The 62,420-nt window shown below is 46.3% G+C and overlaps 2 protein-coding genes across 5 annotated transcripts; both read left to right on the forward strand.

Annotated features, from left to right (window-relative positions):
- The first annotated feature begins 18,138 nt into the window (after positions 1 to 18,138).
- GPR173 (G protein-coupled receptor 173) lies at positions 18,139 to 50,053 on the forward strand. Of its 4 annotated transcripts, none has more exons than XR_010132580.1 (2): positions 18,139 to 19,118; positions 41,985 to 43,406. XR_010132580.1 is itself a non-coding variant. In XM_019019785.4 (2 exons), exon 2 carries the CDS (start codon positions 46,058 to 46,060, stop codon positions 47,177 to 47,179), a length of 1,122 nt encoding a protein of 373 aa, XP_018875330.1. In that variant the 5' UTR covers positions 18,143 to 19,118; positions 45,961 to 46,057; the 3' UTR covers positions 47,180 to 50,053. The 4 variants fall into 4 exon arrangements, 2 of the variants coding, with proteins under 2 accessions (XP_018875330.1, XP_018875331.1); XR_010132579.1 differs by lacking the exon at positions 41,985 to 43,406 and adding an exon at positions 28,594 to 30,473; XM_019019785.4 differs by lacking the exon at positions 41,985 to 43,406 and adding an exon at positions 45,961 to 50,053 and having other exon boundaries at positions 18,143 to 19,118.
- A 1,360-nt stretch (positions 50,054 to 51,413) lies between these two features.
- TSPYL2 (TSPY like 2) lies at positions 51,414 to 58,027 on the forward strand. Its single transcript, XM_004064203.5, has 7 exons — positions 51,414 to 52,793; positions 54,034 to 54,111; positions 54,247 to 54,358; positions 54,446 to 54,591; positions 54,719 to 54,813; positions 55,124 to 55,800; positions 57,270 to 58,027. The coding sequence occupies exons 1-7, from the start codon at positions 51,987 to 51,989 to the stop codon at positions 57,431 to 57,433; spliced, it is 2,079 nt and encodes a 692-aa protein (XP_004064251.3). The 5' UTR covers positions 51,414 to 51,986; the 3' UTR covers positions 57,434 to 58,027.
- The last annotated feature ends 4,393 nt before the right edge of the window (positions 58,028 to 62,420 follow it).

A 62,420-nucleotide genomic window follows, 5' to 3' on the forward strand; every position in this document is an offset into this window, starting at 1 on the left:
CTGTAGGAGGGAGGTGGGCCCTGCTATATAATAACACACAGTGGGCCGGGCAAGGTGGTTCATGCCTATAATCCCAGCACTTTGGGAGGCTGAGGTGGGAGGATCACTTGAGCCCAGGAGTTCCAGACTAGCCTGGGCAACATAGCAAGACCCCATCTCTACATTACAAAAAATAGCAGGGCATGGTGGCACGTGCCTATAGTCCCACCTACTTGGGGGTCTAAGGCAGGAGGATTGCTTGAGCCTGGGAGATTGAGGCTGCAGTGAGCCATTATTGTGCTACTGCACTCCAGCCTAGGAGACAGAGTGAGACCCTGTCTTAAAAAATAAAAACAACACACAGTGGAAACCAGTCAAGACCGTGAGATGAGACACGGTGATTGGCTTTGTCCCCATCTAACTTGGAATTCAGAAATAACCGAGTCACGGTCCATTATAACAACACCTGTCCTTAATAATATGTGGTATATGGGCAAGGGTAGATCTGCTGGGAAGACAAAGCAAATACCTCCATAATTCTTACTGATCTCTTCTGTAATGAAACTGAATCATACCATGATCATACTGCAATATGATGAAATACTGGTGTTGCTGGTAAGATTCAACTCCCTCATGTATGTAAATAAGTCTTTTTTTTTTTTTTGAGACAGGTTCTCACTCTGTCTGTCAGGTTGGAGTGCAGCCTTGACCTCTGGGCTGAAGCGATACTCCCACCTCAGCCTCCCAAGCGGCTGAGACTACAGGTGCACACCACCACTCTCAGTTAATTTTTAAAATTTTTATTATTTATTTGGCCAGGTGTGGTGGCTCACGCCTGTAATCCCAGCACTTTGGGAAGCCGAGGTGGGTGGATCACTTGAGGTCAGGAGTTTGAGACCAGCCTGGCCAACATGCTGAAATCCCATGTCTACTAAAAATACAAAAATTAGCCAGGTGCGGGGACGCGCGCCTATGGTCCCAGCTACTCAGGAGGCTGAGGCAGGGGAATTGCTTTAACCCAGCAGGCGGAGGTTGCAGTGAGCTGAGATTGCGCCACTGCACTCGAGCCTGGGCGACAGAGCAAGACTCTGTTAAAAAAAAAAAAAAAGAAAAGAAAAGGGGGAAGGTTGTTATTTCCTAAGTGATTAGAGCAATAAAAATATCTTGTGTTAAAGTATTTGGCCTTTTGTCTTTGGTTACTGAAGTAGCACCCGAGCTTAAAAGTGAAAGACAATCTTTTGTTATTTGCAGCAAGCCCTTCAAACACACCTGGGTTTATGTTAACGAGGTAATTTTTGGGAAGCCTTTGGATACCATAGGATGCAGTGGGAGGGTTGGTTGCCAGGAAAACCAGCCAGATGCTCAGAGGGTTGAAACTTTCAGTCTCAACCCCCAACGCTCGGGGAGGGCAGAGGGGCTAAAGGTTAAGTTGATGCCAATGGCTAGCGGTTTAATCAATCATGCCGACGTCATGAAGCTTCTATAAAAATCCAAAAGGGACAGGGTTCAGAGAACTTGCAGATACACGAACACTTTGGGGCACCCCAACTCCAAGGGGACAGAAGCTCCTGCACTCAGGACCCTTCCAGACTTTGCCCTATGTATCTCTTCATCTGGCTGTTTATTTGTGTCTTTTAAAATATCCTTTGTAGTAAACTGGTAAACGTAAGTAAATGTTTCCCTGACTTCTGTGAGCCACTCTCGCAAATTAATCAAACCCAAGGAGTGGAGGCTGCGATTTATAGCCAGTTGATCAGAAGCACAGGTAAAATAACCCGGGGACTCAGTTTGGTGGGATTGCATCTTCAACCTGTGTGATCTGATAGATCCAGGTAGATACTGTCAGAATGGAATTGAATTAGAGAACACCCAGCTGGTGTCCACTGCAAAATTGATTGCTTGCTTACTGGAGAGAGAAATCTCCGTACGTCTGGCATCAGGAGCGTGCTGTGAGAGCATGGTGGGAGAAACTGAGTTTGTTTTTCCTACTCAATTATGGACAGTATTATGCCTGTAAATTTGACAACTTAGATGAAATGCACATATTCTTTGAAATATGTAATCTACCAAAGCTCACTCAAAAAGAAAGAAAAAATCTGAACAGACGTATAGCAATTAAATAAATTGAATTTGTATTTAAAACCCTCCCATAATGAAAACTCTAGTCCAGTTGGATTCACTAATGAATTCTACCAAATATTTAAGGAAAAAAATATCATTTCTACATAATCTCTTTGGGAAAATTGACAAGGAAAGAACATTGCAAAGCCCATTCTATGAGGCCAGAAGTAAACTAATAACAAAATCGGAAAAAGAATTTACAAGTAAAGAAAGCTATAGACCAATAGACCAATATCTCCCATGAACATATACACAAAAAGTTTTAATGATGATTCAGCAACTAAAATTCAAAAACATATAACTAGATCCTTTAAAAACAAGTGAGGTTTTACCCCAGGAGTGTAAGTTTGGTTTACTATTTCAAAATCAACGTAAATTCACCATATTAGCAGAATTTTAAAAGACAATCTATATGACCATGTCAATAGAGGCAGGAAAACACTTGAAAAAAATTAAATGCCATTTATGCTGAAAACTCACCAAACTAGGTGAAGAAAATTTTCTCAATCTGATAATGAGCATCTATGAACAACCTACAGCTAACACTCACTGGGGGAAAGACTGAGTGCTTCTTCTTTTAAGACAAGCAACAAGGCAAGGATGTCTGATTTCTCCACCCACTTCTATTCAACATTATAATGGAGGTTCTAGCCCTTGAAATATGGTAAGAAAATGAAATGTACCCAGATTGTAAAGGAAGAAGTAAAGTTGTCTTTTTCACATATGACATTATTGTCTATAGAAAATCCTAAGAAAAGGCCAGGCATGGTGGCTCACACCTGTAATCCCAGCACTTTGGGAGGCTGAGGCAGGTGGATCACGAAGTCAAGAGATGGAGACCATCCTGGCCAACATGGTGAAACCCCATCTCTACCAAAAATACAAAAATTAGCTGGGCATGGTGGCGCACGCCTGTAGTCCCAGCTACTAGGGAGGCTGAGGCAGGAGAGTTGCTTGAACCTGGGAGGCAGAGATTGCAGTGAGCTGAAATCATGCCACTGCACTCCAGCCTGAGCGACAGAATGAGACTCCATCTAAAAAAAAAAAAAGAAAAAAAATCCTAAGAAATCTACAAAAGAATCTATCAAAATGAGTGTAGCAAGGTTGCAAGATAAAAGGTCAACGTACAAAATCAACTGTATTATTATATACTGGCAATTAATGATCAGAATTTGAAATTTAAAATACCATTTACAATAGCATCACGATATATAAAATAGTTAGAGATAAATTTGACAAAAGATGTGCAAGACCTGTATACTGAAAATTATAAGGTGGAACTCCATCACTACTAAAAACACAAAAATTAGCCAGGTGTGGTGGCACGTGCCTGTAGTCCCAGCTACTCTGGAGGCTGAAGCACAAAAATCACCTAAACCTGGGAGGAGGAGGTTGCAGTGAGCCAAGATTGTGCCACTGCACTCCAGCCTGGGCAACAGAGTGAGGCTCCATCAAAGAGAGAAAAAGAGAAAGAGAAAGAAAAGAAAGAAAGAAAAGAAAGAAAGAAAGAAAGAAAGAAAGAAAGAAAGAAAGAAAGAAAGAAAGAAAGAAGGAAGGAAGGAAAGAGAAAGAAAGAAGAGGGAGGGAGTGAGGGAGGGAGGGAGGGGGGAAGGAAGGAAGGAAGGAAGGAAGGAAGGAAGGAAGGAAGATCCTATATTCACAGAAGAAAAGAGTCAGTATTGTGAAGATTCACAAATGACAAGCTGATTCTAAAATTTATATGGAAATGAGAAGGACCTAGAACCAAAACAATTTTGAAAAAGAACAAAGTTAGAGACTTACTCTACCCAGTTTTTATCTACAGTAATCAACATGGTGAGATGTTGGTGTAAAGATGAATGAAAAAGAAGAGAGTCAAGAAATAGGCCTACACATATATGATCAGTTGATTTTCAACAAAGGTTTAAATGCCACTCAATGGGGGAAAGAATGTTTTCAATAAATGGTGCTGCAACAATTGAATAGCCATATTAAAAAAAGATTTAACTTTGACAGTTACCCAGTTACCTCACAACATATACAAAAATTACTGCAAGATGAATCATAGACCTAAATGCAAAACCTAAAACTATGAAAAAAAATTACTGAAGAAAACATCGGAGGAAATTTTATTCACCTTCAGTTTGGCAAAGATTTCCTAAGGGGGATACAAAAGCATGGATGTAAAAGAAACATTAGCCAGGCTCATGCCTGTAAAACCAGCACTTTAGGAGACTGAGATGGGGGGGTTGCTTGAGGCCAGGAGCTCCAGACCAGCCTGGGCAACATAGCAAGACCCTGTCTCTACAAAATAAAAATTAAAAAATTAGCTGATCATGGTGATGCATCCCTGTGGTCCCAGGTACTCAGGAAGCTAAGGTGGGAGGATCTCTTGAGCCCAAGAATTTGAGGCTGCAGTGAGCTATAATCATGCCACTGTACTCCAGCCTGAGCAATAGAGCAAGACTCTGTCACAAAAAAATAATGGTAAAGGCCGGGCACGGTGGCTCAAGCCTGTAATCCCAGAACTTTAGGAGGCCGAGGCAGGCAGATCACGAGGTCAGGAGTTCGAGACCAGCCTGGCCAACATGATGAAACCCTGTCTCTACCAAAAATATGTAAAAAATTAGCCAGGTGTGGTGGCATGCACCTGTAATCCCAGCTACTCAGGAAGCTGAGGCAGGAGAATTGCTTGAACCTGGGAGGTGGAGGTTGCAGTGAGCCGAGGTCACACCACTGCACTCCAGCCTGGGCAACAGAGCGAGACTCCATCTCAAATAATAATAATAATAATAATAACAGGAAAAAAAGAATAAGAATATGGCCTGAACAACCAAAAGAATGGAGTAACCAACATGATAGGGAAAGACTGTGGGAGGAGTGAGCTTTAGGGGTAAGGCTGGAGTTGTTTTGGAAGTGAGGATTTGAAAATGCCTATGAGACATACAAGTGGGGATGTTGAGTAGAAAGCTGGACATGAGAGCCTGGAGATCAGGAGAGAGAACTGGGCTGGAGACACAAATTTGGGAGCCTGACTCCAAGACTTCCACTCTTAACCCCCAATATTTATCACTCCTGAATGTTACTGTGGTTTCCTTACAGGTCTCCATTCTTCCTGTTTTTACCCCTCCAGTTCATCTTCCCTGCTTTCCCTGCTGGAGAGATCCTTCTGAACTGTAAAATAAGTCACACGATGCTTTAAAAATAAAAAGAAGGAAGAGGAGGGAAACAATCTCAGTAGTGCCCCAATCTCTTAAGCGATAAAGTCCCATCTTCTTAATCCAGTACCTTAGAATTTTTTTGACATATCCTTTGTTTCACCATCCTACCCTGCAACCTCAATTCTCCCCTCCATCTCTAAATGCAGCTCTCTCTGATCCAGTCTTCCCAAAATGCTAGCAGTTCCTCGTGTTCTTCCTCTGCCTGGAATCTCTCTCTTTCTCCCTCACCCATATCCTCCTAGAGAGATCCTATCTTCTCATCCTTGAAAACTGAGCCCATGACTCCACACGTATAACTCTCATGGTGAACTTATTTTGCAACTTTCTGCCTCATCTGTCTGTCTCACCTGTGGGACTATGATCTTCAGGTTACTTTTTCCTTCTTTTGCAAGCTATGTATGTAGGACTCAGGCTCCCAACAATGCCAGTGATAATGGATACAAAATCGTGGTGAAGTCAGACAACAGAATGCTCTTCAGCAAGAACAGTGAACTACCTGTTCAGTCAACAGAGTGGATCTCACAAATATAAAATTAATCAAAAGAAGTATATACTTTTAGTTTTCCATTCATATAAAGTACAAACCCAGGCAAAACTAAACCATGCCCTTAGAAGTCAGAAAAATGGCTACCCTGGACAGCGACTGGGAAGGGACACAGGTGGGCCTTCCGGTCAGGATCGGTTTCTTTACTTGGTCAGGATCTGTTTCTTTACCTGGATATGTTCAGTTTGCGAAAATTCAAGTTTTCCATAATTTTAGTGCACTTTCATGTGTATGTGTTATACTCGAATAAAGGCAAAACTAAACTAAGTTGGTAGACCATCAAAAGAAGCAAGCAAGGAAATAAATACCATATGATTCAGGATGATGGTTACCTCTGGAGGAGAGAGAGGGAGGTATGATTGACAGAAGTCAGTAGGGTACTGACAATGTTCTATTTTTTAACCTGTTTAGTGGTTATACAGGTGTTTGATTTATATGTTCATATTATTTAAAAGTGAATATATGGTTTATATACTTTTATATATGTATGTTATATTTTACCATAAAAATCTTTTTATGGCCAGGTGCGGTGGCTCACGCCTGTAATCCCAGCACTTTGGGAGGCCGAGGCGGGCGGATCACGAGGTCAGGAGATTGAGACCATCCTGCCCAACATGGTGAAACCCCGTCTCTACTAAAAATACAAAAATCAGCTGGTTGTGGTGGTGCACGCCTGTAGTCCCAGCTTTTCGGGAGGCTGAGGCAGGAGAATTACTTGAACCCGGGGGGCAGAGGTTGTAGTGAGCCAAGATTGCGCCACTGCACTCCAGCCTGGGCAACAGAGAGAGACTCTGTCTCAAAAAAAACAAAAAATCAAAAATCTTTTTATAAGTACATGCATTTCCAGGATACAGTTGTAAAGCAAATAGTGCAAAAGAAAAAGCAAAGTGTAATAGAATATCTCAGTATACTATCTTGTGTGAAAGAAAGAGAACCAAGAAATATATATTGTTCATTTGTGCAAAAAACAAACAAACAAACAAAAACCAAGAAGGGTGTACCAGAAACTAGTGAGATTTATTACCTACAGGGGATGTGTAGGAATGAGGTGAAAAGGATGAGAGGAGGGCCAGATGTGGTGGCTCACGCCTGTAATCCCAGCACTTTGGGAGGCCGAGGCAGGTGGATCACGAGGTCAGGAATTTGAGACCAGCCTGGCCAATATGGTGAAATCCCCTCTCTACTAAAAATGCAAAAATTAGCCGAGTGTGGTGGCACGCACCTGTAGTCCCAGCTACTCAGGAGGCTGAGGCAGGAGAATCGCTTGAACCCTGGAGGCAGAGGTTGCAGTGAGCCAAGATCGCGCCATTGACTCCAGCCTGGGTGACAGAGCAAGACTCCGTCTAAAAGAAAAAGAGAGAGAGAGAGAGAGAAAGAAAGAAAGAGAAAGAAAGAAAGAAAGAAAGAAAGAAAGAGAGAGAGAGAAAGAAGAAAGAAAGAAAGAAAGGAAAGAAAGAAAGAAAGAAAGAAAGAAAGAAAGAAAGAAAGAAAGAAAGAAAGAAAGAAAGGAAAGAAGGAAGGAAGAAAGAAAGAGAAAGAAAGAAAAGAAAAGAAGGATGAGAGGATAGAATGGGGTACAGGGGATGGGAAGTGACACTTCTCTGGGTATAATTTTTTGCATAGTCTTGACTTTAAAAGGCACGTTAATGTTTCACATCGTCAATCAATTAACAGTGATGGTGGTGGAGGATGGAATACAAACAGCAACAGATGAGCCTATTTCAATGGAATAAAGTGACTATACTAAAAGGGGAAAACAAAAAGAATTGTAAACTAATATTAAACCTTAATCAGTAGCTTTATTTTTCACAGTGTGGGTTGACAATTCTGAAACTACTGAATGTGTATCCTAGGATTGAACAAACAAGTAAATATTGTGAATGATGGGAAGTGAGGTTCTCGCTGTTAGAGAAGGGAGTTAGAAATATGGAAAGTAGAAAGACTGGAATGAACTCTGTGGCTTGGGATTGGGGTTAGAGTATCAGTATGAGCTTATGGTTTTTTTGTTTTGTTTTTTTGAGACAGCATCTCACTCTGTTCCCCAGGCTGGAGGGCAGTGACACGATCATGGCTCACTGTATGTAGCCTTGAACTCCTGGGCTCGAGTGATTTTCCCACCTCAGCCTCCTGAGTAGCTGAGATCACAGGCATACTCCACCACGCCCAGCTAATTTAAAAAAATTTTTTATAGAGACAAGGTCTCACTATGTTGCCCAGGCTGGTCTCAAACTCCTGAGCTAAAGCAATCCTCCCACCTTGGCCTCCCAAGGTGCTGGAATTACAGGCATGAGCCACCATGCCTGGCCTGCTCCTGGTTTTTAAGATGATACAGAGATTAGATAGATTAGATTAGATTAAATTAGACAGACATATGATAGATAGATAGATTAGATAGATAGATGATAGATGATAGATTAGATAGAGAGATAGATAGATGTATTCCTACACATATGTATACATATGTATCCTAGCTCTGTCCACTAAGGTGGCCTAGAAACAATGATCCCCTAGTAGCAAGAACACACCTTATGCCCATAACTTGTTATCGCTATCAAAAGGAATGAAGCCTGGATTTTTGGAGAGCTGGTTCCAGGGCTGTGTCAGGAAAAGTACAAGATGAGCCGGGAGCATCTTGCTCTTCTAGGAAGTGAGGAAATCCTCAAAGAATGATGGAGCATGAGAAGGACACAGAAACAAGGACACAAATCAAAAGGACACAAAAAACAAGCTTGAAAAGGCTCCCCTGTCAAATTCTGGAACAATTTGGGCATCAAAATTAATAATAAATGTAGCAGTTTATAACCCATTGAATAAACTGAGAATCCGCAAAGCCATGATAAAACTAGCTAACTGAATGAATAAATAAATGGAGGCAAAAGGAAAATTTTTCCTTATTGTAAAGTGTGAACCAATAAATGTAGAATGAATAATGGAATTAGAAAATCACCATCTGGCAACCACCAAGGTAATAATTGTTTCTAGCAAGTGCAGTGAGATTGGGTGAGGGCGAGGGAAAATCATGGCTTTTACTTCCATACACTCCTGTGTTGTTCAAGCATCTCACGATGTGCATGTTCTCATGCATTACTTTTGTAATTAAAAATATGTATATTCTTTTGACATGCTGAGGGACAAGTGCTTGTCACTGTCAGTGCTCTCTGCAAGATAGTGGAGATAAATAAGTTGTACTGAAGCGGCACCCGGGAGCACTGTCTTCTGAGAGACAGAGATAAGAGCAGCAGCCCTAATTAACTGTAATACCGAAAAATATACTGGAACATGGTGATAAGTAGGATCACTCTTGCCTGACTACCTCAGTACAGTGCTGGGAACATAATAAGGACTCAATAGATGCTTGCAGAAGGTGTAAAATAGTGAATCCAGTCTGCTACCTTTGCATGAGAAAGAAGGGAAAAAGCAAAGTATAAGTATTATATATAAGTATATATAGATGTATATATATAAGTATTGTATATATAGATACTTATATTTGCAAAAATGAACACTAGAAGGATAAACTAAAAATTAATAAAAAAGAGTAACCTACAAGGGAGGGGGTATAACAGGGTATAGGGACATGACGGAAGTGAGATTTCTCTGAATAAGACTTGTTACAGAGTTGAGACTTTGGAAACATAAAAACATTTTACATATTCAAAATTAAAATTCAATTAAAAATTTAAAAATCAATCTTTAAAAATAGAAAACAAACTGGAATGAGTAAACCTAACTATATCACATTGGTAACATAGCTTCCAAAGATAATATACTATTTCCAGCAACTTTAGAACACAGTTTTTGAATGCATATCCTTACTGGAATATATTCCAAGAACAAATAGAACTACTAAGAAATCCTAGACTTCTTTCAGGAGTCTAATTGATTGTAGAAATATTGGTTTGATTAGTTTAATGCAGGGACGCAAATATATAAATGTTGTTAGGAGCCAAAATTTTCAGTATAAAAATGCCATCTATGAAGTATAAACTTTGTATTTATTTATTTATTTATTTATTTTTTATTTTATTTTATTTTTTTTTGAGATGGAGTTTCGCTCGTCGCCCAGGCTAGAGTGCAATGGCGCGCTCTCGACTCACCACAACCTCCGCCTCCCGGGTTCAAGTGATTCTCCTACCTCAGCCTCCTGAGTAGCTGGGATTACAGGCATGTGCCACCATGCCCAGCTAATTTTTTATTTTTTAGTAGAGACGGGGGTTTCTCCATGTTGGTCAGGCTGGTCTTGAACTCCCGACCTCAGGTGATCCGCCCGCCTCAGCCTCCCAAATTGCTGGAATTACAGGAATGAGCCACCATGCCCGGCCTGAAGTATAAACTTTTAAAAAGTACATAAACACCTTGGAATATTAACTTTGAACTGGAAATATCAATATGATACAACAACATTTTTGCTTCTTTCAAAAAAAATTTTTCCCTGCCTTGTGCATTGGAAATACCCAGAAGCAGTGACACCTAGTATCAATGAACATCCCTAGCACCTGTATCTTGGTGTCTGAATACATCCCAACTGAAACGAACCAGGGCTCCTTGGAGAAATGGCTGATTTCAGGTCTGGAGCAGGAAATGTCCAACATGAGCCTGAGACATCTTTTCCTACCAGAAACCAAGAAAACTATCAAAGACTACTAGTGTCATGTTAAAAAGGCACAGAAACAAACTTGAAAGTGCTCCCACTGGCCAAATATGGGGTAATTTGAACATCAAACAGAATGATAATTGCAATGGATTGAAACACACTGAATATTTTTTTAAATGAGTTCATAATGGCACTAAAAACAAGCAGCAAAAACAAAAAACATAAAAACCTCACGTGAACCATTGGAAATAACTAGGACATCAAGTCCTTCCTCTGAAAATTGGCATTTATAATGACAAAATTATATATTTATTTTGTCTTTCCTATGTAAATTCTATCTTGGGGTAACTCCAATGGCCCAAGTTGATGAAGGGAAGTTTTTGTTTTTGTATTTTTCTGAGACAGAGTCTCCTTCTGTTGCTTGAGCTAGAATGCAATGGTACGATCATAACTCATTGCAGCCTCAAATTCCTGGGCTCACGCCATCCTCCAACTTCACCCTTCCAAGTAGCTGGGATTATAGGCACATGCCACTGGGCCCCCTTAATTTTTTTAATGTTTGTAGAGATAGGGTGCCACTATTTTGCCCAGGCTGGTCTCAAATTCCTGGCTTCAAGCGATCCTACCTCTTCAGCCTCCCAAAGTGTTTAGATTACAGGCATGAGCCACCACGTCTGGCCAGAAATATTTTACTTGTAGAAGAAGGCTGGTTAATAAATGTAGAAAAATGACAGAATTAGAAAGATCACCACTTGCAAGTCCTAATAAAACAACTGATTCGGCAACAATCATCAATAGATGAAACCATTAGATGAAAGGTTGATGGGGAAATTTACCATGGAGAGATGAGGCTTTTACCACCTTAACCCACCGATAAATCTTAACATCACTAACAGCAGGACCACCAGACATTATGTGCCACTTGATGTGTTGAAATAGAAATCTCACAGCACCACCTCTAAAGTGTTGCAACTAATAATAATAATAATAGTTATAGTAATAATAATAAATAATAATGATAAATAACCTGAATGCAACAGAGTCTTAAGAGCTAACTTCCAACTCCAGGAGAAAATAGAGTGGTGGGGGGCAGATAAAGAACATGTTAAATGACACCACAAGGGAGCAAACAGAGAAATCCAAAAGATAGGTCCTTCTACAGGACAACTGCAACAAGTCAGTGGCATAAAATGAAAAGTGGGAAGGCAGGACCTGCTCTAGGATTAAGGGACCCTCAAGAGACATGTCAAATCATTCAGTGTGTTCTGGTTTGAACAAGCTGGGTGTAAAAAGACATTTAATTATGAAGACAATTGGGTAACTGTGGACTTGCTATTATGAGACATCACCAAGGAATTGTCACTATTACACTTCAGTGTAATAATGGTATAGTGGTTTTAAGATATTCCTGTTTTTTAGAATTGCATACTGAAGTATATAGGGATGTGACACAATGTCTGAGATTTGATTTGAAATACTTCAACAAAAGAAAAAATAGAGTAGATGAAATAAATACAGTAGAATCTTATTCATTGTCCAATCTGAGTAGTGCGTGTATGTGTATTCATGGTAGTATCCTCTGCATGTTTGAAATGTTCATAATTTTAAAAATTAAAGTTTTTTGAGACAATGAAAGGGGATCTTGACTCTAAGAAAATGTTCAGAGTAAGTTGCAAAGGAGCATTTTTATTCAAGCCTTGTTTAGATTCAGTAACTAGGACAGTTTAAATGGGTGAGAAATGAATCAAACCATTCCCAGCTATTTATACACTATGTAAAAAAAATTCCTTATGATAGGAATGTGTTTTTATTTTTTAAAATAAAATAATCATTAATGCTGGAGGCTTCTGGATACCATTAATGTTCTATTTCTTGAGCTGAGCAGTGGTTAAGTGGGTGTTCATTTTATAACTATTTCTTCATCTACAAGACTTATGCACATTTCTATCTGTACATTATATTTCACAATTTAAAAAGTTGAATTTTTGAAAAGTATAATTGAAATAGTAGAACATGACACTTTTTCTCCCAATTCAGTGTAGCCTCACTGACTGGTTAAGGAGACCGTCGCAGCCCCATGAAGGTGCTTTCGCCCACCAGATGGTGGAGTACTGTCATTTTAGAGATAGAAACAAGAGCAAATATGGAAGGAGTTCTTAAATCTTCCAAACCCTGCTTATCTCCCTGCCTGCTCAGGGTGATAAACAGAGGGGCACAGGCAGAAAGGAATCAGGTCTCTTCCATTCCTGCAGTGTTGGAGTTGATTCAAAATGGGGGACTGTGGGCCGGGCGCAGTGGCTCACGCCTGTAATCCCAGCACTTTGGGAGGCCGAGATGGGCGGATCACCTGAGGTCAGGAGTTCGAGATCAGCCTGGCCAACGTGGCGAAACCCCGTCTCTACTAAAAATACAAAAATTAGCCGGGTGTGGTGGCAGGAGCCTGTAATCCCAGCTACTCGGGAGGCTGAGGCAGGAGAATCACTTGAACCCAGGAGGTGGAGTTTGCAGTGAGCCAAGATCACGCCACTGCACTCCAGCCCAGGTGACAGAGTGAGATTCTGTCTCAAAAAAGAAAAGCAGGGGGACTGTGGCTACAAGTGCATGACTCAGTTTCCCCTGTTCCCCCGTCTTCTCTCCCTACAACTCTGCCTGATGATTTCTGTGTGCTCATCTCATAAAGACAAGTCTTTCTGGAGAACCCTCTCCTCCCACTGCAAAGGGAGGAAAGCTGCTTCAGAGTGGATAGTGAGTGTGTGGGGGCGTTCAGTCCAGCTGGCCCCTCCCACCCTCCTTCGCAAGGCATTCCTTCCCCATCACTGTTCCTCACCATCGCCAACAACAGAACAATCCTTTCTCTTGACGGCCTTGGAAGGTCATGAGTGAAGGCTAACTGAGGGCAAACTGAAATAGCAGGAGTCCAGGTCACGATCCCTGTCTTGAGATAAAGTCTGAGATCCTTAGGCTGGCATTCAGGGTCTCATCCCTGCCTCCTGAGCATCCCTCATCAGGCCACACCAAATTGCTTCCAGCATGCTCCAAACACACTACCCTCTGGGACCCCCCCAAGCCTTTGTACAGGCTGTTTCACTCACCTAGTCACCTTTTTAAATGGAATTAAGAGGTACATGGTACTGATTATGTCTTGACACTGTTCTGAACACTTCACAGATATTACCTCATTTATCCTCACAACCCTATTGTAAGCACTATTATCACCCCATTTAACAGATAAGGAACTTGAGGCACAAGGAGGGTAAGAGGCATGGATTCAAACCCAAGCAGTCTGGTGCCCGAGTCAGTGTTCTTAGCCACTGCACTATGCTGCCTCTTAAACTTCCGACTCACTTCCACTTCTTCCACACTGACCTTGGGTGTCAACACTTCTCCCCACCCCGCCCCTGACATTTTTGGGCTCCCACAGCTCTCAGTTTCCACCTTCACTTCACACTGTAATGAAACAATCTGATTGCCTCTTTTACTTTTTCATTTTTAAAAACTTTGTATTGAAGTAATATAACACATAAAGTACTCATTCTCTCTCTCCTGCCACCATGTGAAGAAGGTCCTTGCTTCCCCTTCATCTTCCGCCACGCTTGTAAGTTTCCTGAGGCCTCCCAGCCATGCAGAACTTTACAGGGCTTTGACACTTGGGTACACGTATCTCATCTAAAGAAGGCACTGACTTCTGCCAGTATCTGACACCAAGCTCAAGCTAACCAAAGCCTCATCTTTAGGCCCGGGCAAAGTTTATATCTTCCAGGTTACAGCAGTTCCATGTAAAGATGATGATCATGCAAGGATTCCAGCCAATTCTTGTCTCGGAATCGGACTCACCTGCTGATGCACCCTGGGGACCCTTAGACCAGGCAGCCGGAGATTTCCAATCCCTGGACAGGCAAGGCCAGCACCCTTAAATTGGCAAGAAGAAGATACAGATGACTGGCCTCCTCCCTCATCAACCCTTAAGAATAAGGGATGGAAATCTCTGAAGGGTGAATGAATTAGGAAGAGCACTGGGTGGTTACAAGAGGATGAAAAAACTCAAACAACAGCTAAAACAAGAACTAGGCAAAGAAACAATGGGATAACAGAAAATCCGAAATAAGGAGGAGAAAATGGCCAGAATCCCAGCCAGGGTGACATGTCCATGACTCTTCTGGGAAAACCCAAATAAGGGAGAAAAGGGGTGGTAACCAGAGTGGGGGAGCTGAAATCCCCTCCTTTTCTAGAACATCTAATGATTATTCCACCCCCTAATTAAAGAAACACCCATAAAATTAGAAACCCAAACTCCCTTCTGTGCAACTCGTTCTCACAAACACGCCCGCACTTCTCTCTCTTAAGTGTTTACTTTTGCCTTGCAATAAAAGCTTCTTGCCTTTCCCTTCAAAAGAGAAGAGAAAAGTACTTGAAGTCAGGAGCAGTGGCTCATGCCTGTAATCCCAGCACTTTGGAAAGCAGGAGGACTGCTTGAGCCCAGGAGTTCAAGACCAGCCTGGGCAACATAGTGGGTCTCTGTCTCAATAAAAAGAAACAAAATAAAAGAAAAGCACTCGAGACATATAAATGAACACTCTCGATGAACTGTTACTAAGCCACCTGAGTAATCAGCTCCAAAATCAAGAACCAGAACATTCCCAGCACTCTAAAAAGTCTCTTTGGCCTGGCGCGGTGGCTCATGCCTGTAATCCCAGCACTTTGGAAGGCAGAGGCAGGCAGATCACCCGAGGTCAGGAGTTCGAATCCAGCCTGGCCAACATGGTGAAACTCCGCCTCTACTAAAAATACAAAAATTAGCCACACATGGTGGTGGCCGCCTGTAATCCCAGCTATTCGGGAGGCTGAGGCAGGAGAATTGATTGAATCCGGGAAACAGAGGTTGCAGTGAGCCCAGATGGTGCCTTTGCACTCCACCCTGGGTGACAGAGTGAGACTCCATCTCAAAAATAATAATAATAAAAATAAAGAAAAGAAAAAAGAAAGAAAGAATGTCTCTTTAGGCCTCCTACTCAGACCCCAATGGTAATCACTATTCTGACTTCTATCACAATACATTGGTTTTGCCTGGTTTTGAACTTTATATGTATGGAATCATACAGTATTCTTTTGTCTGGTTTATTCTGCTCAGTGTAATGTTTGTGGGATTCATCCATATTGTAGTTGTGAGTCATTTCTTCTCATTGATGTATACTATTCCAATGTGCAAATATACCACAATTTATTTTTCATTCTCCTATTGATGGTATTTGGGTTGTTTCCAGTTTGCACTGTTACAAATAGTGCTTTTATGAACATTACCACAATGTCTTTTGGTAAACATATATATGCATTTTGGATGGGCACATACCTAAAAGTAGAACTGCTGGGTTATGAAGTATGCATGTGGTCGCCTTAGTAGATATTGCTAAACAGTTTCCAAAGTGGCTATATCAATTTATACTCTCATCAATACTGTATGAGAGCTCTTATCACTCCACATTCTCACCAATATTCGGTATTGTCTTTTTTTTTAGTCAATCTAGTGAGCATGGTTTCATTTTGTATTTTCTTGACTACCAATGAGGTTTAGCACATTTTCGTAAGTTTTTGGCCAGTTGGCTATCCTCTTTTGCAAGGTCCCTGTTCAAGTATCTTGTCTGTTATTCTTTTGAGTTATCTGTCTTTTTCTTATTGGTTGGTAAAAGTTATTTGTATATTCTGGATATGAGCCTTTTACTGGATATATACTTTGCAAATATTTTATCTAATTCTGTGACTTATCTTTTCACTATTTTAATGGTATCTTTTGATAACCAGAAGTTTTAAATTTTAATGCTGTTCAATGTATCACTCCTTTCCTTTATGGTAATTACTTCTTGTCTTGTTTAATTCCTTCCTTACCCCAACGTTATAAAGATATTCTCTTACATCATATTTTAGAAGACTTATTGTTTTGCCATTTTTTTTTTTTTTTTGAGACAGAGTCTTGCTCTGTCGCCCAGGCTGGAGTGGAGTGGTACGATCTCGGCTCACTGCAGCCTCGACCTCCTGGGCTTAAGCAATCCTCCTACCTCAGTTTCTGGAGTAGCTGGGACCACAGGTGCGCACCACCATGCTCTGCCAATTTTTGTATTTTTAGTAGAGACGGGATTTTGTCATGTTGGCCAGGCTTTTCTCAAACTCCTGAGCTCAAGCAACCTGCCTGCCTTGGCCTCACAAAGTTCTGGCATTACAGGCGTGAGCCCGTGCCCAGCCCGTTTTGCCTTTTTTTGTTTGTTTGTTTTTCGAGACAGAGTCTTGCTCTATTGCCCAGGCTGGAGTGCAGTGGTGAGAACACAGCTCACTGCAGCATCCTGGGCTCAAGTGATCCTCCCACCTCAGCCTCCCAAGTAACTGGGACTACAGGCGCACACCACCATGTCCAGATAAGGTTTAAATTTTTTATAAAGACGGGGTCTCAATATGTTGTCCCGGGTGGTCTCAAACTCCTGAACTCAAGCAATCCTCCTGCCTTGGCCTCCGAAAGTGCTGGGATTACAGGTGTGATCCACTACACCCGGCCTTCAAAACATTTTCTAATTTTCCATGGATTTTTCTCCCTCCCCAAAGCATGTGGGCATAAAAATGACCACCGGAGGGCCTTGTCAAAATGCAGGTTTTGAAGCCCCATCTGAAAACCTCCTAGATTAGTATTTCTGGGAGGTAGGCTTGGGTATCTACACTTTACAAGTTCTCCAGGGGATTCAGACGCAAGTGGGTTCCAGGTCCACAGTCTGGTAGCAGAGCCTGCATTTCCTAAGGGCAGAGAGCACAGGTCTGAGTCACCCGGTACTGTTAGTGCCCAGCACTGGGCCTAACATAAAACCATTCGTCATAAATGAAGGAACCAATGGATGAAGGAAGAAAGGAAATAAAACACAATTTCTTATATCAAGATAATTTGAATTCTTGAATGCTGTAACTTAGGGGAACCACTGAAGCCTCATTTGGTCCCAATTTAATCATATTTGAAACAAATATTTTTTTCCCTGTCTTCATATCTCTGCCTACCAAGCGTTCTCCTCACCTCTCCTATTCTGTTGTCCTGGGACATGGCTTTAAGTATGGGTTCTGCCTGTCTGCTGGCCCCGAGAAAGTGGGGATGGCACAGGAGATATCCTGAGAGGGGCTGTTCAGAGTTGGGCAGCGCTCCTTTCCCACCCCAACCCCCCAGCCAACCTCCAGGCCTTGCAGGGAAAATGCCCATAGAACCCCATTCTAAATCAGTTTATGAATCCCACCTCTCCGGGCCCTAAGCATGCCTCCCAGCCCAAAGCTTTTGAGAAACTTTCGCTGGACCTTTGTCCCGACCCAGATCCTAGCGTCCTCTATGCCCTGCCTCCTCTGCACTTGCAGCCCATGTGAGTTGCTCTCTCAGCAGCCTCTTGGCCATCTCTCCCCACCTCCACTCATGCCTCTCTCGAGCATCTCAGAAAGCCCCGAGCCTGACTTCCCCAACCAGCTATTGTCCTGGCAGCACAGCCGCCACGCCAGCGTCCCCACCCAGTCAGCCAGCCAGCCGGCTGCTCCCTGGCCTCGCCAGCCCCCCCCCCCCCACTCCCCGCTCCCCGCCCCGCCCCAGGGAGGACCAGGCTGGCAGCTGGGAGTCTCCCTGCCTGCTCAGCCTTCCTCCTTCCCTCCCTCTCCCTCCCTGCCTCCCTCCTCCTCCGCCCGCCCCTGAGGCAGGGACCGTGCAAATCGAGGAGAGGGGGGACGGACAGGCCTGATGGGGTCCAGCTTAGGGCCCCGGACTCCCCACTGATGCTCTATCCAGGCTGGGTGTCCCCAGCATCGTGGGACCTGGATTTGTGTGCACCGGGGTGGTTCCCAGGCCAGGAGGGTCCCTCTGGCAGGCCCTTGGTGCCCTCGTTTTGCATGAGGACCCCCCTCGGATGCTCTGAGCCACCCTCCTCAACCCGGATCTAAAACCCGGGACACGGCTATCAGGCCAGCCTCTCTCTCCACCCCACCCCCTCTTTCTGGCGTCCATCCCCTCCCCAACACCACCTCTGCTGCTGCCTCTGGCTGTGGACCTGCACCTCTTCCCCATCCCCGCCAGGCCCGGGGAGCGGGGTGAGCCTGGATGAGAGCCCCCCCAACCTGGGGCTCTCCCAGGCCATGGCCCGTGTGCTCCCAGGGAGGAGCCCCGGACCCTGAGCATCTGCTGGAGGCTTGGCAGAGGCCCCGCGGGGACCGTGTCTTCTGAGGACAAAAGGCGGCGGCCAGCAGGCAGACGGAGGGGGGGGTGGGGGGTGGGGGGGTAGGGGGACCGGCAGCCAGGCAGGCAGACGGGTAGCAGGGGCCAGCGCTGGCCCCCCTCCCAGCTTGGCAGTGGCATGAAGATGGGAGTGGGAGTGTATAGTGGAGGAAGCACCTGCCGGGACCCCCACCTGCCAGCTAGTTGGACACCCCAAGGCTGTGTGCTGCCCACCTGGTGTTCCCCAACACCCCCAGCCCTACCCAGTGCACCCCTCCGGTGCCTGCTTTCCCTGATGCCTGCGATTTAGACCAGCCCGGCTGTATCCACGGCAACAGAAGCAGGAGTGTCACTGGCCGCCAGATCACTGAGGGTCCCACAATGTGGCCCGGGCTGTGATTTACCTGGGTGAGACAGCTTGAGCCCCATCGTGGATTCCAAGACATCCCTGCTGAGAGAGCCAAGGTAAGCAGTCAGCATCCCTCCACCAAGGATGGGGGGCTGGGACTTCTGTTCTGTCTCCCCACACAGACTTCAGAGTCTCCATCACTGCCATGCTCTCTGTCTCTGTCTGACTCTGTTAGTCTCTTTCTGCTCCATCAAGGGGCTCCTTGGTACCCAAGCCTGGGGACTCCTCATCTTCCCCCCGTCTTCCCCAATCCCAAATGTCCCATGAGAAAGGGAACCACCACCTGTTTCCCCTCACAGGGTCTGTTTTTATCATCATGGTTGCGTTTGGGCATGAGGCTGTGTTAATCTTTCCTTGTGTGCTGGCTGTGGAAGGGATGCCTGGGAGCCCGGCCGTGTTCCCTTCACAATGCCTGCACCCTGGGCAGGCTCAGCCTCTTGCGGCTGCTCCTCTCCCTCTCCCTCCTCCTCCACTCTCCTCCAGGATCCCTGGCCTGCTGGCTGGGTGTGTGTGTGTGTGTGTGTGTGTGTGTGTGTGTATGTGTGTGCACCTGGGTAGCAAGCAGGTGGGTAGACATGACAGAGAAGCTGCTCCCAGCCCAGACCATCCCCCACTCCTTCTTTCCTCCTTTCCTTCCTTCCTTCCTTCCTTCCTTCCACCCTCCCCACCTCCCCATCTCTCCCTACAGGTAGCAGAGTTTTGCTCACTCACCACTGAAGATGTTGCCGATTCCCAGCTAGGGGGAGGAAGTCACTATAGGGCTAAAGGACAGTGAAGTGGTGGTGGGGAGCACTTCCAGGCCCTAGGCTGCCTGATGGTTCTGTGGGGGCAAAGACCAATCCCATGACAACCTGCAGGGGCCAGGAACAACATGGTTGTCCCTACAGTGTGGGACCCAGCCTCCACCACAAGGCTCTCTGTCTCTGTTTCAGATGTCCATGTTGTGTCTGAGACCCCCTGGATCTTGTGGCCTTGTGCCCAGTAGCCGCAGGTCCATATATCTGGAAGGGCAGGAAAGCCTGGTACATGGAGAACATGGATCCTCCCAGGGACACTTCCCCCAACTACTAGCTCTGCAACTTTAGTGGAAGCATGCCACTTACTGAACCTCAGTTTTCCCATCTGTCAAAGAGACTGGTAACCCTTCCCTGATGGGTGTGTGTAGGGATTGAATGAGTTGGTGCATGTAAGTAAGAGATGTGCATCGAGGTGGCACTGAAGCAATGTCAGCAAAGCTCACAGTCAATATTGTTGCTGATTATTCATGATTAATAGTGTTATCGATTACTTGGAGGAGGGACAGGTCCTTCTTCTCCAGGATCTCAGCAGAGATCTGGGGAGGGCAGCAAGTGGGCAAATGGAGGGTAGTGGAAGGGAGGCAGGAGAAGCCCTGTGTTAATACTTCTCATTTGTAGAGAATGATAAGTGGTTATGGGCAGAGCCTCCCTCCCCCACCCCACTCCAGTCTTCTTTCCCTGCACTTGTCCCTGTTTGTGCGCGCACACACACACGCACACACACCCACAGAACCTTGAGCCCCCATGAGCCAGCAGAGGCCTGGCTTGCAGCCTGCAGCCTTCCTGGCCCTGGTGATGTATGTGTCTCCCTGTTGAGGGGAGACTTGGCAAGAGTTTGGCCTGTGGTCAGTGGTTGGCAGGGCCTGGAGATGAGGCTGAAGCTCCTGAGATCACGGGGCTTCGGGTAGAGCTGGGGTGTGGCCCATGCAGCAGCCAGACCTGTGAGGGATGCATCCCAGGGAGCTGCTCACCTAGAGCCTGGGGTGGGGGAAGAACGGGGTCTGCTGGCTGATTTCAGGGCATGGAGATGTGATGGGACACAGAGTGTGGGGTCGGTGGCCAAGGGAAGAGGAGGAATGGGGAAAGACTGAGGCCCAGAAGACCATCTCTGTGGGGGCAGGGAGGGGGGCTTTGAGGCATAAAGTAGACTTTTCTGAACAAGCATTTGGTGTGGGAGAGGACCTGGTCTGTGGTCTGGAGGCCTCTGGGCCTGAGCGTGGTTGTATATATGCTACTGAAAATGTGTGGCTGAGTGTGTAGTCTGTGTGTGCATGTCTGTTCATGGGCAGTGTGGCTGTGTATGAACCTGTGTGTGTGAGCAGGCCATGTGATGGCATGCGTGTGAGTGTGTGGGTATCTGGATAGGCTTGTGTGTGTACTGTGGGGTGGGCATGACTTTGCATGTCTGTCTGGGTGATCAAATGGGCATGTTTGATTTTGAGCCTGAGTGTGGGTGTGTTTTCTCTGAGCCATCAGGCCTGTTGAATGTCTGGTTGTATATGTGTGTGGCATCAGTTTTTCTTTGAGTGTATGTGTCTGGTTGTATGTGTATGAGTGTGTGGGTTTCAGAATGCCTGGGTGTGCATGCCCCATTAGATGAATGCCTAGTTGTATCTGCTTGTGCATATTGGTGTGTGCTCATGAGTGTAGGTGCATCTAAAGGGTGTGCTTGTGAGTGTTAAGGGCATATATGTGCATGTCCATGCATGTATGAGAGGGTGTATATGTGTGTGTGTGTGTATATGAGTGTATCTGTCCTGCATTTGTGTAAGCAGGCTTTTGACTTTCTGTGAATGTCTGTATGTGGGTTCTCCAGCATTTTAAATTATATAGATGTCTGTGTGTGCATGTTCCAGTGTATATCACCTGTAGACAAACCTTTATGTCCACATCCAATTAGAGAAATGTTAATATAGGTGGGCACACTAATATAAGGAGAACTAATTTTATGGGTAGGGGAGAGTGTGTGAATGAAAATCTATTTTGTGGGTATGCCTACATGTGCACATTTGATTATGTATGTGAGTATGGCTGTGTGTGGGGGTGTATGCCTGTCTGCACACAAAAACACACACACACGCAAAATGCTGTGTGCATAGGTGAAATGATGCATTGTCTATATGTCTAATTGTGTTTGTGTGTACACTGTTATGTGTGAGTACATGTCTGTGGCATGCATGAGTAGGTACTTGGGTGTGCATGTCTCATTATGTGTTTTGTCTGAATTTCTGAGTATGTGAGTGTGAATGTGTATTTGAATATGCCTGTGATTGTGAGTGTATATGTGGGTGTATATGCTAGTAGGTGTGAACATCTGGCTGTGTGTGTTTCATTGAACATGTCTGTATATGCCTGCCTGTCCATACACATATGTCCACACACACCTGTCCACACACATGTTTGTGTGTGTGTGTGTGTGTGAATATGCCTGTGTGTATGCCTGTACATTCAGACAGGCATACACAGAGGTATATTCATATGTGTGAATGTGCCAGTTTGTACAGTTCTAATTATTTGCATGTATGTGTTTGTGTTTATGCATCTTTGTTCTGGAGCATATGTTGTAGAACACAATGTAAGGTAACGTCCATGCAAGTCACTCTCAGCCTACAAGTGTGTTTAAGTGTGTGTGTGTGTGAGAGAGGATGTGTGTGAGGATGTGTGTGTCTGTGATGAGTGTGGATCAGTCCTTCTTGTATGGATGTACAGTTGTGTGCATGTGAGTATACTTCCATGTGTACATGTGTGTGAATATACCTTTGTGTCCAAGTCCATCTGTGAGAATGTAGGTGTAAATGATTCCTCTTTATTGTGTAGCTTCTCATATGGGTGTATGAACTTGTAGGAATCTACATGGTGTACATATCTGGCTGTGATAGTGTGGGCATGTTTTGTGAGTACATTTGTATTTCCATGTCTGAGTGTATGCATATGGGAATGAATTAATTAACAAGTCTATGTGCATGTGAACATGCCCAGTTGTGTGTACAAGTCTGTGTTAGGAATGTCTGCATATCTATACTTCATGTCATTTACAAGCATGTGCATATCTAGGTGTTTATGTGTGTGAGTGTGTAAATATATGTGGTCATGTCTGGGTGTGTGTGTGCACACATTTGGGAGCTTCCCTGTCTGTGTCCATGTTTGTTCATCATCTCCTTGGGTGTGATACAAAGTCTGTCTGTCTGTGGACATGTGAAGGTATGCCTGTATGTACCCCTGTGTTTGTGAGTGAATGTACGTCATTCATGGGCATTATGTCGTGTGAATGTATGTCACGCATGCGTGCCTATGTTTAAGAGTAAATGGATGTACATGTATGACTAAGTACAGTGTGAGTGTGTCCATGTGTAAGGATGAGTGTAGGTATTTGTGCATGTGTCTGTCAGTCGATGTAAGAGAGAGATACTTGGCCTTGGGCCTGTGCGGATTGGGCCTTATTGACAAGGGGATGGAAAGGGAGAATACTTACAAGTCTGTGTACCTCAGTATGTATTTGTGTGTATGACTGAGAGTCAGTGGTGCCCTGCGAGACTATGTCTGTCTGTAAGTGTGTAGACATCCTGCAGATTGGCAAACTATGACACCTGATGCCTGTGACCCCCATTCTGGGGCTTCTCTGGCCTTGACCATGTACTGGGCTTTTGTGGGGGTCTCAGGATAATTCCTGTCATTATTCACACTCAAGAAGTGGGCACCAATCATGGCTGATGTCCTACTGGGGAAAAGAGGCCTATTTAGAAAAAGATTCCTTGAAACACAAAGACCTCCCTTCTCATCCCCCCAACCATCAAAGGCCCAGAGTAGAGTGGCATTGTATGATATCTAGGGTTGGTAAATAGTTTTCACTGAGAGGACCCAAATTATGCCATCCAGGCAGAAATCTAGATGTGAATGTGTATATATAAAAGTGAAAGTATCTTAGTAGAGTGTGTGTGTATGTGTGTGTGTGTGTGTGTGTGTGTGTGTATAGACTGGTATATCTGGTGAGAGAGAAAGGATGTGGTCTGCATGTGTGTAAGAGAGAGCATGGGCTGGGTGCGGTGGCTCATGCCTGTAATCCCAGCACTTTGGGAGGCCAAGGCGGGTGGATCTCCTAAGGTCAGGAGTTTGAGACCAGCCTGACCAATATGGTGAAACCCCATCTCTACTAAAAATACAACTGGGAGTGGTGGTGCTTGCCTGTAGTCCCAGCTACTTGGGAGGCTGAGACAGGAGAATTGCTTGAACCCAGGAGGTGGAGGTTGCAGTGAGCCGAGATCATGCCACTGCACTCCAGCCTGGGCGACAGAGCGAGACTCCATCTAAAAAAAAAAAATAGAGAGAGAGCACATGGGTGTATGGGTGTTTCTGGGTAGGGTGTGCGTGTGAGGCATTTGGGTGTGTTTGGGAGTCGGGGGTGAGTGTGGTTGTATGTAAAGTGGCCTGTGTGTGTGGAGGATGGTATGAGTGAGAGTTGGGTTGGGGATATGTGTGAGGATGTGTGTATTTGAGGGGTGTGTGAGTATGGGTTTATCTGGATGGTGAGATAGGGTGGGGGATACCTGGGTGGCGTATGTGTTTGCTGGTGTGGCTGTGTCTGTACTGTGTGTGTAAGAGAGTGTGGGTGTTTCCTGGGTGGAGTATGTATATGAGGGAGTACGGGTATATTGGGGTCAGGGAGATCCAAGTGTGGTTATATGTGGATGATATGTCAGTAGGTGAGAGCACAAGTGTATCTAGGCAATGGAAGTGTGTGATAGGGTGTATTGTGATGGTGTGCATGAGAAAGAGAATTTGGGCACATCTGGGTGAGGGTGGGGGTGTATATAATTGGGGGTGCCTATGGAGTGTGTGTATGGGTGGTGTGTGTGAGACAGTATGGATGTATCTGCATTGTGTGTGTGCAGTGTGAGTAGATCTGGCTGATGGTGATTAAGAGAGAATTGGGGGTCGAGATTGTGTTTGTAAGAGAGAGTGGGGGTGTTTCTGAGTGTGGTAGGGGTGTGAGCACGCATGTCTCCTGTGGGAAGAGCATGTATGTGTATCTGGATGAGGTGTGAGAGTTTGGGTTTAACTGGGTTGGAGGCGAGTGTGGATGTAGTGGGGGGGTGTATCAGAATATAGGTGCATGTGAGGTGTGGATGTATCCAGATGGTGTGTGAAAGAGAAAGTGTGTAGGTACGTTTGGGCTGTGTGTGAGACAGTGTGTGGATGTATTGGGGGTGGAGTGGGTTTGAATGTGGGTGTATCCAGATGGTAGGTGAGTGAGAGCACGGGTATATTTGGGTGATGGAGTGTGTAGTAAGGTATGTCTGGATGGCGTGTGGTGAGAGCTTTGGTTGTATCTGGGTGGAGAGTGCGGGCGTATACGCACTTGGGTGTGGATGTGAATGTGTATAACTGGATGGGTTGTGTAAAAGAGAGTTGGGGGCACAGCTGAGTGGGAAGTGTGTGTATGGAGTGTGGGTGCTTGTGGGTGGTGTGGAGGAGATGAGAGCATGGGTGGATCTGGGGAGTGGGGTGTGTGCAGAGGTGCACTGGATGGCATGTGTGAGAGTTGGATATGTCCAGGTGGGTTGTGTGTGGATGTAGTTATACCTGGGTGGTGCATGTGGCTTTGAGTGGATCTCCATGGTCTATATGGGATGAATCTGGATGATGATATATGAGAGGGTGGATGTGTCTGCATGGGGCTGTGAGAGTGGGGCTGTATTTGGAGTGTGCGTGTGTGTGTGTGTGTGTGTATGGGTATGAGAATGATGTGTGTGTCTGTGTGTGTGGATGTATTTGGCTTGGGAATTTGTGAGTGTGAGTACTTGGATGGGGTGTGGGTAAGTGTAGTGCCTTTGGAAGGTATGTGTGTCATTGTGGGTGTGTCTTAATACTGTGTGTGAGAGAGAGAGATATTGTAGGTGCGCCTGGTTCGGGTATGAGGGCTCTGAGTTGGGGTGGGGTACAAGTTTGAGTGTATCTGTGTGATGTTAGTGAGAGTGTGGGTGTACTGAATTGGGAGTTTGCATAAGTGTGGAGGGCCTGTGCGTGTAAGTGCATTTGAGATGTGTGTATATGAGAACGGGTGTATTTAGATGGGATTTGTGTGAGAGGGTGTGGGTGTATCAGTGTTGGGTATATGTTTGAAAGTAGGTGTATTTGAGGAGAATGTGGGCACATCTGAGTTGGAGCATGTGAGAGTGTGGGGTATATCTAAGACCGCGAAGACCTATAGGATGTGAGCAGGGCTCAGCCTATGTCTGAACGTCTACATGGCTATGAACCAGGATGTGTATATCTAAATAGGATGTGCCATCTCTGGGTGGTGTGAGAGTGTGTGGGTGTGTGTGTGAGTGTGAGTGAATCTGGGGGGTGTGCATGTGGCTGCATCCGGCCACATGTGTGACTATGTGGCCAGCATGTGAGTATGAGGATAGCATGTGTGAGTATTTGGGTGAGGAATATATCTGAGAATATGAGTGTATCTGTGTGTGAGTGTGTAGGTGGTATATCTGGAAGTTTTGTGTGTTCAGTAATGTGGTTTTGTCTGGGTAGGGTGTGTGATTGTGGGCATGTGTATGAATGTGTATATATTTCCCGGGGCATATATATCTCTGCTGGAATGTCTGTAAATGTGAACATGTCCATGTTTGTTTATGTATGTGACTAGGTGCATGTGGCCATTTATACCTGAGTGTATCAGCTGGATTGGGTGTGCATGTGCTTGTGCTAAAGTGGTATGTATCTGTACTTGTGCATGAGGTGAGTGTATTTCTACATGTAAGTTGGATCTGCAAGGTCTCTGGAGGCAGCCTTTGTGTTCGAATCCTAGTTCTGCCATTTATTAGCTGTATGGCTTTGGGCAAGTCACCTAAGCTCAGCAAAGCCCCATTGTCTTATCTGTAAAACTGGGAGTACTATTACCTATCTCATAGGATGAGGATTGGGTGAGTTATATGAAAAGCACTTAGAGGCTGGACGCGTTGGCTCACGCCTGTAATCTCAGCACTTTGGGAGGCTGAGGCAGGCAGATCACTTGAGGTCAGGAGTTCGAGACCAGCCTGGCCAATGTGGTGAAACCCTGTCTCTACTAAAAATACAACAATTAACCGGTCGTGGTGGCACACGCCTGTAATCCCAGCTACTCGGGAGGCTGAGGCAGGAGAATCACTTGAACCCGGGAGGTGGAGGTTGCAGTGAGCTGAGATCACGCCATTGCACTCCAGCCTAGGCGACAAGAGTGAAACTCCATCTCAAAAAAAAAAAAGAAAGAAAGAAAGAAAAAGAAAAAAAGTGGCTGGGCATGGTGGCTCGCACCTGTAATCCCAGCACTTTGGGAGCCGAGGTGGGCGGATCACCTGAGTTCGGGAGTTCGAGACCAGCCTGACCAACATGGAGAAACCCCGTCTCTACTAAAAAAAAAAAAAAAACACACACACACAAAATTAGCCAGGCGTGGTGGCGCATGCCTGTAATACCAGCTACTCGGGAAGCTGAGGCAGGAGTATCACTTGAACCCGGGAGGTGGAGGTTGCAGTGAGCCGAGATCGTGCCATTGCACTCCAGCCTGGGCAACAAGAGTGAAACTCCGTCTCAAAAAAGAGAAAAAGAAAAGCAAAGAAAAAGAAACAGAAGGAAAAGAAAGAAAGAAAAAAGAAAAGAAAAGAAAAGCACTTCAAACAGTGCCTGGCATGTAATGAGTCCTCCGCACCATATAAGCCATTACGTACTACCATAATTATTAGCCATGCCAGTGTGTAATAGTATGTGTCCATCTGCAAGTGTGAATGGGGTTTCTATGTGCATATTTGCCCTGTTATCTGTATCTATATGTCTGTGTGACAGAATGAGCATATCCTATGTGTATCTGTGTTTGTACATGAAAGTGGGTTTGTACTTCTGTGTATCCCAGTGTGCATATAAAACCACGAGCATGTGAGAAAGGAAGCATGTGTCCCGGGCGTGAATGGCGGGGGTTGGCCCCATGTGTATATTTCCCAGTGCACACACATCTGGGTGTATGAGTGCACATGCCTGTATCTGTGGTAGTGTAATGTCTGTGAGTGTGGGTGTGACCTGCACTGCTGGTGTGTCTGCACATGTGAGCATGCTTCTATCTGTGTGTGTGCATGCCAGTGTGTTTTTATCTGCCTATGTAAACAGGTTTGTAGGGGTCAATATGTAAATGTATGTATGTGAATCTCTGTTGTGAGAGCCTATAAATGTCAAAAGGTTGGTATCCAGGTTTATATGTGATGATCCAGGTGCACGTGTGTGTGTGTGTGTGTGTGTGTGTATGTAAAGGGCTAGTGTGCATCTGAGGGTCTCTCTGTATTTATAAACCTCAGTGGCTATGTGGGTGTGTATGATTGAGTCTGCATTGCTCTACATGCCTGCTTGCCTTTGTGTGTGTGTAGCAGTGAGGCTGAGCCATGTGCTTGTATGCGTGAGCAGGTCTGTACTATGTGTATATGGATGTGTTCCAGGGCAGATTTGTGAGAGTGGCTTTGTATAATAATAGAGTGGGTTTTAATCTCTTAGTGTAAGAACCAGTGGGGTGGGGCACGGGAGGGCCTGGATCTATATAGGATGTGAGCAGGACTTGACCTATGTCGTCTTATGTCTGCCCATGTAACACTGTATCTGTAAGTGTGTAGGTTCATGTAGTTTGGTTCATATGTATGTATGTATGTAAGTGCCTATGTAAATGTTGAATGCATTTCGCCTAGACCTGTTATTCCTTTTTTTTTTTTTTTCGTAGAAGAAAGACTATTAAGAAGGCTTTGAAGTTAAAAAATAAAACTCTAGGCTGAGCGCGGTGGCTGACGCCTGTAATCCCAGCACTTTGGGAGGCCGAGGCGGGCGGATCACGAGGTCAGGAGATCAAGACCATCCTGGCTAACATGGTGAAACCCCGTCTCTACTAAAAATACAACAAATTAGCCGGGCGTGGTGGCAGGCGCCTGTAGTCCCAGCTACTCGGGAGGCTAAGGCAGGAGAATGGCGTGAACCTGGGAGGCAGAGCTTGCAGTGAGCTGAGATCGTGCAACTGCACTCCAGCCTGGGCAACAGAGCAAGACTCCGTCTCAAAAAATAAAAAATAAAATAAAATAAAAATAAAACTCTCAATACAATTTTTGTGTGTGACACAGGGTCTCACTCTGTCGCCCAGGCTGGAGTGCAGTGGCCCGGTCTCAGCTCACTGCAACCTCCGCCTCCATGCCGGGCTAATTTTTGTTAAATACAATTTTTTAACCTTAAATCAGCTCAACAAATATATAATCAGCAATTTAGCTGTATAAGATTAAAGATCCATTACTTTATCTTAAATAAAATATGTTTTAGGCCAGGTGTGGTGATTCACACCTGTAATCCTAGCACTTTGGGAGGTCAAGGTGGGCGGATTGCTTGAGCCCAGGAGTTTGAGACCAGCCTGAGCAACATGGCGAAACCCCACCTCTACAAAAAATATAAAAATTAGCCAGGTGTAGTGGTGTGCACCTATAGTCCCAGCTACTCAGGAGGCTGAGGTGGGAGGATCACTTGAGCCCAGGAGTTCGAGGCTGCAGTGAGCCATGATCATGGCACTATAATCCAGCCTGGGTGACAGAGTGAGACCATGTCTCAAAAAAAAAAAAACCCAGAACCTGTCTCTACAAAAAATAGAAAAATTAGCCGGGCATGGTGGCACATGCCTGTAGTCCCAGCGACTTGGGAGGCTGAGGTGAGAGGATCCCTTGAGCCCAGGAGTTCAAGGCTGCAGAGAACCAAGATCTCGCCATCGCACTCCAGCCTGGGCGACAGAGCGAGACCCTGTCTCAAAAAAAAAAATAAAACAAAGTGTATATATATATATACACACACACACACACACACACGCACACACACATATATATATAGTTCTTAAAATTTATTCCATAAAGTACACATTTCCCTGTAAACTCTCTACATATACACAAGAGGTAAAAAGTGAAACAAAAAAATTTTTTGAGACACAGCCTTGCTCTTGTCGCCCAGGCTGGAGTGCAGCGGCACCATCTTACCTCACTGCAACCTCTGCCTCCTGGGTTCAAGCGATTCTCGTGCCTCAACCCAAAAAAAATTTAATTAAAAAAATGACGGCCGGTCGCAGTGGCTCATGCCTGTAATCCTAGCACTTTGGGAGGCCGAGGCGGGTGAATCACCTGAGGCCAGGAGTTCGAGATCAGCCTGGCCAACATGGAGAAATCCCGTCTCTACTAAAAATACAAAAGTTAGCCAGGCATGGTGGCGGGTGCCTGTAATCCCAGCTACTCGGGAGGCTGAGGTAGGAGAATTGCTTGAACCCGGGAGGCAGAGGATGCAGTGAGCCAAGGTCGCACCATTGCAATCCAGCCTGAGCAACAAGAGCGAGACTCCATCTCAAAAAAAAAAAAAAAAAAAAAGACAACAGAAACCACAGTGGGAAGGGGATTAATTATTAACAAAAAGTTAGAAATTTCTTGTTGGGACACCCCTACAGCCCTTCACCCCTGCCCCGCGCCCCTTACCCGTCTCTGGTTGTGCATAGCTGATGTACAAAATGGTATACGGTTAGCCTCAAAAAGGGAGTAAAAATGTCACCATCCTCCTCTGGAAGTGTCTGTACAGTCTGAGACTGTAGGCCTGTATTTCTATAGAAAGGCAGTTATACAGGCCTGTATTTCTATAGAAAGGCAGTTATACAGGCCTACAGTCTCAGACTGTACAGACACTTCCAGAGGAGGATGGTGACATTTTTACTCCCTTTTTGAGGCTAACTGTATACCATTTTGTACATCAGGTCAGGAGATCGAGACCATCCTGGCTAACATGGTGAAACCCTGTCTCTACTAAAAAACACAACAAAAATTAGCCGGGCGTGATGGCAGGTGCTTGTAGTCCCAGCTACTGGGGAGGCTGAGGCAGGAGAATGGCGTGAACCCAGGAGGCAGAGTTTGTAGTGAGCCGAGATTGCGCCATTGCACTCCAGCCTGGGAGACAGAGCGAGACTCCATCTCAAAAAAAAAAAAGAAAGAAAGGCAGTTATATAGTTATATCTGTGTATTGTATGCATGTGTATCTTTGAGCTATTTGCTGGTGTGTGGGTATCTACATGCATGCCTAGCTGCTTCTGTGCAGTTAATGGGGGATGTTTGTGTGTCTGTATATGAGTCTCTCATTGTGCTTACCGGCTGGTCTGAATGTGAGTGCAAATTTGAATTTCCATGTACACATGTCCCCGTGTGCACATATCTGTCTGTATGTGCTAGTGTTTCTATGTAATGTGACTAGATGTAAATGTGTTAGGGCATTCACAACCTGGGACACAGAGAAAGTGAAATATTTTATGGCACACTGGAGTAAACTGAAGAGGGTTAGGGGTATTAGAGTTGAGTGAAAAGGAATTTCTTACATTTTCCTCATATTATACAATTATGGGAAGAAAATTAAAATGCAGAATTTTAGGGGAGTTATTAAATATTGAATTTGTGTACAACTTTCAAATGAAATCTTTTCAGTTTTTTATGACACACTTGAGCTCACTTCTAGAAACATGTCTTTGTCTGTTTTGTGCTGCTCTAACAGAATACTTGAGACTGGGTAATTTTTAACAAGCAGAGATTTCTTTCTTACAGTTCTGGAGGCTAGGAAGTCCAAGGTTGAGGGGCATGCATCTAGCAAGGGCCTCCTTCCTGCGTCATCCCATAGTGAAGGGCAGAAAGGCAAGAGAACACGCTTTTGCATGAGAGAGAGAAAGAGAGAGAAGAGAAGGGAAGAGAAGAGAAGAGAAGAAAGAGAAGAGAAGAGAAGAGAAGAGAAGAGAAGAGAAGAGAAGAGAAGAGAAGAGAAGAGAAGGGAGCCAAACTCATCTATTTATCAGGAACCCTTCTTACGATAGAAACCCACTCCCATGAAAACAGGATTAATCTGTTTATGAGGGCAGAGTCCTCATTACCTCATCACTTCTTAAAGGTCTCACTTCTCAGTACTGCTGCATTGGGGATTAGGTTTCCAACACATGAACTTCGGAGGACACATTCAAGCCGTAGCATTCTTCCTTGACTCCCAAAATCCATGTCCTTCTCACGTCTAAAATAGATTAATTCCATCCCAATAGCCCCAAAGTCTTGACTCGTTCCAGCACCAACTCAAAATTCCAAAGTCCAGAGTCCCATTTGAATCAGACAGGAGAGACTCCAGGTGCAATTCATCCTGAGGCAAATTTCTCTCCAGATGTTAGCCTATGAAAATAGCAAATTACGTTCTTCCAAAATACAATGGTGGGACAGGCATAGGATAGACATTCCTATTCCAAAAGGGAGAAATAAGCAAGAAGAAAGGGGTAACGGGTCCCAAGTAAGTCCAAAATCCAACAGAAAAAAAAAAAAACATTGTCTTCTTCTTTTTTTTTTTTTTTTTTTTTTTTGAGTTAAGGTCTCCCTCTCTGTCACCCAGGCTGGAGTACAGTGATGGGATCACGGTGTCACAGCTCACTGCAGCCTCAACCTCCTGGGCTCAAGCGATCCTCTCACCTCAGCCCCCCAAGTTTTTGTAGAGATGGGATTTGGCCATGTTGCCCAGGCTGGTCTTGAACTCCTGGGCTCAACCGATCCACCCACCTCAGCCTCTCAAACTGCTGGGATTACCGTGCCCAGCCAACATTAAGTCTTAAAGCTGGAGAATGATCTTTGACTCTGCGTCCTGCATCTTGGGCACACTAGAGCTGGGCTGGGCCCCCAAGGTCTTGAGCAGCCCTGCCCCTATGGCTTTGCTGGGCTCAGTCCACCCAGCAGCTCTCATGGGTTGAAGTCTCATGCCTCCAGCCTTCCCAGGCTGGAGTTGCACATTCGTGGTCCTGTAGTTCTGTGGTCTTGGGACAGCCCCACTCTCACAGTTCCACTAAGTGTTGCCTTAGTGGGAGCCCTCTGCAGTGGCTCCATCCCTATGACAAGTCTCTGCCTGGTTCCCCAGGCTGTCCATGAAATTCTTTGAAATCTAGACAAAGGAAGCCATGGTTCCACAACTCGTGCATTCTGTGTGCCTACAGAATTAGCACCATGTGGACACCACCAAGGTTTACAGGTTATACTTTCTAGAGCAGCAAGTCGAGCTGCACTTGGGCCTGCTTGAGCCACAGCAGGGGCAGCCAAGGGGTACTGCTCCAGAATTGAAGGAGCAGAGTCCCAAGGTGGCACAGGGCAGCAAATGCTCAAGTCCTAGGGGTACCTCTCTAGAAACCTTGCCCTCAAGATCCTAGCTTGCCTCAAAGGCCTCTGAATAGAATCTGGCTTCCTTCTACCCATATTAGTCTCTTTAGCAGTCTCTTGGTCACACCCTTAGTATTCTCGCCCCAACATGCTTTTGTATTTTTTACATGGTCAAGCTGAGAGTTTTCCAAATCTTTCTGTTCTGCTTCTCTTTTAATTATAAATTCTGTCTTTAAATCGTTTTTCTCTCATTTTGCTGTACATAGCCAAAAGTAGTCATGCGGCATCTCAAACATTTTGCTGCTTAGGTATTTTTTCTGCTATATATGCTAGTTTATGACTCTTAAATTCTGCCTTCCACTAAGTCCTAGGACATGAACACGATTCTGCCAAATCTTTGCACGCATATAACAAAGGTGGCTTTTATTCCAGTTTCCAATATCTTATTTCTCATTTCCATCGGAGACCTCATCAAAATGGCCTTTACCATCCATATTTCTGATCATGGGATTAGAAACAAAGCTAAGGAGCCTAAATCTCCTTAGGGATTACTTAAGTGGTCATGATCAGAACCACTTGGCGATTACATTTTTAACACATGAAATCAGAACTGATCATGGCCACTTAAGTAATCCCTAAGGAGGTTTAGGCTCTCCCTATAGCACTTGTCTTCTTCTGAGGCCTCACCCAAAATCACCCTTAACCCTCTATTAATGGCATTACAGGCTTTTTCTAGCCTGCTCCTCCATATTCTTTCAACCTCTACCCATTACCCAGTTCCAAAGCCACTTCCACATTTTCAGGCATTATAGCAACAACCCCATTCTTGGCACCAATCTTCTTAGTCCATTTCGCGCTACTATAACAATATTTGAGACTGGCTAATTTGTAAAGAACAGAGATTTTAGGCTAGGCGCAGTGGCTCACACGTAATCCCAGCGCTTTGGTAGGCCAAGGCGGGAGGATTGCTTGAGGTCAGGAGTTCAAGACTAGCCTGGCCAACATGGTGAAACTGCATCTCTACTAAAATACAAAAATTAGCCGGGCATCCTGGTGGCAGGCCCCTGTAGTCCCAGCTACTTGGGAGGCTGAGACACAAAAATCACTTGAAACCGGGAGGCAGAGGTTGCAGCAAGCCTAGATCACGCCACTGCACTCCAGCCTGGGTGACAGAGCGAGACTCTGTCTCAAAAAAAAAAAAAAAAAAAGGAACAGAGATTTTATTTTATTTCTTATCATTCTGGAGGCTGGGCTGTCCAAGATCATGTGACTACATCTGGTGAGAGCCTTCTTGCTGCATCATCCCATGGTGGAAGGCAAAAGGGCAAGAGAGCATGTGCACGTGACAAAGAGAGAAGGGAAGTGGGTAGAACTCATCCTTTTATCAGGAACCCATTTCTGTGATAACCAACCCACTCCTGTGATAACAGCATTAATCCATTTATGAGGGAAGAGTCCTCATAACCTTATTACCTCTTAAAGGTCCCACCTGTCAACACTGTTGCATTGGGGATTAAGTTTTTAACACATGAACTTTAGGGGACACATTCAAACCATAGCAGACCATAACTTTTAAATTCACTAATGTGAATTTGTAGTGGTCAACATCCATGCCCACTTCTGATCAAGTCATAAGTGGTTTGATTTATTTTATGGTCCTTTGATTCATTTATGGTCATTTTAATCTTGACTTGGCAAATCCACTGGTGCTGAGCATAGATCTTCTACATCAAGTTATTGTGTTTCTTGGTGAAAGCTCAAACAAAGGAAATGAAGTAAATAACAATTGGTAGTTTTGACACAGATATAAACTTCTATTGTGGCCTGCCACTTTTTGATCTTGGAAAGCATGTTGTTGAAGGTAAGACACATTCCATGGAGATTGCTCACACACAACCCAGTGTTTGACCTAATGCCCTCAGTAATTAGCTTGAATGTATGAAATGTAGCTGCATGATTCTACAGGTCAGCAGAGCTGACCTCAAAAACACAAGCTTTGGGGTCATCAGATAACATTTTGGTTTCTCAGAAGCATCAGGCGCAGTTACTAGTGTTGAGTATGGCTGGTGCTTTCACACCATACCCACCTTTCTTAAGAAATGGAACAACTGTTTATTCGTGCCTTCCTTTTCCACCTCCCTTTTATAATTCTCTTGTTCTTGTCATGGCCAGGCAGAGACTAAGGTTTTGTGCTTGAAATAGCTGCATGATCTTTTCTATCTTTTGGTAGTCACCATCAACAGGAAATTGCTAGCCTAAGTAAGTTGCAGCAAATGGTCAAAGAGTATTTTTTAGTGGGTTAAAACTCGTTTCTCGACAAATATTCAGAATTTGGATAATTTGTAGTGTTTGAATTTTGTGCTTCAAAGGGAGGATTCTTTTTTAAATGTAGCATCTCTTTCTTTTCTTTCAATCAAATATGAAATTTCTTGTAACAAATGCAGGCCAGGTGCGGTGGCTCATGCCTGTAATCCCAGCACTTTGGGAAGCTGAGGTGGGAGGATTGCTTGAGCCCAGGAGTTTGAGACCAACCTGGGCAACGTGACGAAACCCCGTCTCTACCAAAAATACAAAAATTAGCCGGGCATGGTGGCGCGTGCCTGTGATCCCAGCTATTCAGGAGGCTGAGGTGGGAGGATTGCTTGAGCCTGGGAGGTTGAGGCTGCAGTGAGCCATGATCACCTCACTGCACTCCAGCCTGGGTGACAGAGTGAGACCCTGTTTCCAAAATAAATAAATAAATAAATGCTCACAAATTGAATGCAACAGAAAATTTTCATTTTGTGTATCTTAAAATAATGATGAAGCTTTTCCCCTAAGTGAATGCAGACATTGCTCTACTTACCCTAATAAGTCTTCTTTAGTATTCAAATTGCAACACCAAGTAAACATCACCCAGGGAACCATACTTGACTTCACATTTCCTAAGTTGAAGTTTTGCTTCGAATCCATAAACTCTGTCAGTAGTCTTCACTCTATTCTTTAGTGTCTTTAACATTTTTTATGTAACTTTATTCGTGTGCAAAAAAAGCCATTTGTTGAAGCCAGTAAACATAAAATCTGTGCCTGAGCTCAGGAGTTCGAAATCAGCCTGGGCAACATGGTAAAACCCCATCTCTACTAAAAATACAAAAAAAAGAAAAATTAGCTGGGCACGGCAGTGTGCGCCTGTAGTCCCAGCTACTTGGGAGGCAGAGGCAGGAGAATCGCTTGAACCCGGGAGGCGGAGGTTGCAGTGAGCCGAGATTGCACTACTGCACTCCAGCCTGGGCAACAGCGAGACTCAAAAAAAAAAAAATCTGAAAAATGAGAAGCATTCAGAAAGAAATGTTGCCATGTTTCTTTTACCTCATTATTATTATTATTATTATTACTATTATTTTTACCAAATCTCTACACATTTGGGTTTAAAACAACACGGAAGGGTGTACTGATCCCAGTTCCTTACAGAAAGCTGAAAGGCAGGTGGGAAATGTCTTGGATTTAATTACATTCATCTGGCATAATTTACTGTGGAAATGAGACCTACAGACAAACTTACAGGTGAGGGCTCCTCAGTAAATGAATCTCAGAGTTTTCCAAACAAACTGCTGTTGTAAACAGCAGCATCTGTCCACAGACTTACGCAGTTTCCACAGTATTTCAAAATATTCATGTATCACTTTGAATATTTCAAACTTAGTTTATGTTGGTGCTTCTTGTACTTCTCTTCAAGTTTCTAACTAGTACTGTAAACTATGCAATGTCAACACCCATAGATGCATGGGTAGAAAATGAAAACCTTTCTGATTGAACATCTAAGTTAGTGTCATCTCAGTGCCCTTTGACCTGTCACCAGTGTATCTCCTAACAGCAATAATTGAACATGGCCCCTTTCCTATTCCCTTTACCTCATTGGTCTTAAAAATAGTGTAGACAATTTCCCTGCACACCGCTAACCTGTGAGATTCTACTGGGAGGGGCATCTTAGCTTTACTTGTTAATCATACAACTCTGTCACTAGCCGGTTGAGCTCCAGCTAAAAATATTCTAACCCATCTCATAAAAGATCCCAGTTTCTCAATTTGCACTGCCAGATGCTTTAAAAATTCCAAATCTTTCTATTGAAGGGGTCAGCAGACCTCTGTGAGTTCTGAAAACTGATTTTTCTCTGCATTCTTAAGAAAGCAACACTCTGGCCGGGCGCGGTGGCTCACGCCTGTAATCCCAGCACTTTGGGAGGTCGAGGCGGGCGGATCACGAGGTCAGGAGGTCAAGACCATCCTGGCTAACACAGTGAAACCCCGTCTCTACTAAAATACAAAAAATTAGCCGGGCATGGTGGCAGGTGCCTGAAGTCCCAGCTACTTGGGAGGCTGAGGCAGGAGAATGGCGTGAACCTGGGAGGCAGAGCTTGCAGTGAGCCAAGATCGCGCCACTGCACTCCCGCCTGGGCGACAAAGCGAGACTCCATCTCAAAAAAAAAGCAGCACTCTGAAACAAAGTCATAAAGCAACTCAATTAAACTATTGTTGGGCTTCATTCATTTATTGACAAATATTTTTATGTAAAAACAAAAGATAGTAAGTATGAAATCCCACCAGGAATCAGATTTGGTTAATTTTTAGTATCAAATACCAATCACAAGTAAATCAATCAATAAACCAAGAAATGATAAAAATGATATTGTAATATTTTTAAAAGAGTCCTGACCTTTTAGGAGTAGATACTGAAATACTTAAGGATGAAATGATATAACAGATATGCTTCAGAATACTGGGAGTGAGGGAAGTGGGTAGGGTTATAGGCAGAATGAGACTAGCTATGAGTTGGTAATTGGTAAGTCTGGGCAATGGATCCACTGAGGTTCATTACAGTATTCTGTTTACTTTTTAATGTTTGAAATACTCTATAATAAAACTTTTTTATAAAGAAGTAACAATCAGAAAAATAAAATAATACTGTTCTCTTTAGAAACACCTAATACTATACTATATAATAGTCCACATAGCAACAATCATACAATGCTTCTATTTTTTCTCTGTTTCTTGGTGATAAGACAGCCCTCCTATTTTTGTAGAAGAAAAAAAACTTGAGGAAAAATAAGAAGAAAATCAAATTAAGAGAAAAATAGGCGGGGTGCAATAGTTCATGCCTGTAATCCCAAGACTTTGGGAGGCTGAGGCAGGAGGACTTCTTGAGCCCAAGAATTTGAGACTAGCCTGGGCAACATAGTGAGACTGCATCTCTACCAAAAAAAAAACCTTAAAAAATTAGCCAGGCATGGTGGCACATCCCTGTAGTCCCAGCTACTCTGAAGGCTGAGGTAGGAGGATTGCTTGAGCCTAGGAGGTTGAGGTTCATGCCACTGCACTCCAGCCTGGGTGACAGAGCGAGACCCTGTATAAATAAATAAATAAATAAATACATAAATAAATAAATAAATAAATATTTTTCAAAAATGAAGACTAGGCGTGATGGCTCAGGCTTGTAATCCCAGCATCTTCGGGGCCTGAGGCAGAAGGATTGTTCGAGCTCAGGAGTTTGAGGCTGCAGTGAGCTATGATTACACCACCGCACTCCAGCCTGGGTGACTGAGCGAGACCCCTTGTCTCTTTTTTTTTTTTTTTTTTTTTTGAGACAGAGTCTCACTCTGTCACCCAAGCTGGAGTGCAGTGGCATGATCTCAGCTCACTCACTGCAATCTCCACCTCTCAGGTTCAAGCGATTCTCCTGCCTCAGCCTCCAGAGTAGCTGGGATTACAGGCATGCACCACTACGCCCAGCTAATTTTTGTATTTTTACTAGAGACAGGGTTTCACCATGTTAGCCGGGCTGGTCTCCAACTCCTGGCCTCAAGTGATCATCCCACCTCAGCCTCCCACAGTGTTAGGATTACAGGCGTGAGCCACCGTGCCCAGCCGACCTTGTCTCTTAAAAAAAAAAAAAACAGAAAAGAAAACAAAAACAAACATTGTCCACATAGGTATAGGCCAAACTCCAAAACCTCACTGATGATAAACAACTAGCAAAGTAATAATCATACTATCTGGAATGTTTCAACGGGAAGTGATGAAAACAGTTACCACCTCTCTGCACATGGTTGCTCTGGAGCCATTCTTGCTCTAGCCCTCTGCTGTGGTAGGAGCCTACCAGCTGGGCAGCTCTGCTCGTTTGTCCACTTACAAGTGCAAGAGTTAGCTGGTCTCTGCACATGAGCAGGTTTGGCTCCAGCGGTATACCTGTTGCAGGATGTGTGTGTCAGTTAAGTGTATCTGTGTGTGAGCAAGTTTATATGTGTACACGTTTGCCCATGTGTACTTGTCTTTGTGTGTGTCTGTATATGTACAATATGCAATTTTTATCTTTGTGTTTGTTTGCGTATTGCTAAAGTGTATGAGTGTGCCTTTGTGTGTGTGTGTTGGAGCTGTTACAAGTCTGTTCATGGGTGGGAGTGTATATGTGAATGGGTGTGTGTGTGTACGTATACCAGGATATACATATTTGTGTTGGTGAGCACACCTAATCTATGTGAGAGAGTTTGAATCTGTCTCTTTGTGTTAGAGCATGTGTGTGTATATGTGAGCAGTTTTTTACTTGCCTGCTTTTCTCTGGGTGCATATATATCTATAGGTCTCTGAGGGGGATTCTATGTACTATACCTGTGTGTGTATGTGTGTGTGTATACACACACATGGTAGGGTTCAAGTGCGTGTCAGCCTGCTGGCATATGTAAGTAACTTTGAATCTGAGTGTTAATATCGTGACAGTGTTTATCTATGTGACAATATTAATATACAACTTTGTGTATATCTGTGTTGTGTCTGAATATGTGGGAGGATTTGAATCATCAGCTATATTGGGTCAATGAGTATATATATGTCTGTGTGAATGAAAGCATATGTGGGTAAGTTTGTTTGTGTGTACCTATCTGTCAGTGTTTGAGATCTCGTTCATCCATGTGTGTGTTAGGGGAGTTACAAAGGTGGTTTTGTGGACCATTGCATGTGTGTGAGTGTGTATCTGAGTGTGTCTGTGTATGTGAACAATTCTCAGCCCTCTCATATCCAGTGCCCTCTTCTACATAACAGATATTTTGTAACACCCCTTTACTGTCTGGAAATGAAGTTCTTAGGTAATATAATCTCTCTGCATATGTAATTTTTTTTTGAGATGGAGTTTCACTCTTGTTACCCAGGCTGGAGTGCAATGGCACTATCTCGGCTCACTGCAACCTCCACCTCCTGGGTTCAAGTGATTCTCCTGCCTCAGCCTCCCGAGTAGCTGGGATTACAGGTTCGTGCCACCACGCCCAGCTAATTTTGTATTTTTAGTAGAGACAGAGTTTCACCATGTTGGCCAGGCTGGTCTCGAACCCCTGACCTCAGGCGATCCACCCGCCTCAGTCTCCCAAAGTGCTGGGATTACTGGTGTGAGCCACCACGCCTGGCCCTCTGCACATGTAATTTAAAAAGAAAATCCGTATTTTATAAAATATCCATTTTGTATTAACTATAATACAAATAAGAAATAAAAGAAAAATGATTTATAAGAAAACGATTTGTATTTCAATATGTAAATGCTTGGGCATGACACTCCCCAGGAGATTCAAGGAAGTAATTAGAGGCTCCCAATGTCTTTTTTTTTTTTTTTTTTTTTTTTTAGATGGAGTTTCGCTCTTGTTGTCCAGGCTGGAGTGCAATGGCGCAATCTCAGCTCACCACAACCTCCACCTCCCGGGTTCAAGTGATTCTCCTGCCTCAGCCTCCCCAGTAGCTGGGATTACAGGCATGCGCCACCACGCCCTGTTAATTTTGTATTTTTTTATTTTTAGTGGAGACGGGGTTTCTCCATGTTGGTCAGGCTGGTCTCGAACTCCCTGCCTCAGGTGATCCGCCCACCTCCGCTTCCGAAAGTGCTGGGATTACAGGCGTGAGCCACCGTGCCCGGCCCCCAATGTCTTATACTGGGTAACTATGGATTTAGGAGAAGGGGAAACATCAGAGGCAGGACGTGCAGGAAAATGACAGGCACAGGCCTTGGAGGTGAGATTTTCTAAAATAGTCAACAACTCTAAGGAAAGCTCATCCCAAACCAAAGTGCAGCCTCCTCTTTACTTACATGACAGCCACGTTCCTGGATAATTCAGGGTATGTTAAAATCAAGAGAAAAAAATGGTGTTTATCTGTGAAATAGATTCTAAGTTCACTTACTTAAAAGTCCAAAGTCCTAGAGGATGCGGGACATGTTGGCTGCGTGGGACTGTCCCCCATATTACTGGATGGCCAACATCCTCCCCGACTCCTAAATGTCAGAAGGACACCCTACACCCCAGCACTGTGGCCATCAAAAATGCTCCTACACAAATTTCCAAAATGTCCCCTAGAGGGCAGTAACGCCTTTGTTGAGGACGAAGCGCTGGCGCTCGGAGAGGGTACACTGTGTACCTGTGTGAACGCGGCAGAGTACAAGATGTACCTCTGCCTCCGTGTGCGTGTGTGCGTATGTGTGTGAGTGCGTGTGCGTATGTGTGAGTGTGTGTGTGTGTGTTGCATGCGTGCGCACGCGTTCCTCATGCAAGAGCGGGTTGCTGTCTGAGGGTGTCCACAGCAGTAGACCGTTTATGGGGGGATGGGGTGTGCACGTGTCTGGGCTCGAGCAGGTGTGCGTGTGTTCTGTGTTTGCACGCGTCTTGAGCCTCAGCTGGGCCCGGGCTGCGGCTGCCAGTCTGCGGAGGAAAACCCTCTCCTCACTTGTTTGTAAAATGTCCCGAGCTTTCCCAGGGTTTTGTTTGTTTGCTGCTATTGTTTGGGGGGGACGTGGGGGGTTTTGTTTTATCTTTAGCTTTTGTTTTCACTGAGACTCAGGGCTACGCATTATCCACCTTCTCGGTCTTAGCGTGGCTCTCCGTGTCTGCCTCTCTACCTCCATCTTTATTTCTGTCTCTCTCTCTATCTCTCTCCAGCTCCCCTCTCTTATCTCTGCCCCACCCCACCCCGTCTCTATTTTTCTTTCTTTCCTGGCGTTAGCCCTCTCCCTCTCCCTGCTCTCCTTTTCTCTCTCTTGCTCTCTCTCTCTCTCTCTGTTTCTCTCCCTTCTCTGTCTGGCATGCTGGTTTCTGTGTGTGCCTCTGTCTCTTTTTTTTCACTCTGATTTTTACCCTTCTTCCCCTTTCTGTCTCTCTCTTCCTCTCTGTATGTAAGGATCTCTCCCCTTTCTCTGTTTCTCTCTCTGTCTCTTTCTCCCTCCTGTGTCTCCGTCTGTCTCTGTCACACACACCTCTCTCTCCTTCTCTCTCTCTGTGTCTCTCTGGCCTCTCTCTTACATTCAGTCTCTGTCTGTCTCTATCCCTTTCCCTCTGCCTCCCCTCAAGGTAAAGGAGAGAGAGAGAGAAAGAGAGTATGTGTGTGTGTGTTTACATTCACCCAGCTGCGGGCTGTTCCACAGTCTGAGGGGGCTGTCAGGCCTTGAAGGGCTGAAAGGGAGCCCACCAACCCCATTTCTGCTCAGCCCCTGCCCTAGCACTTTCTAAGTACTAGTTTGGCCTCCTGTCATGGGCTCTGAGATTTCAGGGTGCCATTAAAAAGCCTGGCTCGGGCGCAGTGGCTCATACCTGTAATCCCAACAATTTGGGAGGCCAAGGTGGGCGAATCATTTGAGGTTACAAGTTGGAGACCAGCCTGGCCAACATGACAAAACCCTGTCTCTACTAAAAATACAAAAATTAGCCGGGTGTGGTGGTGCGTGTGCTTGTAATTCCGGCTACTCGGGAGGCTGAGGCATGAGAATCACTTGAATCCGGGAGGCGGAGGTTGCAGTGAGCTGAGATTGTGCCACTGCACTCCAGCCTGGGCAACAGAGGGAGACTCTGTCTAAAAAAAAAAAAAGAAAGGCCGGGCACCAGGTGGCTGTGGCAGGCCAGGCTGGACTGAGCTGGAAAACCATGCAGAGGGGAGACTTTTCCTGGGAGGGAAGGAGTAGGAAGACATCCACTCAAGTTCCACCCCCTAATCCCAGCCCAGCCCCAACAATCATCCTGAGTTTCCCCAGTTTCTGCCCAATTGCCTCACTGCCTTCCCTCTGGGACCTGTGCTGTTACCTGGTCACATCCCCACACTCCCGGAGCTCTCCTCTTTCCTGCAGCTTTGCTGCGCTGCTCTCACCGCCAGATGTACCCCCCTAGGCTGCTGTTGTAGCTAATCCTGCCTGGATGTCTCCAGGGCACCCTCTCTGACCCACAGCCCCAGCCCATTTAATCCCTCAATCAATTCATTTCATATATTGTCACTGAGAGCCTACCATGATGTGCTATGTAGTGTTCTTTCAGAGGAGAGTCAGTGAGTCTTTAACTCCTGCCTTTGTGGAGCTTTCATTCTGACAGGACAAGGCAGGCAATAAACTAAAATTTAAAAGTAAATTATATATATAAAATTATATATATAAAAAAATTTTGTATATATATAAAAAAGTTTATATATATAATTTTATATATATAAAAATTTATATATATAATTATATATATTTATATATAATTATATATTTATTTCTATATATACGAATATTTATTTATATTTACATATATAAATATATATAAATTATATATTTATATGTATAAATTATATATTTATATATATAAATTATATATTTATATATAAATTATATATTTATATATAAATTATATATTCATATATAAATTATATATTCATATATAAATTATATATTTATATATAAATTATATATTTATATATAAATTATATATTTATATAAATATAATTAAATTATATATTTATATATAAATATAATTAAATTATATATTTATATATAAATATAATTAAATTATATATTTATATATAAATATAATTAAATTATATATTTATATATAAATATAATTATATATAATATATAAATATAATTAAATTATATATTTATATATAATATAATTATATATAATATATATTATATATATCATATATTATATATAAATATATATTATATATATTTATATATAATATATGATATATATAATATATATTATATATATTTATATATAATATATGATATATATAATTATAAATATTTATATATAATATATGATATATATAATTATATATTTTATATATAATATATATAATTATATATATAATATATAATTATATATATTATATATAATATATATAATATATATAAATTATATATAAATTATATATATATATAATTATATATAAAAAAATATATAGCATGTTAGAAGAGAGAAATTCTAGGAGGCAAAATAGGGAGAGTGGCATGGAGGGGGCATTATCTGTCACCTGGATTGCTGCAGGGGCCTCTGAGTAGTCTCCCTACTTTTAATACACCCCACATGACTCCTGCTCTTCACAACGGCAAGCGGGATTCTGTTCCATCCTAGATCATACCACATCTGGCCTCTGCTCAGAATCCTCCCGTGACTCCCATCTCATTCAGAGGAAAAAGTTCTCGCCACGGCCTCCCTGATCTGACCTCACCACCTTTCTGACCTCACCTGCCACCACATTCCCCTGACTCACTGTGTTCCACCCACAGTGGCTTCCTTGCTCTTCCTCAAATATGCCATGTAGAGTCCCACCTCAGGGCCTTTGCTCTGGCTGTTCCCCCTGCCTGGACTTCTCTTCCCCGAGATATCCGCATGACTCACTCTCTCACCTCCCTTAGGTCTTTGCTCAGATGACACTTCCTCCGTGAAGCCTCCCCTGTCCACCTCATCTAAAACTGCAGCATCTTCCCCACCCCTAGCACTTCCTATCTTCCTTCCCTCCTTTATGTTTATTCTTAGGAACTTGTCATCATCTGACATACTATACTTCACCCGTGTCTCTTCTTTGTTATCTAGAATGTCGGTTCCACAAGGGCCGGGATCTTTATCTGTGTAGTTCACAGCTGTATCCCCAATACCTAGAACAGTGCCTGGCACACAGATGCTTGATAAATATTTTTTCAGTGTATGAATGAATATGCACAAGCATACCTACATGTCTATATTCACACATACTTGCCTCCTCACCTAAAATAAAAACCAAAGTCCTCATCGTGGCCCACAACCCTACACAATCTGGCCCCAAGGCATCTCTGCGACTTCACCTTCCACCACTGTCTCCCTTGCTCTCACCGTTCCTGCCTCACTCGTCTTCCTGCTGTTCCTCAAGCACACTAAACACATTCCTCATCATGAATAAAGAAATCTATTAAGTGAGTGGTACCAGCATTTTAAGAACACATGAAAGAGAATAAAAATGAATGGGGTATATTGCATACAGGTTCAGTACTGTTTTGTGAAACTTTTGGTTGAGCTGTGTGTGTGCGTGCATGTATGTGTAGCGGGTTGTGATGTAAAATGTATTTTTTTACTGTGGGTGGCAGTAAAAAAAAGTCTGAACACAACCTTAGAGCTTTGCAAAGGGGGAGAATAGCTGCACCAACATCCCTGCCCCACAGATCCACCAGTGGAGGAAACAGGTAACCAAAGACATCCAAAGAAATGCAGCATCCTCACCTGACAAGGAGCGGGTAGGAGCAGGAGTGGCCCAGGGGCAGGGCCTGGCACCAGCCAGGGCATAATTGGGGAGGGCTCGTAGACACACTAACCCTACCCTTTCTGTTTCTTCCTCATCTTTCCTTTCCATCTGTTTCTCATGGTCTCCTGTCTGTCTGTCTCTCTCTCCCCTCTTTCTCTCTCCTCGCTCTTTCTCATCCCCTCCATTTCTGTGTCAATCTCAATCCATTTATATCGGTGGCCACTTTTCTATCTCTTTGTTCTATCTCTCTCTCTCTTTCCCACTTTGTCTCTGCACGCCTGTTGTGTTTTTCTGCCTGTCTCTCTCTTGCCCTCATCTCTCTGTCTCTCTCTTGCCCTCATCTCTCTGTCTCTCTGTGTCTGTGTCTCCCCCGCTCATTCCCATTTGCAGGTGCAATGTAGCAGGACAACTCATGGAGCCCCCCTGGGCCCATCGAGTACCGGACTGGCTGACCCCCTAGGGTTGGCAGTAGCCCCTGACCCTCAGTATGGCCAACACCACCGGAGAGCCTGAGGAGGTGAGCGGCGCTCTGTCCCCACCGTCCGCATCGGCTTATGTGAAGCTGGTACTGCTGGGACTGATTATGTGCGTGAGCCTGGCGGGTAACGCCATCTTGTCCCTGCTGGTGCTCAAGGAGCGTGCCCTGCACAAGGCTCCTTACTACTTCCTGCTGGACCTGTGCCTGGCCGATGGCATACGCTCTGCCGTCTGCTTCCCCTTTGTGCTGGCTTCTGTGCGCCACGGCTCTTCATGGACCTTCAGTGCACTCAGCTGCAAGATTGTGGCCTTTATGGCCGTGCTCTTTTGCTTCCATGCGGCCTTCATGCTGTTCTGCATCAGCGTCACCCGCTACATGGCCATCGCCCACCACCGCTTCTACGCCAAGCGCATGACACTCTGGACATGCGCGGCTGTCATCTGCATGGCCTGGACCCTGTCTGTGGCCATGGCCTTCCCACCTGTCTTTGACGTGGGCACCTACAAGTTTATTCGGGAGGAGGACCAGTGCATCTTTGAGCATCGCTACTTCAAGGCCAATGACACGCTGGGCTTCATGCTTATGTTGGCTGTGCTCATGGCAGCTACCCATGCTGTCTACGGCAAGCTGCTCCTCTTCGAGTATCGTCACCGCAAGATGAAGCCAGTGCAGATGGTGCCAGCCATCAGCCAGAACTGGACATTCCATGGTCCCGGGGCCACCGGCCAGGCTGCTGCCAACTGGATCGCCGGCTTTGGCCGTGGGCCCATGCCACCAACCCTGCTGGGTATCCGGCAGAATGGGCATGCAGCCAGCCGGCGGCTACTGGGCATGGACGAGGTCAAGGGTGAAAAGCAGCTGGGCCGCATGTTCTACGCGATCACACTGCTCTTTCTGCTCCTCTGGTCACCCTACATCGTGGCCTGCTACTGGCGAGTGTTTGTGAAAGCCTGTGCTGTGCCCCACCGCTACCTGGCCACTGCTGTTTGGATGAGCTTCGCCCAGGCTGCCGTCAACCCGATTGTCTGCTTCCTGCTCAACAAGGACCTCAAGAAGTGCCTGAGGACTCACGCCCCCTGCTGGGGCACAGGAGGTGCCCCGGCTCCCAGAGAACCCTACTGTGTCATGTGAAGCAGGCTGGTAGGCAGACAGGCAGAGAGAAGGTCATGGCCTCCGTGATGGGGCCAACAGCAAGGGAGGGGTAGGGGCCCATACAGGAGTCCTCCTTTTCTGAGCTCCAGCCCCAGCCCCTCGAACCACCTGTAATCTAGGCACCTTTGCCAACACCTCCCAAGGATGGAGGACTGGGCGAGGGACTGGGAAAGAGGCATATTTAGTTTTGTGGGGCCTGCCTCCGCTGCCTCCTTCTCCACTTCTACAATCTCATTCTCTCTCTCTCTCTCTCTCTCTCTCTCTCTCTCAGAAGTGACAATTCAGAAAAAGAAAAGAACACTGAGAATGCAGGTTTTTCTACTAACAGCTGAGGAGACAGGCTTTCTTACTTTAATGTCTCTCCTTCTGACACTGTCCAGAAGGGGGAAATTTGTCCTGTAAAATAGACTTCCAGAGCTCTTTTGCCCCCTCTGCTCCCATGCACCCTCCCCTTCCAAGTCCTTTAGCAAGGCCTGGATGTTTAGGGAGAAAGTGGTCCAAGGCTGCTGACAAGAGGGACCAAAGGGGGTGCTGGGTTCCCAGGGAGCAGGGATGTTTAATTACTATGTCATGTGCAATGTTGTTTTAGGCCAACCCTTGCCCCAAGCCCAGTCTCTTCTCCCTCCCCACCATGTCCAGACCTCCCAAATGGTTCTTGTGCATCTGTTGGAGAAGTCAAGGGAGTAGGGAGAAGGGTCCCAAGGATGGGCCCAGGTTAGGTGAAGAGTAGGATGTGAGCTGAACTCCTCGAACTGAAGAGACCCACACTTGGTCACATTCTCTCATGCTGCCTTCAGGATCCCCAGCCCCCAACTCTTCTTCCTGAGGATGGAAATCCACTCCAGCCCCACTAGGACTGATGTGGGTGCCATACAGGCAGGAGCAGCCCACCAGGAAAGTGTAGGGAGGGAGCTGAACTCCCCAGAGTAGCTGGACCACAGAGACTTGGGTCAGAGCTGACTTCAACCCCAGAATTCTCTCTCGGGTTCACCCTACTCTTCTGAAGATGAAAATTTGTTTGGGGCCTTGGTAACCGATAGCGGCACAAACTCCAAGGCACTGTGGACTTGAGTCCATTCCTATCTGACCTCTTTTTGTCCCCCTCAAGCCTCAGGGGCCTCAAGCCCCTCCTTAGTAGCCCTTGGCTGACTGGGCCCTGAGCCCCAAACATCCTTCTTTCCCAACAACCCTCCTTCCCCATCCTTCCCCCACCCTTACCTACACCCAAAGTGGAGCACACTGCAGTCAGATTCTCCAGGAGGGAGATCCAAGCCTCCTCCCGGGGGTGGAGTCCACTCTGGGCTTACTTTGAGGCCTGTTCTGTGGATTGGTGAGCCAAGCTGGCACTCCTTGCCCTGGTCTTACCCAGGCTCTCTGTCCCCCTCACTTCCTATGGGGCCGGAATCTGTATTTATCCATCCCCCTTTCCCTTCTTTATAGAAGTCCCTGTCCTAAACTCCCTCCCTAGCCCAAGAGAGCCCCAGAACTGGGGAAGCCTGACCCATACAGAATGGGGAGGGCACTCTAGGCAGGAGAGACATTAATGAGCCTGGCTGCAGAGTGGCCCTGGAAAGGCAGGCCAGAGTGGCTGAGAGGCTGGGAGTAGGGGAGCCTGTTCTCTCAGCGATAGTGATGGGGGTGCCTTTCCGAAGGGGTGGGGTGGGAAGACCAAGGGGGTGGGGGGTAGATAGGGTACATTCAGGAGGGTTTTCCTCCATTTCTTTTTTCTAACTGCCTGGATTCACCATTGGATTTTGTAAATGGAAAAACTGAAATGAACAATGCTACATTGGATGTTTTCTCTTTCTGACTGTGTGTGTGTGTGTGTGTGTGTGTGTGTGTGTGCGCGCGTGCATGTGCCCTGTCTGACCACATGTGGAGAGACATGACTGAGTGATAGTGTGTGTCTGTGTGACTTCGTGTGGGGAGGCACTCCTGAGGAAAACTTGCCCGGTGCACACACGTAAGCAAATGCCTGTATATGGGGACAGATACAGCACGTGCATGCATACACACACACACACACACACCACAGTTGAGAGGAGACAAACTAGAGTATGTGCCCGTGGTAGGAAGTCGAGTGATCAAGAGATGGATCTTGGAAACTACATAGGTAGGTAGCAAGAGGGTAGACACCCATCTCACAAGATGGGCCTCCCTTGGCCCAGGCCCTGAGCATGGGAGGGCTGGGGCCGCCAGGGTACTTGAAAACCTCATCTCCTCACAAAGCCTGTAGCCCCATCTCAACCCCGTCTCAGTCTCCTTCCCAAACTCAAACAAGGTGTTCCTAAAATTGGACCACCATGGAGAATGGGGACTGGGAATTGAGGACCAAATGTGAGGGAAACTGATGGGGTTAGGAAATGCCCCCCACAAAGTAATGGCTTCTGGAGGGGCTGCTCAGTCTGGGATGGGAGCCCTTCCTAGGGGCCACTGTATGCACCTGGGACTTTGGTCAGCTTTGACCAAATTTAGAGGGAGGGATGTCATGGGGAAAAAAAACCCAAGCCCAGGAGTCTACCCAGCCAGCCTGCTCCCTAGACAGTTAATTTACTATCTAGTTATTCTCTCAGGTGCACAGAATTGAGTTGACCATACTCCTCAGTTCTTGGCACACTATATCATCATTGGTCCATGTGAGGCCCTTTTATTTTTTTTCTTCAGTTTTGTCCCCTTCATCACCCATTCCTGATCCCATCCTCCCCGCCCCCTACATAGGCACCCACTCTCGTGTATTTAACGTACGTCCTTCCAATCCACCGTTCATGTGTTTATTTACATATATGTGTATCTGTGAAAAATGTATGGTATTGCTGTGTGTTTTAATTTACATAAACAGTATTGTACTATAAATCTTGTTGTTTCTTTTTTCACTCAACATTCTGTCTTTGAGAGATCCAGCCATGTTGCCGTATATAGATCTAATTCATTCTAGTGGTCCATCTAAAACATATATCACATTTTTCTTATCCACTCCCCTGATGATGGATCCCTAGGTCTCCTCTCTGCTCCGCGACAAGGCTGCAATGGGCAGTTACCTACACCTCTCTTTAGGGATGCCTAATTTAGGGGAGAGAAAACTGAAGCTCAGAGAGGGGCAGTGATTTGGTTAAGGTTACAAAATGAGGGGCACACCCATGATGTGAATCCCAGCACCAAAGCCAGCCCTCCACCACCATGCCTCACAAAAGACCATCCATCTCTGGTTTAAAAAGAAAAATCTTAAAATACAGCATACACTGGGGAAAGGGAGAGGAAAGGATGGAAAGGGGGAGAAATGAAGAGACAGAAAGTGCTAGAAAATTCTAGCAGATGAGCTGAATCACAATCATTTTTATGACGCAGAGGAAGTTACTTTTTTGTGTGTGTGATTATTATTTGTAGAGCCATTTTGCGGAGATGGAAAACGCCACGTCAAAACCTGGCCCCCAAACCAAACACCCTGGGTGCCTAAATTGCAGGCGCAGGCGGTAGGGCAGCCCGAGCCCCCGAGGAGCTACAGCAGAGTTCACCCAGGGGGCAAACGTGGGGGGTGGGGGAAGGGGCAGAAGTGGAAGGTAGGAAAAGAGGCAGAAGGGGGGGGGGGTTGTGTGAGGGAAGGGGCAGAAGTTGGGGGATAGGGGAAGGGCAGAAGCAGAAGCGGAGGGTGGGAGGGTGAGGTAAGGGGCAGAAGTGGGGTTGGGGGGGTGAGGGAAGGGGCAGAAGTGGAGGATGGGAGGGTGAGGGAAGGGGCAGAAGTGGGGATGGGGGAAGGGGCAGAAGTGGGGGTGAGGGAAGAGGCAGTTGGGGGATGGGGGTCAGAAGTAGGGAATGCGGGAAGGGCCAGAAGGGGGGGTGCGGGAAGGGGCAGAAGGGGGGGTGAGGGAAGGGGCAGAAGCGGGGGAGGAAGGGGCAGAAGCGGGGGGTGAAGGGGCAGAAGCGGGGGTGGGGTGGGGGAAGGGGCCGAAGCGGGGGATGGGGGAAGGGGCAGAAATGGGGGGTGGAGGAAGGGGCAGAAGCGGGGATGGAAAAAGGGGCAGCAGTGGGGGATGGGAGAAGGGGCAGAAGCGGGGGTGGGAGAAGGGGCAGGAGCGGGGATGGGGGAAGGGGCAGGAGCGGGGATGGGGGAAGGGGCAGGAGCCGGGATGGGGGAAGGGGCAGAAGCGGGGGTGGGGGAAGGAGCTGAAGGAAATGGGGGAAGGGGCAGATTTTAAAAGTGCGTAGTTGCTGAGGGGAGGGGGGCGGGGGGAACGATAACGAGGCTCTTCCAATTTCATGTGAGCACATCCTGCTCAGCGCCTGCGTTTGTTTTTCGTCTCGTTTTTTGGTCTTCAGAACCACTGGTACTTTTCCCATTGGATAAAACGCTGAGAGGGTGAGGGAGAGGGGCTTCTTCCCCAGCTTTCCTCGCAGCCAATCGCCCTGCAGTTTCCCTCCCGTCGCTGAGGGAGTCAGCCCGTTGATTGGCGGGCCCGAGGGGAGCCAATCGGAAACTGATGATGTGTGGTGTTGGCAAGCGGATTGCGTGAGAGCGGGCAGGGGTCGCGGGAGCGCGATCGCCGCCGCGGCGGCCGGCAGCCAATGGCCAGGCCGAGCGGACCCCTGCGTCAGGAGTGGGCGGGGCCTCGGCGATTGGCGCGGAGGGAGTAGAGCGGGCGCTGTGGGAGGGAACGCCAGAGCGAGGTGGTGAGGAGAGCTGGTTGCGTGAGTCTCCTCAGCTCTGCTTCCCGGTGCGACTAGCGGCAGCGACGCGGCTAAAAGCGAAGGGGCGAGTGCGAGTCCCCTGAGCTGTACGAACGCGGTCGCCATGGACCGCCCAGATGAGGGGCCTCCAGCCAAGACCCGCCGCCTGAGCAGCTCCGAGTCTCCACAGCGCGACCCGCCCCCGCCGCCGCCGCCGCCGCCGCTCCTCCGACTGCCGCTGCCTCCACCCCAGCAGCGCCCGAGGCTCCAGGAGGAAACGGAGGCGGCACAGGTGCTGGCCGATATGAGGGGGGTGGGACTGGGCCCCGCGCTGCCCCCGCCGCCTCCCTATGTCATTCTTGAGGAGGGGGGGATCCGCGCATACTTCACGCTCGGTGCTGAGTGTCCCGGCTGGGATTCTACCATCGAGTCGGGGTTTGGGGAGGCGCCCCCGCCCACGGAGAGCCTGGAAGCACTGCCCACTCCTGAGGCCTCGGGGGGGAGCCTGGAAATCGATTTTCAGGTTGTACAGTCGAGCAGTTTTGGTGGAGAGGGGGCCCTAGAAACCTGTAGCGCAGTGGGGTGGGCGCCCCAGAGGTTAGTTGACCCGAAGAGCAAGGAAGAGGCGATCATCATAGTGGAGGATGAGGATGAGGATGAGCGGGAGAGTATGAGGAGCAGCAGGAGGCGGCGGCGGCGGCGGAGGAGGAGGCAGAGGAAGGTGAAGAGGGAAAGCAGAGAGAGAAATGCCGAAAGGATGGAGAGCATCCTGCAGGCACTGGAGGATATTCAGCTGGATCTGGAGGCAGTGAACATCAAGGCAGGCAAAGCCTTCCTGCGTCTCAAGCGCAAGTTCATCCAGATGCGAAGACCCTTCCTGGAGCGCAGAGACCTCATCATCCAGCATATCCCAGGCTTCTGGGTCAAAGCAGTATCCTTCTAATCGATACTCCGTAGGTCAGAAGCCCGTGACAGGAAAGGGGAAGGTGGGGGAGGGACAGAAAAGGTAAAGCGGGTGGAGGAGAGCCAGAGGTGGGCATGAGCCCCCTATCGGAAGACGGACTAGACTGGGTGGAAGAGGGATGGAAGAAGGAGGGCAAAACAGCAGAGAAGCTGGACTGGAGATGATGAAGGGTGGTGGGGGGGGGGGCGGACATAAAAACTGGACCACAGATGGGAAAGGGGGAAGAGGAGGAACATAGCATTAAAAAAAGGATCACAGATGATAAAAAGGGGGAGGGTAGTAAAGGGGCACACAGCAAAAAAATTGGACCAGAGATGGTGAAAGGAGGAGGGGAGGGGCACGTAGAAGATGAACTGACTCAGAGACCTTGAAGAGGGAGGGGAATGGCACACAGCAGAGAAACTGCCCAGAAAGGGTGCTTGAGCCATACAAGGCTCTGTAAACCTAGATTTTTGCTTAAGATACTAGGAGACCCCAATCCTGGCTGGAGTGGCTTGCATTGGAGGGAGGGGGGCTGGAGCCCCTGAAAGATCAAGATAGGGAGTGTCTAGGTATAGAGAAAAAGGAGTTAAATGAAGGAAAGGGGAGAGTAGACACATATACATACATGTAACATGTTAGGAACATGAGTCTAACATCCTAATAGAATTATGTGGATACAGACCCTTAGCCCTCATACGAAACAGCACATGGTAAGAGGCCCTTAGCACCCAGGCGTACAATATCATTTAGACATAGGACCTCAGCTCCTAGACACAGTATTATGTGACCACAGGTCTTCAGCATGTAGACACATGGCATAACTTGACCACAAGCCATCAGAGCCATTCACACATCATGTGGACATGGACCTTCAACACCCATACATACAATAACGTGACCACAGGCCCTCAGCAATCAGTTACAGCATCACTTGGACATGGCCCTTCAGCCCCCAGACGTGCATTTTGTGAACACAAGCTTTCAGCACCCAGTGACATATACCACATGCACATGGATTGTCGGCACCCTGCAGGGCCACCTAACATAGAGGTTTATCATGGGAATAAGTATGGGTTATGTCCCATGACTCACTTGCTTTATACACACCACATAAACACAGAAGGAATCCTCATGCTCCAGCCTTTCTTACTGTGCCCTTCCTGGCCTTCCCTCCCTCCCTTTCACGGAATAGTCAATCCTTGACCTAAACTGCTCCACTCATCAGTTCCTCAACCACCCCAGAATTTCAATTTTGATCAACCGACGTGATGAAGACATTTTCCGCTACTTGACCAATCTGCAGGTCAGGCCAGAGAGACATTTTTTAGTAGGATCGGGCACGAATCTGGTTCTTGGAGGTGATGGGAGGTGGGTGGGAAGGGCCGTGGTGTGTGTGGGGGGGGGGGACAGATTCCACCATCACCCCCACCTGGAGCAGGTACAGGATCTCAGACATATCTCCATGGGCTACAAAATGAAGCTGTACTTCCAGACTAACCCCTACTTCACAAACATGGTGATTGTCAAGGAGTTCCAGCGCAACCGCTCAGGTAAGTGGCAGTACCAGAGTAAATCCATGTTCCCCCCCTCAATCTGTCCTTGTTTTGTCCCATCTCCATAGCCTTCTCTTTCCCTAGGCCGGCTGGTGTCTCACTCAACCCCAATCCGCTGGCACCGGGGCCAGGAACCCCAGGCCCGTCGTCACGGGAACCAGGATGCGAGCCACAGCTTCTTCAGCTGGTTCTCAAACCATAGCCTCCCAGAGGCTGACAGGATTGCTGAGGTGGGGCCCTTCCTGGCATCACCAGAGAAGGCCTTGCTAGGCTTGTTCCTGGGTGCGTGGGGAATTAAGAGGAGGATCTGGAGCTTGTACTAATGGCTGTCTTATTCCTTCTCCCCTTTTTCAACAGATTATCAAGAATGATCTGTGGGTTAACCCTCTACGCTACTACCTGAGAGAAAGGGGCTCCAGGATAAAGAGAAAGAAGCAAGAAATGAAGAAACGGTAATGGGAGTTTGGTGGCTGAGAGGTGGTTTGTTGGGGATGGGGAAAAGACTAGTGTAACACAGGATTTATGGAGCCAAAAAGGGACCTTTGAGATAATCCCAGTGGAATATGTTTTACAAGTGGGAAATCATGCCCAGAAATGGCTTGAGGTTACACAGTCAAGGGGCAGAAGCGGGACTTTACCCACCCTAGCCCCATCCCTGGGATCCCTTATAGCCTACTGCTTCCCCAGTTACTTCCCACCTTTGAGTGCTATGGGTACACCTCCTCCCACCAACCCTATAGTCAGCCACAGCCTTCCCTACAGTAAAACCAGGGGCAGATGTGAGGTGGTGATCATGGAAGACGCCCCGGACTATTATGCAGTGGAAGACATTTTCAGCGAGATCTCAGACATTGATGAGACAATTCATGACATCAAGATCTCTGACTTCATGGAGACCACCGACTACTTCGAGACCACTGACAACGAGATAACTGACATCAATGAGAACATCTGCGACAGCGAGAATCCTGACCACAATGAGGTCCCCAACAACGAGACCACTGATAACAACGAGAGTGCTGATGACCACGAAACCACTGACAACAACGAGAGTGCAGATGACAACAACGAGAATCCTGAAGACAATAACAAGAACACTGATGACAACGAAGAGAACCCTAACAACAACGAGAACACTTACGGCAACAACTTCTTCAAAGGTGGCTTCTGGGGCAGCCATGGCAACAACCAGGACAGCAGCGACAGTGACAATGAAGCAGATGAGGCCAGTGATGAAGATAATGATGGCAACGAAGGTGACAATGAGGGCAGTGATGATGATGGCAATGAAGGTGACAATGAAGGCAGCGATGATGACGACAGAGACATTGAGTACTATGAGAAAGTTATTGAAGACTTTGACAAGGATCAGGCTGACTACGAGGACGTGATAGAGATCATCTCAGACGAACCAGTGGAAGAAGAGGGCATTGAGGAAGGTGAGCTAATCCCCCCCCCACCCTTGTCTTCCCTCTTTTCTTTTCTCAGAGCAAGCCTGGCCAAGGACAGGGTATCAAGGCATGAACACAATCTGCTTTTATGGAGGAAAGAAAAAGCATTCTGAGCAACTTTTTAAACAAAGGAAGTCCAGTGAACATTTAACTTAAAAATGTAACAAAACCCCAAAAAATCATTTTAGTTCTAGGTGATGGGTAGATGGTTGTAACAGCAAAAGATGAAGAGTACACAGAGATAGGAGACAGTGGGTGGAAAACTAAAAAGGACACTTCACATCGAGGTGGGGGAGTGGCAAAACACAGTGCATTTCAGCACAGTCTGTACCCGGCCTTGGCCTTTGGCGCATTCCCAGGCTTGTGTTGGGAGCAGAGCATGAAGTGAACAGTGTGCTCTCTGAGCCCAGAAAAGGGTGCAGCCAGTTCTACCTCAAGAATCGGGGTGGGGGGGAGGTGGTGGGGGAGAGCTAGAGGAAAAAGGTGACATTTGAATTGGAGGCTGCATTCACACTGAGGAGCATTATGGAGCATTCTCCGTGGAGTGGATCATCTGAACAAGGACCTGGAAGGGTGAAAATGCATCGTAGGTTGGGCAGGGTTTCCAAAATTATGTCCTGAGGATCACTCACCAGATCTGAAAGCTGCTTCCCACAAAAGGTTTCAGTGGTCGTATATGCTGGAGAAGTACTGCATATAGTAATACCCTCTTGTAGAGTCACGTTAGCACCTTAAAGGCTCTGAGAATAACACCAGAATTATAAAGGTGCTGAGAAGTACTCAGATGGGAGGTGGAAGGGGCAGGAAAATCAACTACTCTTCGGGTTTTTTTGGCTATGGGGTCCCTGGCAAACTTCCATTGAGGGCAAGGCCAGGGCACTAAGGGAAGAGGAATGAATGTGGAGCCTCAATCTAGACATGTTCAGGTAGGAGAGGGAAACAGGGATTCTCAGTCCTCTTCCCCTCCCACCTGATGGCATCTCTTCTCTCAGAGAAGGGGAGGCAGAGCTATCTGCCCAGCCCTGAGGGTGGGAGTGGGGGTGGGGAATTGGGTTGCAGAACACAGACCAGGGCCTCTTTGGATCAGACTGGGGGAAAGGAGCGAGGAAGCTGCCTGGAGATGAATAGGTTTATTCAGCTGAGGTCAGAGTCAGGAAGAGACACACATTGAGGAGTATAAGGGGGAGAAAAAGCTACTATCAGAGATGTATCAGTTTTGACAGAGGCGGGGAGCCCACACTGCTTTCCTGCCTCCCTCCATCTCCCTCTCATTCTGTGGGCTTGCTTGAGTACACCCACACACACTCTTGGCTGTTTGTTCCAAGCAGAGGCGCTGACAAGTTGTCCCAGGCCCCTAAAAGCCCTGGCTATGGTCTCTGTTCCCTTTTAGAGTGACACCTATCTGCTCATCTAACTGCCTTCCTCCATTTCCCCTTCCTTGCTTCTCCCGTATGCAGGCATCGAGCAAGATGAGGACATCTATGAGGAAGGAAACTATGAGGAGGAAGGAAGTGAAGATGTCTGGGAAGAAGGGGAAGATTCGGACGACTCTGACCTGGAGGATGTGCTTCAGGTCCCAAACGGTTGGGCCAATCCGGGGAAGAGGGGGAAAACCGGATAAGGGTCTTCCCGTTTTGGGGATCACCTCTCTGTATCCCCCACTCCCTATCCCATTTGCCCTCCTCCTCAGCTAGGGCCACGCGGCCCCACATTGCACTTCTGGGGGGTGACCGACTTCGTACACGGGTTTAAAGTTTATTTTTATGGTTTAGTCATTGCAGAGTTCTTATTTTGGGGGGAGGGAAAGGGGGCTAGTCCCCTTCTTTTGGCCCTCCGCCCCCGCAGGCTTCTGTGTGCTGCTAACTGTATTTATTGTGATGCCTTGGTCAGGGCTCCTCTACCCACTTCTCCCAGTCAGTTGTGGCCCCAGCCCCTCTCCCTGTGCTGTGTGGAGTGGACACCCTGACCCCCGAAGCGGGGAGGGCGGCTGTGTCACAGCCGCGCGGTGCCCATGGAGGCGCTGCTGCCACCCTCCTCTCCCAAGTTCTTTCTCCATCCCTCTCCTCTTCCCGCCGCGCCGCTAGCCCGCCTCGGTGTCTATGCAAGGCAGCTTCGCCATTGCGGTATTCTTTGCGGTATTCTTGTTCCCCTCCCCCAGAAGGCTCGCCTCTCCCCGTGGACCCTGTTAATCCCAATAAAATTCTGAGCAAGTTCAGAGTGCCGCTTCGAGTCTTTTGTTTAGCCTGGTGTCCCGGCCCCAGCGGTCAGTTTCCGCCAGGCCCACACGTAGCCGCCTGGCCTACGCAGTATCCTGCAACATGCTAGTTGCGGGGGTTTGGCGGGTGGGGGGCGAGCTCCGCCAGGCCGCAGAGGCGTTGCGTCAGACCAATGCGGATCATCCTGGCCAATGGCAGGGCGAGGCTGAGGAAGCCCCTCCTTCTGGCGCCCGCAGCGGACCCAGCCAGGTAGCGAAGGGCTTCCCACGCCTTCCCCTCTGGCGCATGCGTGTAGAGACATCCTGCGCCCTAGAACATCCATTTATCAGTGATTCATCTTTTAATTTATAGTGCGTCAAACCTTTCCTCGGGCCTAGAGTGAGCGGGGCGTGGGGAGCCAAAGGAATTCATTTTCCTCATTCGCATTTAGTAAAAATAAAACAAAAAAACGACTTCGGTCCGGATATCACAACCCAATTATGCAGGAGCGCTCTCTTGCCTTTGGGAAGGGGTGCAGAGTCCCTAGAGCTGGGCTTGGGGGAGAAGGCAGAAAAGACAGCTCAAGCAGAGAAGTATCCGTAGAGATAAAGGAAAAACAAAGGGGAATTAATTATGTAACTGTGCGAAGGGGTGGAAACGTAGGGAGTTGGACATCTGAAAAACGGGCTTTATCCGGGAGACCTTGGAAAGGCTGAGTTATATTAAATTTAGATACATAAATTTTATCTCGGTGGGCGCCAGAAATATTTCCCAGATTTGTTCTGGATCACAATAACTTTTATTCAGACATCCGAGTCGGTCTTTTATAACATATCTCCCGAACTTTCCATCCAACGCCTTTATTTTGCTGGAAGGCTTCAGATATGGTTAGATTTGCGTTTTAGAGAATGCCCTCTGCTGGCTGCCAGGAGAACTGACTGGAAGGAAAGACAGCAGTAAGGAAATAGACACTAGACCTCAGGTGGGATTGGCAAGATGGGGGCGGATATGAGAGGTTTTTAAAATAAACTTAATTTCAGAACAGTTTTAAATTTACAGAATTATTGTGAAGATAACAGAGAAGTCCCGTATGTCCCACAGCCGGTTTTCCTTATTAACAGTTTACATTTGTGTGATACATTCGTCACAATTAATGAACCAATATCAGTACATTATTATTAACTAAGGTCCATACTTTATTCCAGTTTCCTTAGTTTTAACTTAATGTCCTTTTTCTGTTCCAGGATTCCATCCAGAATAGCACACTACATTTAGTCATCTTGTGTCCTTAAGCTCCTCTTGGCTATGACACTCTCTCAGGCTTTCCTTGTTTTTGATGACCTGGAGTCATTTGAGGAGTACTGGTCAGATATTTTATAGAATGTCCCTTAATCAGGATTTGTCTGATGTTTTCTCTCATGATTAAACTGAGGATATGAGTTTGGGGAAGGAAGACCACAGAAGACAAATGTCATTCTCACTAGATCATATCAAGGGCATGTACTATCAATGTGCTTTATCACTGTTGATGTTAACTTTGATCACCTGGCTGAGGTAGTGTCCGTCAGGTTTCTCCACTGTAAAGCTACTCCTCTTTCTCTTTTTCCATGCTGTACTCTTTGGAAGGAAGCCAAGTAAGCGCAGCCCGTGCTTAGGGAATGAGGAGTTATGCTCCATTTCCTTGAGAGGGAAGTATGTACATAAATTAATTGGAATTCTCCTGCAAAAGCAATTTGTCTATTCTGTGAGAGCTTTTAAGATGTTGGACTCCACAGGCTTCAGATATGGAAGGAGAGGGATTCAGAGGAGTCAAGATGACTGCCAGGTTGGTGTGAGACCTTTGGCAAGGCCCCTTCCCTCTCTGGGCCTCCTCTGTGAGATGGTTGGAGTACCAGATCCTTGATATGTCTCTCCAATGATTCTGATAAATGTTTTGGGGGGGACAGGATGGAGGCTTTGATGTGCTGTCAGAGGTGGGCAGGGAGGACTGAGGCCCAGAAAGGGGAATGTCTTGCCCAAAGTAACACAATACCTCGAGGCCAGAGCTGAGAGTGCAGGATCCTAGAGAAAAGAGACATCTACATGCAATATCTGGAGCCAACCCCAATGAGTATGCGGTGAAGAGGAGGGGAGGGGATAACAGCAGGGGCAAAGGCAATGGAGTAGGCCGGAATAGGCCAGAAAGAGGTCAGCCTGCCAAAGGATCCCAGCCAATCAGAGCCAGAGTAGCCAGTCTGGTTACTCTTGCCTCAGTCTGCCCTACCTCACAACATGACTCTCCTTGTCCTCTCTAGAGGGCCTCAGTTTTCCTATCTATAAACTGAGGCTTATCGTGCAGGGGGATCAGTCCAGGAGAAGCAACCTGCCTAAGGTCTCAAGACAGAGTCTAGCCTTGAAGCAGGTCTCTGAAGTCTGGCCTTCACTGTGCTCTTCCCTGATTCCTCTCTGTCCCCCCAATCAAATCCCCAGCCCCTCATCCTGGCATTTGAGACTCTTCTTCACCCACCCTGTTAGAGAGGGCCTCTGGTCTTCATCTTCAGTGATGCTCTTAAGAGTCAATCATAGTATTCTAATATAGTTGGCCAGGGTGCTCATGTCCTCGGCTGAGCCATGTGAGGACAGGATGTTCTTTGCCCAGAGTAACATCTTGTTCCCTGTGCCCTCACTTTTCAGTCTGGACCTCCGAAAGGGAGGGCTGTTCTAGGTCTTTAAGGTCACATCTAACTCCAAGACACTGTCTTCGCTGAAGGCCAGAGAAGACAGGCCCCATTGGCTGAGACCTTAAACAGAAACCAGGAGGATGAAGAGTCATGGGCCCAATGTGCCCTAGGGCCTGTTCCCATGTTGAAACTACTTGTCTTCATATGCTTCCTAGCTTGCCCTCGCTCCTTTGCAGCAGAGGGCCCTGCTCCTGCGTGGGAGGTTCCTGGGATTTCCTGGGACCAGACCTTTAAAGTGCCACCTACTTCTGTGAGTAGAATCGGATCGGCAGGGACAAAACTAGATTCAAGAATGTCCCTCCTTCTTAGGTGACCCAAAGGGCTGGCACTGGCTCCCCCAGTTGGGGGTGTGCAGGATGGTTGGGAAGGAATCCTATTATTCATTCAGTAAACACTTATGAGTACCTACTCTGTGCCTGAAGTACTGAACTGGGTGATAGGGATACAGCAGGGAAACAAGATAGAGCAAGTCTTTTTTTTTTTTCTTTGTTGCCCAGCCTGGAGTGCAGTGGCACAATCTCCGCTCACTGCAAGCTCCGCCTGCCGGGTTCACGCCATTCTCCTGCCTCAGCCTCCCGAGTAGCTGGGACTACAGGCGCCTGCCACCACGCCCGGCTAATTTTTTGTATTTTTAGTAGAGACGGGGTTTCACCATGTTAGCCAGGATGGTCTCGATCTCCTGACCTCGTGATCAGCCCGCCTCGGCCTCCCAAAGTCCTGGGATTACAGGCGTGAGCCACCGCACCCAGCCAATAGAGCAAGTCTTTTTCCTCCTGGAGCCTAGAGTTCAAGACAAATATTCTTAATATTTTTTGTGCCATGGACCCCTTTGGTGATCTAGTGAAGCCTAATGGGACCTTTCTTTTTCTTTTTTTTTTTTTTTTTTTTTAGATGGAGTCTCACTCTTGTCGCTCAGGCTGGAGTGCAATGGTGCGATCTCAGCTCACTGCAACCTCCACCTCCTGGGTTCAAGCAATTCTCCTGCCTCAGCCTCCCGAGTAGCTGGGATTACAGGCGCCCGCCACCACGCCCGGCTAATTTTTGTATTTTTAGTAGAGACAGGGTTTCACCATGTTGGCCAGGCTGGTCGGGAACTCCTGACCTCAGGTGATTCACCCGCCTCCGACCTCCCAAAGTTCTGGGATTACAAGCATGAGCCACCATGCCCCACCAGACCTTTTCTCAGAAAAAAAAATTGTTTAAATTCATAAAATAAAATATCTAGAATTACAAAAGAAATTGATTACATTGAAATATAGTTATTAAAATATGGAAAAAGCAAATATGTGCTATAGTATAATCATATATGTACTCCCCATTAATCCATTAAATCATAAGATTTAATGGAGGGTCTAATGACTATCATGATTTTAAAATAATGATTGAAATTATATGATTTTCAAGAGATCTGCAACATCTATAATGTGATATGAAAATCTCTGATTTCTATTAGTGACAATCAGTACTGCTACTACTGCTGCTACTATGCCTAGTTACATACTTTATTGAAAAATGCTACATTTCAGTTAGAGGAGAGGGAAAATAAAGATGTAATTTTGTTTTATTTTTTTGAGACGGAGTTTCAATCTTGTTGCCCAGGCTGGAGTGCAATGGTACGATCTCGGCTCACGGCAACCTTCGCCTCCCAGGTTCAAGCGATTCTCCTGCCTCAGCCTCCCTAGTAGCTGGGATT

The sequence above is a fragment of the Gorilla gorilla genome, chromosome X (assembly GCF_029281585.2).
Source record: "Gorilla gorilla gorilla isolate KB3781 chromosome X, NHGRI_mGorGor1-v2.1_pri, whole genome shotgun sequence".
NCBI lineage: Eukaryota > Metazoa > Chordata > Mammalia > Primates > Hominidae > Gorilla > Gorilla gorilla.

What these genes read in the sequence shown, in the direction of transcription:
- GPR173 (XM_019019785.4), top strand. Translation starts at nt 46,058, where the DNA reads ATGGCCAACACCACCGGAGAGCCTGAGGAGGTGAGCGGCGCTCTGTCC.
- TSPYL2 (XM_004064203.5), top strand. Translation starts at nt 51,987, where the DNA reads ATGGACCGCCCAGATGAGGGGCCTCCAGCCAAGACCCGCCGCCTGAGC. An exon ending in GCTACTTGACCAATCTGCAG is followed by an intron (nt 54,112 to 54,246) that starts GTCAGGCCAGAG and finishes CACCTGGAGCAG; the next exon opens with GTACAGGATCTCAGACATAT. An exon ending in AGGCTGACAGGATTGCTGAG is followed by an intron (nt 54,592 to 54,718) that starts GTGGGGCCCTTC and finishes CTTTTTCAACAG; the next exon opens with ATTATCAAGAATGATCTGTG.